The sequence below is a fragment of the Capra hircus genome, chromosome 5 (assembly GCF_001704415.2).
Source record: "Capra hircus breed San Clemente chromosome 5, ASM170441v1, whole genome shotgun sequence".
NCBI classification, from domain to species: domain Eukaryota; kingdom Metazoa; phylum Chordata; class Mammalia; order Artiodactyla; family Bovidae; genus Capra; species Capra hircus.
The window spans coordinates 23,117,687-23,189,775 of record NC_030812.1 but is presented as its reverse complement, the minus strand read 5'-3'; the positions used below and the strand labels follow the sequence as shown (position 1 = coordinate 23,189,775).

General features: G+C 42.6%; 1 protein-coding gene across 4 annotated transcripts; it reads right to left on the bottom strand.

The window, feature by feature from the left end:
• On the bottom strand, positions 54,214–60,559 carry SOCS2 (suppressor of cytokine signaling 2). Of its 4 annotated transcripts, none has more exons than XM_005679821.3 (3): positions 60,098–60,559; positions 57,295–57,654; positions 54,214–55,676 (listed from the first exon to the last, which is right to left on the bottom strand). In XM_005679821.3, exons 2-3 carry the CDS (start codon positions 57,431–57,433, stop codon positions 55,219–55,221), a joined length of 597 nt encoding a protein of 198 aa, XP_005679878.1. In that variant the 5' UTR covers positions 57,434–57,654; positions 60,098–60,559; the 3' UTR covers positions 54,214–55,218. The 4 variants fall into 4 exon arrangements, with proteins under 4 accessions (XP_005679878.1, XP_017903114.1, XP_017903115.1 ...); XM_018047625.1 differs by lacking the exon at positions 60,098–60,559 and adding an exon at positions 59,086–59,301; XM_018047626.1 differs by lacking the exon at positions 60,098–60,559 and adding an exon at positions 58,431–58,866.

Genomic DNA, 72,089 nt, shown 5'->3' with positions numbered 1-72,089 from the left:
TAGAAAGAAGCTTTCTTAATCTGAGAAAGGGCATCTATGAAAAACTCACAGGTAACATCATACTTAATGATGAAAGACTGAATGCTTTCTCCCTAAGACTAAGAACAAGATAAGGATATTCACTTTCACCACTTGTATTATTATAGTGAATTAGGCAATTAGGCAAAAAAAAAAAAAAAAAAAAGAAAAAAGAAATAAAAGGAACTAAGATGGGAAAGGAAGTAAAACTGCCTGTATTTACAGATGACATGATCTTGTATATAGGAAATCCTAAGGAAACCACTAACCAAAAAATAAATAAACAAATAAAACACTGCTAGAACTGAAAAACGAGTTAGGCAACCTTGTGAGATATAAAATCAATATATTAAAGCCAACTGTGTTTCTATACACTTGCAGTAGGCAATCTGAAGATGAAGTTAAGAAAACAATTTCACTTTTATTAATAAATCTAAGAAAAGAAGCACAAAGCGTATACATTGAAAATTACAAAATACTACTGAAAGAAATTAAAGAAGATCTAAATGAATGGAAAGACATGCCATGTTTGCTGACCAAGAGACTTAACATTGTTAGGATGGCAATACTCTATCAATAGGTCCACAGATTCAATGCAATCTTTTCAAAACCCTAGTTGGCTTCTTTGTAGAAACTAACAAGTTGATCTTAAAATTCGTATGAAAATTCAAGAGATCCAGAATAGCCAAAACAATCTTGACATAGAAGAATAACTCACACTTCCCAATTATAAAACTTAGTACAAAACTACAGTAAGCATGACAGTGTGGTATTGGTGCAAGACAGACATACAGATCAATAGAACTGAGAATTAGAAATAAATCTTCACATTTATAGTCAATTGATTTTCAACAAGTGCCCAAATGATTGAATGGAAAGAATAATTTCTTCAACAAATGGTACTGGGAACAACTAGTTGTCCACATGAATGAAGTAAGACTTCTATTTTATATCATTTACAAAAATTAACTGAAATGGATCAAAAATCTCTTACATGTAAAAGCTAAAACTACAAAACCTTTAGAATAAAATGTAGGTGGAAATCTTCATGATCACGGATTAAGAAACGATTTCTTAGATATGACACCAAAAAACACAGTGACCCCATGGACTGTAGCCTGCCAGGCTCCTCCGTCCACGATATTTTCCAGGCAAGAATACTGGAGTGAGTTGCCATTTCCTTCTCCAGGGGATCTTCTCAACCCGGGGATCAAACCCGGGTTTCCCACATTGCAGGCAGATTCTTTACCATCTTTTACCATTTGGAGCCACCGGCGAATCCACAAACACAGCAACAAAAGTAAAAATAGATAAATTGAATTTCATCAGAATTTAAAACTATTATTTTATAGGACACTATCAAGAAAGTGGGAAGACAACTCAGAGAATGGGAGAAAATACTTGCAACTCACATATTTGACAAAGGAATTCTATTTGAAATATATGAAGCACTTTTACAACTCAATAATAAAAAGACAAAAAAGCAATTACAAAATAGGCCAAGAATATGAATAGGCATTTCTCCAAAGAAGATATGTAAATGGTCAAAAAACACATAAAAAGATGTTCAGCTTCATCAGCCATCAAGGAAACATATATCAAAACTACAATGAGATAGCATTTCAAACCCACCAAGACAGCTATTATTAGAAAAGCAGATAATAATAAGTGTGGGTGGGAATGTGGAGAATTTGAAACTGATAGGATAGTTCACTGGTAAGAATGCAAAATGATGCAGCTGCTTTGGAAAAATTCTACAAGTTCCTAAAATGTTAAACACTGAACATAGTTACCATCTGACCCAGGCATTCCACTCCTAAGTAATACTCAAGAGAAATGAACATGTGTATGTCCACATGAAAAGATGAACATAAATGTTCATAGCAGCATTATTCACAATAGTCAAAAAGTAGAAACAACCCAAATGTCCATCAACTGATGGCCAGATAAAGAAAATGTAGTATATTCACACAATGGAATATTATTCAACAGTAAAGAGGAATGAGGAGAAGGCGATGGCACCCCACTCAGTACTCTTGCCTGGAAAATCCCATGGGTGGAGGAGCCTGGTGGGCTGCAGTCCATGGGGTCGCCAAGAGTCGGACACGACTGAGTGACTTCACTTTCACTTTTCCCTTTCATGCACTGGAGAAGGAAATGGCAACCCACTCCAGTGTTCTTGCCTGGAGAATCCCAGGGACGGGGGAGCCTGGTGGGCTGCTGTCTATGGGGTCACACAGAGTCGGACACAACTGAAGTGACTTAGCAGCAGCAGTAGCAGCAAAGAGGAATGAAGTATTGCTATATCCTATAACACGGGCTTCCCTGGTAGCTTAGTCAGTAAAGAATCTGCCTGCAGTGTAGGAGATCTGGGTTCGATCCCTGGGTTAGGAAAATCCCTTGGAGAAGGAAATGGCAACCCACTCCAGTATCTTTGCCTGAAAATCCTATGAACAGAGGAACCTGGTGGGCTACAGTCCATGGAGTCACAAGAATCAGACACGACTTAGCAACTAAACCGCAGAACATGGATGAATCTTGGAAATACTCTAAGAGAAAGAAGCCAGACACAAACAGCTGCAGAACTGGATATTGCATAACTCCATGTGTATGAAACACCCAGAATAGGCAAATCTAAACAGGCAACACGTAGATAAGTAGTTGTCTAGGAACAGCGGGGCTTAGCACAGCCAGTAAAGATCTGGCTGATCAGCATTCCTTCAGAAGCCTTCAGGGAGTGCATTATTCAGACAAAATGGCAGCTGTGGAATTAACAAAGAGTCTCATTTTACTTTAAATACTCCCTATGCTCTATGCTCAGTCACGTCCAACTCTGCGACCGCATGCACTGTAGCTCACCAGGCTCCTCTGCCCATGGAGAGGGCAAGAATGCTGGAGTGGGTTGCCGTTTCCTTCTCCAGGGGATCTTCCCAACTCAGGGATCGAACTTGCATCTTCAGCACTGAGGCAGATTCTTTACCACGGAGCCACTTGGGACCATCTAGGAAGACCTAAGCAAGGATCTCAAACTGGAAAGAGCCATGTCTTGGAACAGTTTAAGAGTTGGACTAACTATTCACTATGGCATCCATTCTGCATCCTCTCATTTCTACTGTTCCTTTCATCAGGCCTTCTTCTCATGCTCAGCACCCTGTATTTTTGGGGCTTTTTAAAAATAATAAAATAAGATTGCACCACTGGCAATCTTAGATTTCAGATACAGGGTTTGATGCCAGTGCAGTTGAAGACAGCAAAGCAACTGATCACCCATGGGCCAAATCGTAATGATATGGCATTCTTTCCCATCAAGAAATTCTTACGCTTCACAGTGCTGCATTCTGAATTTGACGCTCTTAGCTAAACTGGGGACTTGGTCAAAGATTAAACAATCAAACTTTTATTTCAACCACATAAACAAAAAACTAAAATACAAGTGAAGACACATTGACAAAGCAGAGATTGGTTTTCTGTGACTGAGTAATGGAAACTCTTTTTTTTTAGCATCCTACTGTGCATATGTGTGTGAGAGAGAGACATCAACGAAAAATAAATAAATAAGAGAGCTGGTAAGGATACATGAGTCATGGAAAAGGTTTAAAATCATTTGGCTCCCCCAGAAGACAGCCAGATTGCCAGTGAATGATTCAGCATGGGAAATAGCCAGTAAGGGCAAGCGTGATCGGTGAAGGGATCTGAAAGAGACATCACAGGTGGGGGGGGGAAAGTGGGACCTTCCTTGTTGCTGAAAGTCTTAAAAAGAATATCTCAGGGGATTAGTGAAGGGCTAGGCTCCAACCTGCCCGTTCTAAAAGCAGCTCATAAGGTATAGATGAAAAGAACAGTAAGAAGCATCAGCCACTATGATTGCTAAGCCAACGAGATCCTTTCCAGCAATACTTGCTGGAGCTTGGTTCAGGTTCTTTCTTTCATATGGAATCAAAACCAACTTTACATACTCAGTTTCTACTAAAGCTTTTCCCCCCACTTGGTTGATAGCATGGCTTGTAAGCCCTGTCAAGATTCTCCAACAATTTCTGATGCCTACAACACTCACAAGCCCTACACTGGTTTTTGTTTTTTGTTTTTTTTTTTATAAAACAAAGCCCTCCAGAATTGTTTGGGTGATGAGATACCTGACATCCCTGTCTAGCACCTTAAACGTCTTCTTATATGTGCACCTGGAGACACAATAAATACTGCTTGTTACTGTTGATTATCCAGCCAGGAATTAGTATCTCAACTGTATTTCAGACTCTAAACAGCAAAGTCATCATGCTACTTTGAACTTATGTGGGGCTCCTTTCTAAAGAACTCAAATTGAATTTTTAAATCTGCCTAAAGGTCACCCTGCTTATTTAACTTATATGCAGAGTACATCATGAGAAACGCTGGGCTAGAAGAAGCACAAGTTGGAATCAAGATTGCCAGGAGAAATATCAATAACTTTAGATATGCAGATGACACCACCCTTACGGCAGAAAGTGAAGAGGAACTAAAAAGCCTCTTGATGAAAGTGAAAGAGGAGAGTAGAAAAGTTGGCTTAAAGCTCAACATTCAGAAAACTAAGATCATGGCATCTGGTCCCATCACTTCATGGGAAATAGATGGCGAAACAGTGGAAACAGTATCAGACTTTATTTTGGGGGGCTCCAAAATCACTGCAGATGGTGAGTGCAGCCATGAAATTAAAAGATGCTTACTCCTTGGAAGAAAAGTTATGACCAACCTAGATAGCATATTAAAAAGCAGAGACATTACTTTGCCAACAAAAGTCCGTCTAGTCAAGGCTATGGTTTTTCCTGTGGTCATGTATGGATGTGAGAGTTGGACTGTGAAGAAAGCTGAGTGCCAAAGAATTGATGGTTTTGAATTGCGGTGTTGGAGAAGACTCTTGAGAGTCCCTTGGACTGCAAGGAGATCCAACCAGTCCATTCTGAAGGAGATCAGCCCTGGGATTTCTTTGGAAGGAATGATGCTAAAGCTGAAAATTCAATATTTTGGCCACCTCATGCAAAGAGTTGACTCATTGGAAAAGACTCTGATGCTGGGAGGGATTGGAGGCAGGAGGAGAAGGGGACGACAGAGAATGAGATGGCTGGATGGCATCACCGACTTGATGGACATGAGTTTGGGTGAACTCCAGGAGTTGGTGATGGACAGGGAGGCCTGGCGTGCTGTGATTCATGGGGTCACAAAGAGTCGGACACGACTGAGCGACTGAAATGAACTGAACTGAACTGAAATTAATTACTTCTCAAACTTCCCATGAAACAATTAGTAAATATCACTTGTTGAATACTTCTGTGGAAGGCATTCTGCTAAGCATTTATTAGTTGTACCACTTTGGGTAAATCATGTATTCTCTATGAGCTTCAGTTCATCTGTAAAATGGGGAAAATACTGTCTTCCTCAAGAATCACAAAGTCAGTTGCTCACAGGCAACTAACTAAGTAGAGGGAGCTAGGTGTCAGTACTGAGTGATTACTAAATGAGATGTACCTGGTAATCATGGGGGCCTGTTCACTAGGATAGGATGTTGCTTCCTACATGGAGCTCTGCCCAGTGTTATGTGCCAGCCTGGATGGGAGAGGGGTTTGGGAAAGAATGGATACATGTATATGTTTGGTTGAGTCCCTTTGCTGTTCACCTGAAACTACTACAACATAATCAGCTATACCCCAATACAAAATAAAAGGTTTAATTTTGAAAATAAAATAAAAAATAAACTTGTCTCTTCCTTCCTGTAGACAAATCCTGCCTTCCTATTTAGAGCAGCAAGAAGTGTGAGATATGCTTTCCTAGGCTCCCTTGCAACTAGGACACTGGTATATGAGCCAGTCTTGCTCACTGGTGAGTTCAGTTCAGTTCAGTTCAGTTCTGTCGCTCAATCGTGTCCGACTCTTTGCAGCCCCATGAATCGCAGCACACCAGGCCTCCCTGTCCATCACCAACTCCCGGAGTTCACTCAGACACATCCATCGAGTCAGTGATGCCATTGAGCCATCTCATCCTCTGTCGTCCCCTTCTCCTCCTGCCCCTAATCCCTCCCAGCATCAGAGTCTTTTCCAATGAGTCAGCTCTTCGCATGAGGTGGCCAGAGTACTGGAGCTTCAGCTTTAGCATCATTCCTTCAGGGGAAGCCAGTTAGGGGCTTTTCTTTTTCTACGTTTTACTTTTACAAGAATGAGGAGAGACCAGGGGGAAGACAAGCTATCCTCTTCTGGACATGTGTGTGTCTGCACCTGACATGAGCGCCATTTGGAGGCATTGACAGAAACGAGAGGAACATCATAGCAGACTCGCTGAAGATGCCAGGGGAGAAAGGTGGAAAACATCAGTGGCAGGGGGCAGCAGTCCTTGACAACATTTTTGTGCCACTGTATGAAACCTGGAGCTTCCCTACCTTAACTCAGGTAATAAATACTTGAAGCTATTAGTTGGCTTTCCATCACTCACACTGAAAGCATCTCCTCTGCATCATGGCACGTTACCAAGGGGCACTCGTCATCTGAAGAAGCCAACCATTGGGACTTCCCTCATGGCTAAGTGGCTAAGACTCCATGCTCCCAAGGCAGGAGGTCCAAGCTCAACCCCTGGTCAGGGAACTAGATCCCACATGCTGCAGCTAAGAGCTTGCAGGCTGCAACAAAAGATCCCGCAAGTCTCATTGAAGACTGAGGAACCCATGTGTCACAACTAAGACCCAGTACAGCCAAATAAATAAATAAAAATAAATAAAGAAGTCGGGCACACTCGACTTCCACTGGGGGCTGCCAGATGAGGATTTTTCAAGAAGAGCCAGGAGTCCAGATTTTTTAAATGTTGGCTTAAAGAAATATTTGCATGCCAAACAAAAGACATCTGGAGGCCAAATTCAGCCCACAGACACTGTTTTCAACCCTTGAAGTACCTCTGACAGTTGCTGTGAGTACTGAATTAAATGTGTTTAAAATAAGATCAGTAATAATAATAGCAAACACTCACACAGCATTTAATATGGGCCAGGCACCATTCATTTTGCTTGCTTTACCAATCGAATACTCATATGTAACCAAGCCTTACAACAGCTTTATGGAGAGATGTAACTACCACTTTCACTTTACAGAATAGGAAAGGAAGGAAAAGAGTTGAGCAATTTGCTCTGGTCACGTAGTCACGATGAAGTGCAGCAGGAATGTGAGACTGGGCCTAGGTAATCTGGCTCCAGATTTCACTACATTTAATCAGAGGAGCCTGGAAAGAGTCAGACATGACTTAGCAACTAAATAACAACAACAGTCAATATGTTATGCTTGTAAAACATTCCATACAAATTTCTGACCTGTAATTGATAGTCTACGTAAGTTCCCCAACCCCATCCCCTCCTATACTTGAGGCAATTTCAGAAATAGAATTAGGGATTTTTCTGATGCTAAAGAGGACAGCTTGGCATGTTAGATATTAATGACAGTTGTCATTTCAGTTTGGCACCTCAAAAGCTGCCATAATATCCAGGCAGGTAAACACATAATAAATGAAATCTATATGGTCTTGGCTGGAAGGTGAAACTGCTGTTATGACATTTGTGCTCAGCTTCTTGGCCATCAAACAATAGGGATGCTCTGAACCTGGTGAAATGTTGTACCTTCAGAAAAGACCACCAAATTCTCACGGTGACAGCCAACTTCTCCACCAAAGCTCCTAGATGGTGTGGACTGGATGAGTGGATGTATGGATGGATGGATGGATGGATGATGAATTGGTTCCAAAGGTACACACATCTGCATACAGTAGGAGACACTGTTATTTTGACTCTTCCTTTAGAGTCAGTCCCAAGATGGACAGAGCTTGAAAACTAAATTCAGTTGGTATAAATGAACAACTGTAGTGTTTAATCAGTCTTAATCAAACGTTCCCTAAATATGGGCTCTTACAGAAGTGATTCCAATAGGAGAAATGTAACTCCAAAAATGTTTATAGCACCATTGATAGGGGTAGAGGTGAGAGGAGTGTGGGAAAGCCATACACCTAAATGTCAAGCAATAAAAAAGTATATTTTGGTATATCCATAGGATTGACTATTAGATCACCATTAAAAACATTGCTTACAAAGAATACAATAGAAAAATACTTAAGATCCAATAATAAATGAGAAAAGGACACAAGTTGTTTGTACAGCATATATCAAAATACATCATTTAAATGAATTTTTCTTAAAGAATAAAAAACACTGAAAATGACTCATATAACACAATACATATAATACAAGACTCATATAATAGACAAACCAACAAATATTTATTGATTAACTACCAAGTACTTTAGATGCAAAGTAATGACATGAAACAAAACAAAACTCTTCCTGCTTTTAATAGCTTTCAAAATAATCAAGGAGATGAGATGCTCTCTAATAATTGCATCATAAAGAAATTTGGTGATCGGAAATGAACAATTTATAACAGTTGCTATAATACTCAGAGGAGAGGAAGCTGATGTGGTGATCCAGGCAGGCTGTGAAGAGGAGCAGAGTGGGAGCCGAACCAGAGGCTTACCAGGATTCCAGGAGACCAAAGGGCATTCCAAGCAGGGGGTGGGATGCAAAGTTTGGTGGGATGCATCAGTCCATACTGGTGAAGGTATGGAAACATGCAAGTTATGTTTAATGTGATGCAGTGGAAAGAACCTAGGGCCTGAATTGGGACCCTGGCCCTATAATTTCTGTAAATGACTTAAGTTAACCTCTGAGGTCACAGGTTCTTTACTTGCATGCAGGAACAATAATACATCTCAGAGGATTTCCATGTAGGTTAAACAAGGTCATTTATAGGATGCCTGGCCCATAGTGGAAAATTGTTAAAGCAAATTCTTCTGCTATCTCTTTCTCTTCTCTTTTCTTTGTTCATCCACTCACTCACTCATTCAACAAGGGCTGAGCACCTGCCATGTACCAGCACTGGGCTGGTTATTGTTGGTCCGTTCTCATCCAATTCCACTCCACACTCCTTGCTGCTCTGGGCTGTGCCCCAGGAGCCTGACAACCATGGACTGCATCACCCAGGCTCCCGTGCCCTCTGGCTTCCAGCTGGAAACACTGGCAGGAAATCTGAGGGTGGGAGGAGGAAGAAGTTGGACAATTTACCCTGCTTTCCACTTGCTCCCTGTCTCAACGTGGGGGTGGTAGGCAGCTCCTCTTCCTTAGCACAGCTCTCAGCTTTTGGGGGACACAGCTCACTCCTCCTGCCCCTTCGTGCCAAGGATGACACTTTCTGGGGCCACAACCATGCCTCGTGGGTTTCCTTCACCCTGAACATGGTCTGCTTGTTCAGTTCCCTTCAACTGATCACTTTTGAGTCTGCTGCTTACTGGGACTCTGACTGACTAACATGATGAAGAAGGCAGACAAATCCTTGCCCCTACATTCTGATAAACAATCGCATAGGCAAAATAGCCATGGGTACAAAGAAGAAAATAAGGCAATGTGATAAAGAGAGAGGCTACGAGGGGAGTGGGGGTGACAGTTGAACAGAGACTTAAAGGCTGAGGGGGAGCCAGCAATCGAAAGTTCTGGGAGACCCCTGTTTCAGGCAGAAGTGCTGTATAAGAGTTTAAAGTGAAGACAAGCATGAGGTGTTGGAATAATGAAAAGACGCCACGGGGGCTGGAAATTGGCAACCTGCAGGAAGAGTGGTGGACGGACGGTCAGAGAGGCAGTAAGGGCCAGCCAGCGCTGGGTGTGGTGGGCCGCGGAAAGGGACCTGGACTCAGAGAGGAGGTGTATTAGGACATTTTTGGAGGGCTGCAGGTTGGGGAGTAATTTGAACGCTGTCTTGAATCCATAATCTTCCACTGTGTGGGCAATGGATTATGCATCAGGCAAGAGTAGGAAGTTATTGCCATGGAAGAGCTGCTGGTGGCTTGAACCAGAAGGCTGGCAATGGCAGTGGAGACATGTGAATGAACTTGAGATTCATTTACACTATGACCCTCAGGTATCATCGTATTTCAGTTCTTCCTAACCAGTGTCGTAGACCCTTAGAGGATGGTGAGCACACTACTATATTTTTTTGTTTATATTTTTATTTTAGTGGATATATATTTCAAAATTAGTATGGACATATCCTGGATCATCTGTATGCCCATCTTATAACAGAATATTATTATCACATAACTTCAGTGGTCCCAGTTCATTTTGATTCTAAGACCTCCCAGCACCAAATGATTGCCTACAACGACAGCATTTAATATAATGTGATGGTTTTATTAAAATGTAACACACATACAGAAAAGAATACCACTTGTAAGAATATATAGCTCTATACATTTTCACAAACTGAACATTTCCATAACCAACACAGAGTTTGAGAACCTAACACTCTAGGAACCCCTCTCCTGCCTTCTCCAAGTCACTCCCCACCCCACCCCTCCCAGTGTAACTATCACCTTGATTTCTAGCACCATAATTTACTTTAGCTTCTTTTGAAACTGTAGATGAATGCGGAGATGAGAGTTATATAAGTGGGATGAAGCTGGCCTCTAAAAACCCCATCACGGTGTGTGGGCAGCATGGGATTCCCACTAGGGACCAGCCCTCAGTTTCAGTTCATGCTTCCTGGGCATTGTGATGAAGATCTGACCTCAGGGACTAGGAACCAAACTATTCCCAAGGCAAGAAGCAGTTTCATTAGCATATCGCAGTGGATCCCCATCAACGGACATGGCCCAGCACAGTCACATCAGCAGTCCTGGGTATGTATTAGAATGTCTATTTATCATGGCTGTGCCTGTCATGCAGACTAACATTTTCCCATACCTTAGATGACTCGTGAGATGTTAAGAATAAAACAGTGATGTCTTGACTTCCGTCATTGCTTTCCTAGTCCGCACTCCAGCAGCTTTCCCAGGCCCAGACTAAAAGGTGTCTTCTTTAATCAGAAGGAAAGTCCAGCTGAATCTGCCCCAAGTCGCAGGAAGGCTCTCATCCCTGTCCCACCAGTCCTCATTCATTACACCACCAGGGTCAAAACAGGGAAGCAGGCAAGATTTGGTTTGAATGGACTCTCTTGCTCACCACAATTCTGGCCCCTCCTGTTACTCCAGTGACCTCATGCCTCCCACTGGCCCCAGAGTCCCTCACTGGAAGCAGACATAGCCCTACCCATCAAAATGTAGCCCTCCTGCCTCCATTCTCTCCCAGTTCTGCTTTGTGTTATGTGATAATGAGTGATATCAGATTTAGCCAAGGAATAGCCATGATGGTTTAGTGGAAAAAGCACTGCATTTGAGAGTTAAGGGGTCTGGTTCTAGTTCTAACATGACATCAGTTAGGATAACTAGTTAGTTGAAAGTGACAGCATTCAACTTAAGCAGAAAAAAAAAAAATCCAGAGATGAATGAGTTCCTACCAGGGTCAGGGATCAGATACAGCTATATCAGGGTCTCCAAGATGTCATTAAAGACAGACTCACGCATGCCACATCTTGGCACTGCTGTCTTTGGCTCTCTGGCTACAGTCCAACCCTCCCAGCAACCCCAACAGAGACCATGAACTTCTCTATTCCAATGTCCTGAAATCAAGTCCCTTTAGTTTTGATAGGCCTCCTGGGAACACAGGTCCTGATGCTCTGGTTAGTGAGGCTCGGCTCATTTGCTCGCTGTGGATTTGGGAGTAAAGTTAACACCACCCAAGATGGTAGGACAGAGTGGGAGGGGCTGATTCCCCAGAAGGACTGAGGAAGGCAACAACCACAGGTGTCCTCCTCAGTTATTAATTAATCATAGACCCTGACAGATCTTTACACCGCTGGGCCTGGTTTCTCACCTGCAAAAAGAGACAGATGGACCCTACAACCTCTAATATCCCTTCTACTTTGACACTTCATAACTCTACCTAATTTCTCACGGGCATGCTACGTAGTATTTTTACATCCCAAAGAATAATTTCTCAAGCCAATTAAAATGGGAAGCAGTAGGGACATAACCACCTATATGATAAGCCATTTGGGAGGGGTAAGACCCACCATAGTGCAGGCCTTCCCCATTTGCTCTGTGGGATCTCTGTCCCCGGTAAGCCGGTAGAGACACAAGCCAGAGAGGCTGGTGCCAACGGAGAGGAAGGGATGCAATCGGAACTGTCATTCATTGACTAATTCCACCACCAATGATCACGCACTTCCTACAACCCCAGCATTGTACTAGGCTCTGGAAATGAGCATGAGGAAGGCACAGCCCCTGTTTTCTAAGACCACAGTCTTGAGGTGGGCACACAAAAGCAAACCACTGATTGCAATTCAGAAGGTCACGGACTGTGGCAGGATGGTAATGTAGATCAAGTGAGTGACACAACACCCAGTGGGAGATAGGGTTTGGGGTAAAGGAGACGAGAGAATAGTCAGGGAAGTTATTTCTGAGAAAGAGAGCCTGAACAGGGTCTGGAAGGAGAAAGGAGAATCTAGCCAGTTGAGAAAAGCAGGGAAAGAGCATTCACACCCAGTGAGTTGGGGCAGGTTCAAGCACTGCAGTTTGTTGCAAGTAGTTGCCGAGTGGAACTTAAATGGGACAGTGGCAAGAGGTAAGGCCAGGCTTGATTGTAAGGGACCTGGAGGACCAAACCAAGAAGATGTACCTCCTGGAGTACCATAGAGACCCTCGGGAGCCACTGAAGGATGTTAAGCAGGAAGGTAACACAATATCGCTCATATTTACAAAGCATCTACCAGTGTGACGTGGGGTCAGGGAGACATAAGGCCAGTTGTCTTCAAGAAGTCTGTAATCACAGACTTTCTGGTGGTTCCGTGTTTAAGGATCCACCTGTCGATGCAGGAGACAGGGGTTCGATTCCCAGTCTAGGAAGATTCCGCAAGCCACAGGACAGATAAACCCATGTGCCACACCTGCTGAAGCTCACGCTCTAGAGCCCACAAGCTGCAACAAGAAAACCCACCGCAGTGGGAACCCTCGCATCACAACTAGAGAGTAGCCCTGACTTGCCATGACTGGAGAGAGCCCACGTGCAGCAACGAAGACCCAGGACAGCCAAAAAATAAACAGTCTTCTTAATTAAAAAAAGGAAGTCAGTGAGCACACCATCATAATGACAGAGGAAGGACTCCGACACCCAGAATCCGACCACTTGCTTCTGTCGTTTTGTCGTGTGTACGTCTGCTTATTCACACCTTTACCTTGTTCCACATAAAGTTCACTCTTCAGAAAAAAAAATAATGCCTGAACCTGGGACAAAATGTTTAAAGGTGATCTGTAAAGTCTCTGCTAAAAATCACACCTCACAGCTGGTTATAAAACAACTCAAGATCTCTTAGCCGCCGAATATTATTACAAGGACTCTCATGCGGCGCCTGTGGGAAAGAACCCGCCTGCCAGTGCAGAAGACATAAGAGACGCTGGTTCAATCCCTGGGTCGGGAAGGTCCCCTGGAGGCAGGCATGGCAGCCCACTCTAATATTCTTGCCTGGAGAATCCCATGCACAGATGAGCCTGGAGGGCTACAGCCTATAGGGTCACAGAGTCAGACACCACAGAAGGGACTTGGCACACATGCGTGCAGGCACAATAATCCATCAGCATCCAGTGGAGACACCTGGGACCCTCTGCTGGCTGCTCACAGGGGCCCATAGGTCTTCCTTCTACAGAAAGGGAAAGTCTTATATTCTACAGAAGACTGTTCTGCCCAATGGAAATTATGGCACTCTGCACACCCAGGCTTGATGGTCAGGGATTATTCCTAATGGCGTGAATCCTCAGAGTATCGTGTGTCTGGAGGAAAAGCAGAGATGTACCTGAACACCAGGACTGCCTTAGAATGAAGAGAAACGAGGAGAAGCACTGAGTTGTGAAAACCGCATCTACTCGATCAACCTAAGTGAAAGCAAAAGTTGCTCAGTCGTTTCTGACTCTTTGTGACCCCATGGACTATACAGTCCATGGAATTCTCCAGGCCAGAATACTGGAGTGGGTAGCCTTTCCTTTCTCCAGGGGATCTTCCCAACCCAAGGATCGAACCAGGGTCTCCTGTATTGCAGACATATTGTTTACCACCTGAGCTAAAAGGGAAGTGCTGATCAACCTGAAATGGGACCTAGAAAAGAAATGGCTAAATCTGTCATAAATTAAGAAATAAATGAAAAAATGGCTGGTTTCCACAGAAGTTTGACATTCTCAGTCCACTACAAAGATAGTCGATTCTTAATCATGCAAGATAACAGGGACTTTTGCCAAATGTCCTGCAGAATGAGGAGTAATTTTTTTAGCTTATATTTTACTTGGAAATGCATTCTATTCTTTTTTTCTGGACTGGCTTTAACTTTCAAGCTCTATTTCACTAAAGATTAAGTAGAAATGACAGTGACAATGACAACATCTCCTTAGAGTCTTGCAATTTTCAAAGCTTATTTGTATCCATTGTCTCATTTGAGCTTCTCAGTAACCCAATTCAGTGGCTTAGTTAGCAAATGCCCATCTTATAGACAAGGAAGTGAGGCTCAGAGACCCTCCACATCTAAGTAAAGTGACTGACCTGATCTCAAACCCAGGCTTCTTACTTGAATCCAAGATTTTTTCCCTAGGAAGGGCTGAAAGCAGCCAAAACCAAACAAAAAACTGAGCTGCAAAAAACAAAGTGCTGACTCCGGGAGCTGTACATGAGGACGCGAAATTAATAACAAAGAGACCATTTTTCATGTGGACTCCAAATGTGAGTTCTCAGTTTTGTTTCTATTTGTACGAGAGCTCTGTCATTTTAAAAGGCCCTTTCTTCTCACTCAAAATGAGAAAATACCTTCTGACAGCCATGCAATTAGTAGAGCCTTCAGATACTGATTTCCTCTGTTCCTTGGTATCACCCTTTTTCACAGGGCTCCACACAGGCTCCCGATAGAAGGGAAGCTGGAGTTTCTGAATTGGCCTCTGAAGTAATTTAGCTGTTTCCCATCACCATGTCTTAGCTGCATCCCCAAGGCTTCCTCCTCCCTCCTCAGCTGCATTAAGGGTGACTGCTAGGCAGGGATTTGACAAAGGGGAAGGAGATGGGTAGGGGAGAGGACTGAGAATAGGAAAGGAGAGGGGAATGAAGAGAAAAAAATCAATCCCTGAGTGGAACCCCGACAAATTCTTGTGTAAAATTTATATTTCCCCTTGAAAAAAGGAGAGGGGGTGGAACATAAACAGAAATTACCAGTGAGGCTACTATCAGGATACCTTCACTTATTCCACATTTGGTACCAGGGATTTTCACAGGCTCTGAAAATGCACACAACTGGCAAAAACCAATGTAATTCTTACCTTTATTTAGAGTACAGTGGTGCGAGTTATGTTCCCCAGGAAGCTAACTCTGAGACAGATTAGAATGTATACATTGTGTTAGAGAGTGCTCTTAGGAGTAACATCCATGCCCAGAAGGTAAGTTAGCAGGACTGAGCATCCTCTGATGCAGTCAAAATATGAAACAGCCTCAAGGGAAGCCGGAGCCAGCCCCACATGGGGTTCCAAAGGGGGGGTGACTTTTCAGACCTGTCCCCATATAAGTGAGAAAGCCAGACCTTCATACCCCCATGTAGATCAATCATTGAAAGGGAGTGTGACCCTGGGGCAGTGGGGCGGGCCTTGGGGGTGCTGGGCATCTCTATTCAGTTGACTCAGGGCCAAAGAGGTTACATTTCCATAGCCTTTGATCCTAAAGGTAGATCTGAGCAGCTCATCAGAGCATCCAGCACATGTAGTCTAGTAGAGGGGGCAGCAGCCATAATCATAAAAAAATGTATAATGCACTGCAATTTGGGCTGCAAAGGAGAGGTGCACGGTACCTGAGAAAGTGCAGCCAAGATGAGAAGGAGACACTGGGTTCCAGGCAGGGGAAGCCCATGTGCAAAGCCCTGGATTGGGAAAGTGTGGGAAGGGAAATGGGTTGGAGAGCATCCCTGAAGGGAAAAGGGAATTAAGCGCCACCTGTCAGTTACTGTGTTCAGCACTTTCAATTCATCGCTTAGTTCACTTCACAACCCCATGAGGAAGGTATTGCTCCCAGGTCCTTCTCGAATCTCTTGAGATCAAAGAACATTCCCTGGAGCCATGTGAAGCCAGAAGTGACAAGCCTGACAGTCATGGAGTCGAAAGCGCAATGAACTGATGGGGGCTGAGATCAAACTAGCCAGAGAGAGGAGTTTTAAGGAAAACAGAGAAGCTAGCTGACTTGGATGCCTTTGTGGAAAATGAAAAAGGAAAGTAATCAATGTAAACTGAAGACCAAAGCAAAGTTTACTGAATTTACACATAATAGCATTGATCATTATAACAAAATTCAATAAGATGTTAGATCTGATTTATTCTTACATTCATTTAGCAATGCTGCATTTTGGGAACTGCAGAAATCAAGTAAACTGTTCTGAAACAGAGTAAGATGACTCTCAAGGCAGCTAGTAATACACTGTAATGAAAGAGAATTTTTTAAAAAATATTTTTTGTTAAGCAATTATGTACTGATTTCTCTATCTGATGGTGCAAAATTTGTTGAAATAAGGCAATCTGCAAAGCAAAAATCACATAGTGACAGTTCATTTTTTCATTGGAAAAAGTACGGAAATGTAAGAAAAATGTGCATAGCAGAAGCCCCCACTTGAGCCTCTGCTGTGTCTACTGCAGACCTACAATAATACTGGCCGGAAGTGCATTTCTCCCTGAGGGTGGGGGCGACAAGCGCACCTCCCTAGAGAGGATTCATCCCAACTAAAGCGGTGCGAGCCTGGAAATCTGTGGTTTAAGAGGACAAGACTGAGAAAGCCTGTTTTGGTGTCATATCTGGGTTTGAGTCACCTCCTAGCTATGTGACTTCAACCAAATTACTAACCCCCTGCTAAGCCTCAGTCTTCTTGTCTATAAAATGGTCTGCGAGAACCCCTGTGAAGTTTTGAAAGTTGTGTGATCCTTCACATTTAGAAATGGAACACCAACCACAGACAATAATATGAGAAGGTACTCTTAGAGCTACTCAAAGTATGGTCCTCAGACTCACAGTAGCACCGTGGAACTTTGCCAGAAATGCAGATTATCAGGCTCAGTGGTAAAGAATCCATCTGCCAAGGCAGGAGACACAAGAGACATGGATTCAATCCCTTTGTCATGAAAATCCCCTGGAGTAGGAAACGGCAAGCCATTCTAGTACTCTTGCCTGGAAAATACCATGGACAGAGGAGCCTGGCGGGCTACAGTCCACGGGGTCACAAAGAGTCAAACATGACAGAGCGACTGAACATGAGCACATCCCACACCAGTCTGGCTGATTCTGAATCTCTGCAAATGGGAAGCCAGAAAACTGGGTTTGAATAATTCTCCTGGCAGAGTCACCAAGCGTCCAAGCTTGTCCAGGGTTGAGGAGCCTCCTGAGATGAGGAATTTCCAGTGTTAAAACTATAAAGTCTGGGGCAATCTGAAATGGAGTGATTACTCTAACTCCGCATGATTCTCCTGTGTGCTAAAATCTGAGAACCACTGTTCTAACAGAGGTATGTGTACTTTAAAATTAATATAATCTTGTGGGTGAGATGCTTGAAGATTCCATTGGAGATTTTCACAAATCCTTCGGGGACAGCTGTGAATTACTGCTTTAAGGTAAGCCAATATTTACTGAGCATCCATTGCAGGTCAAAACTTTCGATGGATGCTCTTTATTTTACCACTTTGATCATACAGCATCTTCAGAGAGGTCGGTATTTTAATCCTCACCTAGAAAACTGAGATTTAAACAAGTAGGTAACCTGCCTATAGAATCACTATAGGCTAGTAAGCCAACGTGGTTCAAGAATGCAACTTTCTACAGCCTATGTTGGTTCCATTAAACCCATGCTTCCTCGAGAGTGAAAGACATGCTGCAGTCCATGGGGTCGCAGAGAGTCAGGCATGACCAAGCGCCTGAACAGTAACAGAGCAGACCTGAAGAAAGCAAGGGATCTTTGGACTTCAGTGACTTGCTCTCGGCCAACAACCTCTAACAGAATGAGAATGAGGACTGCTTGACTGTAGAGGGAAACCCAGCCCAGCCCATCAAAAGCATCTCCTTCTCTTTTAGAGTCACCCTTCATACCTGGGCCTCCCGACTTCTAAGCCAGTGCTCTTCCCATTCAGCCAAAGTGTGTTTGCATTGTTACCTTTTCAGATATTGCAAAACATCTGATTCCTGGTTCCAAGGTCCTCAAATTGCTCACCAGGCAGGTTTATATTATAAGGTTTGACAATGTATGCAAAAGATTGGGCGATGCAAGGCTTTTTGGTAGGAGAAATATTGCTTAACTGACATTTGAAGGCATTCTCAATTTTTCAAAAAAAATTTTTGTGGCATCAATACTGAAAACATTGATTACACATCTGAAACTTCACTTAGACAATGTGGACAAATCACTTATAAATTCATCAGCTATTAAAAAGTCTGTATGCATGCCCTACATTAGGCAGAGTCTCTGCTAGGTCCTGGGGGCAGAGTGATGTCAGCCAGACACTCTCCCTGCCCTCATAATGCTTCAGTCTAGCAGGGAAGAAAGACAGGTGTGACGTAAACATACGCAGGTAAATTACAATAGGCATTGAAAAGGGAGAGAAAAAAGAGGGACCTAATTTGTGAGGGAAAGGGTTGGGAAGATGAGTATCAAAGGATTTCCAGCCTAATTTAGATGGTATTAATACATATCTAGACAAACTAAGCAAAGGCTTTGTCTGGTATAAATGAAAAAAAAAAAAAAAACCAACTAAGGGCATTTGTGGCATGGTGGCTGAAGGGCAAGCAGTCACATGTTTAGTTAAATGTTCTCAGAGATGGAACTAATGCTGTTTGAACTCCCAAGAGCTTGGCACTTCTTCAGCAAACTCTCATTTAGAATGAAGAGCAGGCTTCCTGGAGTTCCGGAGCAGTGCTCTCTGGAGCTATACTAGAGACTGAGACAATGGAGAAATACCCGCCCCTATACACATTCATCAAAATATCCTTCAAGATATTTTGAACCAAGTGAGAAAAATTTTAAAAAGCTCTATGATCAAAAGACGTGACAACCAGGACTCGTTGATATACGGCAGAAACCAACACAATATTGTAAAGCAATTATCCTCCAATTCAACATAAAATTCTTTAAAGACATGACAACACAAAAAGCCTTGCATCGCCCAACCTTTTGCATACATTGTCAAACCTTATAATATAAACCTGCCTGGTGAGCAATTTGAGGACCTTGGAACCAGGAAACACAGGGCTGACTGGACATGGCTGTTCCCATCCCACAACAATGCAGAGAAGTACAATCAACGATAGCCTGTCTTCACTTAAGATTTTGTTATTTTTTTCACTATGAATTGTTTCATATTTATTTCTAAATTTTTGCATTAATATATAATTTTACTTGATTAAAAAGCTTTTCAGTATCCCTGTGAATTTTGCTGCCAGAACCCTAATTTTGCCCCTTGTCATGAGTTCTCCATGCAGAGACTTCAACTTCTAGCATTTCCAAAGGCAGGAATCTATAACAGATATAACTGTGTACCTTTTCCCGGTGTGTCCTTTTGTTCCAGCACAAGCTTGAATAATGTCAGATGTATACTTTCAGGAAAATGGATTTCTCTTTTGAAATTTTGTTTTCAGCACATGCCATCTCTTGAAAATTGTGATCTGACTGGAAGAAAGTGACCATTCTTCTGCCAGATTCTGTTGCATAGAAAATGCTGGTGGTTGGATGGTAAAATGCAACATCTGGTTTCAATGCTACCTTTTTATCCTTCGAGTCATTTTTAGAAAATTTGCCATTTTTTATGTATGCTCAGGACATACTCCACAGTCTTAATATTGGGCACAGAATAAGATGTTAGAACATATACTAACTTAAACATTTCATTCTTACTAAGATTTTGGAGGCACATTTTCTCAACTAACAAGAAGCCAGATATAATCTGAATCAAACTAAAGAACGACATTTCCCTGGTCTAGGTTCCCAGTTCTGACTGGACAACATCCAAATGCACTACCCATTGTTCAAGAAATGTCGCAAAATTCCTCGAACACAATTAAATGTGTGTTTGCTTTCAGCTCTAAAGGACAGGGCACACAGCACCTTCCCAGATGCTTGTTTTAAGAGGTGCGATGAAATCAAGGATGCACTGATGAGGTATAGTGGTCCTAAGGAGGCTGAGCACTCCCAACCCAGATCCCAGTGTTAGAGCTTCTCAGCCAACTGGATGCAAATGCACAAAGGGATAAAAACAAAGCCTCACCCAGCTCCACGAAGTACTAGCTGTGTGATCTTCAGCAAGTACCGTAATCTCTCTTTTTCTCGTGTGTTCAATGGGCCAATTCAGGTTTGACTCTTGGTGTTGTTGTAAGGTTGAAAAGAATATCTCTGCTCAACAAAATATTAGCAAACTAAATCCAATAACATAAAAAAGATCACATACCATGACCAAGTGAGATTCATCCCAAGTTCACAACGACAGTTCAATATACACAAATTAATCAAAAGAAAAGACAAAACCCACATGGTCATCTCAATAGATGCAGAAAAAGCATTTGACAAAATTCAACATCCATTCATGATAAAAGCTCTTAGCAAAGTGGGTATAGTGGGGACATCCCCACTATAGTAAAAGCTATTTATGACAAACCCAAAGCCAATATATTAAATACTCAATGGTGAAAAGTTGAAAGTCTTCCCACTAAAATCTGGAACAAGAGGTAAAATTGTTATTACATGCAGATATGACACTATATGTAGAAAACCCTAGAGACTCCACACAAAAGCTACTAGAGCTGATAAACAAATTTAGCAAGGCAGCAGGATACAAGATGAACATACATAAATTGGTTGCATTTCTCTATACCAACAATGAAACATCAGAAAAGAAATGTAAGAAAAAGAATACCTTTAAAATCACAACTACAAAAATAAAATACTTAGGAATAAACCTCAACAAGGAGGTGAAGGTCGTATGTGCTGAGAACTATAAAATATTTAAAAAGGACACTGAGGAAGATTCAAAGAAATGGAAAGATATTCTCTGTTCCTGGATTGGAAGAATTAATATTGTTAAAATGGCCATACTACCCAAAGCGATCTATAGATTTAGTACAATTCCTATCAAGCTACCCAAGAACTTTTTTAACAGAACTAAAACAAATAATCCTAAAATTCATGTGGAATCATAAAAGACCCAGAATTGCCAAAGCAATCCTGAAGAAAAAGAACAAAGTAGGAGGCATAACCATCCCAGATTTCAGACAATACTACAAAGCTATAATAATCAAAACAGTGTGGTATCAAGACAAAAACTGACATAGCGAGCTCAGAAATAAACCCAACACCTACAATCAATTAACCTTCAACAAAGGAGGCAAGAATAAACAATGGGGAAAAGACAGTTTCTTTAGCAAGTAGTGTTGGGAAAGATAACATAAGCAAAACATTCTCTGACATAAATTATACCAATGTTTTCTAAGATCAGACTCCCAAGGCAATAGACATAAAAACGAAAATAAACAAATGGAACCTAATCAAACTCACAAACCTTTGTGCACCAAAGGAAATCATAAACAAAACGAAAAGACAACCTACAGAATGAGAGAAAATATTTGCAAATGATGTGACCCTCAAAGGTCACATAATATACAAACAACTCATATAACCTGACAACAAAAAACAAACAAACCAATCAAAAAATGGGCAGAAGACTTAAAGAGACATTTCTCCAAAGAAGACATAAAGTCAAAGTCAAGGTTAAAGTGAAGTTGCTCAGTCGTGTCTGACTCTTTGCGACCCCATGGACCGCAGCCTCCCAGGCTCCTCTGTCCATGGGATTTTCCAGGCAAGAGTACTGGAGTGGGTTGCCACTTCCTTCTCCAGGGGATCTTCCCTATTTAGGGATTGAACCCAGGTCTTCTGCATTGCAGGTGGATGCTTTACCCTCTAAGCCATGAGGGAAGCCCCCAAAGAAGACATAGAGATGACCATTAGGTATATGAAAAGATGCTCAACATCACTAATTATTAGAGAAATGCAAATCAAAACTACAATGAAGTACTATCTCACATCAGTCAGAATGGCCATCATCAGTCAAAATGCCATCATCAAAAATCTACGAAAAATAAATGCTGGAGAGCGTGTGGAGAAAAGGGAACCCTCCTACACTGTTGGTGGGAATGGAAGTTGGTGCAGCCGCTGTGGAAAATAGTATTGAGGTACCATTAAAAAAAAAGTCTAGGCATAAATCTAACATATGACCCAGCAATTTCACTGCTGGGCATATACCCTGAGAAAACCACAATTCTAAAAGATACATGTACCCCAATATTACAAGTAACCAGGACATGGAAGCCACCTAGATGTCTATCGACAAATGAATGGGTAAAGAAGTTGTGGTACACTTATGCAATGGAATATTACTCAATTGTAAAGAGGAACTTTTTTTTTGAGTCAGTGGTATAGTGAGGTGGATGAACCTAGAGCTTCTCATCCAGAGTGAAGTTAGAAAAACAAGTATCACATATTAACACATATATATGGAATCTAGAAAAATGGTATTGATGAACCTAGCAGAGAATGGACTTTTGCACACAGCAGGGGAAGAGGGAAGGGGAGGGTGGGAGAAACTGAGAAAGTAACCTTGATGGATATACACTATCATGTGTAAAATAGCGGGAAGCTGCTAAATAACACAGGGAGCCCAGTCTGTGATGGCCTAGAGGGGTAAGATGAGGGGAGGGGAGGGACAGGAGCGGGGGGAGATACATATACATATCTATATACAAAATCTATGAATGATTCACATTGTTGTATGACAGAAACCAACACAAAACTCTAAAGGAATTTCTACCAATTAAAAAATAAATTAAAAAAAATTTAAACTACAATGAAATACCACCTCACATTAGTCAGAGTGTGCAAATAACAAATGCCGGAGAGGGTGTGGAGAAGAGGGAACAATTAAAAAGTGTGCAAATAACAAATGCTGGAGAGGGTGTGGAGAAAAGAGAACCCTCCTACACTGTTGGTAGGAATGTAAGTTGGTGCAGCCACTATGGAAGACAAAAAGGAGGTTCCTCACAAAACTAAAAATAAAATATTATATGATCCAGCAATCCCACTCCTGGGCATATATCCAGACAAAACTCTAATTCAAAAAGATGCATGCACCCATATATTCATAGCAGCATTATTCACAATAGCCAAGACATGGAAGCAACCTAAATGTCCATCAACAGATGAACAAATAAAGACACACTGCACATACACAATGCAATACTACGCAGCCGCATGAAAGAGTGAAATGACGCCATCCGCAACAACATGGGAGCAACCAGAGTTTATCACACGAAGTGAAGTAAGTCAGAGAGAGAAAGACGAATGCCATATGGTGTTACTTACATGTGGAACCTAAAATATGAGACAAATGAACCTGCCTATAAAACAGAAACACAGAATAAACTGGGGGTTGCTAAGGGGGAGAAGGGAGGGACGCGTCCGGATCTAGAGTCTTGGATTAGCAGATGCAAGCTGGCATATACAGAATGGATAAATAACAAGGTCCCACTGTACAGCATGAGGAAATATATTTAATATCCTGTGATAAATGATAATGGGAAAGAATATGAAAAATAATATAGAACTGAATCACTTTGCCATATAGCACTGATGAACACAACACTGTAATTCAACTATACTTCAGGAAAAAAAAAGGAAAAAAAAAGAACCAGTGAACATGAAGATAGGTAAATAGAAATGAAACAAACTATCACACAAAGACAAAAAGGAGAGGAAAACACAACAAATTAAACAAAAACAGGACAGAGCATCACAAGAGCTATGGCACAATACAAGCCAATGGCTGAATATGTGGCCAGGAGGGATAAATCAGGAGCTTGGGGTAAACATACACACACTACTATGTATGAGACAGATTACCAGCAAGGCCTTATTTATAGCTCAAGGAACACCACTCAGTATTCTGTGATAATTTATATGAGAAAAGAATCTAAAAGAAGAATTAATAGACATGTATGTATAACTGATTCACTTTGCTGAACAAATGAAATGAACACAACATTGTAAATCAACTATACTCCAACAAAATCAAATTTTTAAGAAAAGAAACTCTGCTTGTGGCACAGACTTCTTGTGGCCACCATACCCGTCTCCTCTTACTCTATAGGAATAGGAATCCTAATTTTTGTAGCTGCAATACATGGCTGTGTAGAATAAAGACAACATTTCTCAGTTTCCTTTACAGCCAGATGTACTCATGTGACTAAATTCTGGTCAAAGAAATAAGAGCAACAACCAGTGATGGAGAGCCAGGCACCATCCTGGACCACACGTACGAAGGCAATACCTAGGAATGGCAGAACCACAAGACAGGAACTCAGATCTTTGGTTTTCCCAGAGCCATCAGATCAGCTGTGGCCTCCATATGTCCTGACTCTTCTGTGGGTGACAAGTAAAATTCTCTGTTATATAAGCCATAACAGAGACCCGAAGAAAGAGTGGCTTATATAAGACAGAAAGATTGAGGGCAGGAGGAGAAAGGGGCGGCAGAGGATGAGATGGTCGGTTGATATCACCGACTCAATGATATGAGGCTGTGGACACTCCAGGTGATAGTGAAGGACAGGGAAGCCTGGCATGCTGCAGTCCATGGAGTCGCAAAGAGCTGGACATGACCTGGCGACTGAACAAGTCAGTTAGGAAGATGATGGTGATGGTTAGGAAATCTACCCCTACTACCCCTCAGGAAAGCATCAGACAATTAGAATAAAATGAAGAGTTACACAATTTGAAAGACATTTGCCTTTTCCTCTATTACTCCATTCTCCGATTAAAGTGACAGTCTTACAATATACATCCACCTATGATCATTTCATGTGATTCTTTTGTATTCATTACAAACATGCCTGAGGGGAAGGAAAACATGTCTAAACTACTTGACAAGTCAAATTGTCCCACCATATGCTTTATACTGAAAACCTCCAAGAATCAACAATTGTTAACATTTTCCATATTTGCTTCAGATGAATTTTTAGATAAAGCATCACAGATGTAGTTGAAGCCTCTGACCTCACCCATCCAGTTTCCAACAGGTAACAACCCTTTTGAAGTGGCTGAGTACCTCCCCATTGTGTCAAATCAGCTCAGTTGTTCAGTTGTGTTCAACTCTTTGCAACCCCATGGACTGCAGCATGCCAGGCTTCCCTGTCCATCACCAATTCCCGGAGCTTGCTCAAACTCATGTCCATCAAGCTGGTGATGCCATCCAACCATCTCATCCTCTGTCATCACCTTCTCCTCCTGCCTTCAATCTTTCCCAGCAACAGGGTCCTTTCCAATGAGTCAGTTCTTTGCATCAGGTGGCCAAAGTATTGGAATTTCAGCTTCAGCATCTGTCCTTCCAATGAATATTCAGGACTGATTTCCTTTAGGATTGATTGGTTTGATCTCCTTGCAGTCCAAGGAACTTTCAAGAGTCTTCTCCAACACCACAGTTCAAAAGCATAAATTCTTCAGTACTCAGCTTTCTTTATAGTCCAACTCTCACATCCATGACTACTGGAAAAACCATAGCTTTGCCTAGATGGACCTTTGTCTGCAAAGTAATGTCTCTGCTTTTTAATATGCCATCTAGGTTGGTCATAAATTTTCTTCCAAAGAGCAAGCATCTTTTAATTTCATGGCTGCAGTCGCCATCTGCAGTGATTTTGGAACCCAAAAAATAAAGTCTCTGTTTCCATTGTTTCCCCATAATATTTGCCATGAAGTGATGGGACCAGATGCCATGATCTTAGTTTTCTGAATGTTGAGTTTTAAGCCAATGTTTTCACTCTCTTCTTTCACTTTCATTAGGAGGCTCTTTAGTTCTTCTTTGCTTTCTGCCATAAAGGTGGTGTCATCTGTGTATCTGAAGCTATTGATATTTCTCCCAGCAATCTTGATTCCAGCTTGTGCTTCATCCAGCCCGGCATTTCCCATGATGTACTCTGCATAGAAGTTAAATAAGCAGGGTGAAAATACACAGCCTTGACGTACTCCTTTCCCAATTGGAACCAGTCTGTGATTCCATGTCCAGTTCTAACTGTTGCTTCTTGACCTGCATACAGATTTCTCAGGAGGCAGGTACGGTGGTCTGGTATTCCCCTCTCTTGAGGAATTTTCCACCGTTTGTTGTGATCCACACAGTCAAAAGCTTTGGTGTAGTCAATAAAGCACAAGTAGATGTTTTTCTGGAACTCTTTTGCTTTTTCGATGATCCAATGGATGTTGGTAATTTGATCTCTGGTTCCTTTGCCTTTTCTAAATCTAGCTTGAACATCTGGAGGTTCACATACTGTTGAAGCCTGGCTTAGAGAATTTTGACCATTACTTTGCTAGCATGTGAAATGAGTGCAATTGTGTGGTAGTTTGAATATTCTTTGGCATTGCCTTTCTTTGGGATAGGAATGAAAACTGACCTTTTCCAGTCCTGTGGCCACTGCTGAGTTTTCCAAATTTGCTGGCATATAATGTGCAGCACTTTCACAGCATCACCTTTTAGGATTTGAAAAAGCTCAATTGGAATTTCATCACCCCCACTAGCTTTGTTTATAGTGATGCTTCCTAAGGCCCACTTCACTTAGCATTCTAGGATGTCTGGCTCTAGGTGAGTGATCACAGCATCGTGGTTATCTGAGTCATGAAAATCTTTTTTGTATAGTTCTTCTGTGTATTCTTGCCACCTCTTCCTAATACCTTCTGCTTCCATTAGGTCCATACCATTTCTGTCCTTTATTGAGCCCATCTTTGCATGAAATGTTCCCTTGGTATCTCTAATTTTCTTGAAGAGATCTCTAGTCTTTCCCATTCTAGTGTTTTTCTCTATTTCTTTGCATTGATCACTGAAGAAGGCTTTCTTATTTCTCCTTGATATTCTTTGGAACTCTGCATTCAAATGCATACCCCATTGTGTATTTATGTCTTAATGAGTATATATATCCATAAGAAATATATAAGGCAGCTTTGGGAAAGTTTTAATCCTACAATATTACTTTTACATATATTTAATCTTACTTATATACACTGGGTGTAACACTTGGCAACTTGTTCATTTAGGAGACTATAAAAAAACAATGTCCTAAAAATCAGCCTTGTTAAATGTGGGTAGGGGAGTATAATATTTTTCTCTATGCTTTTTGTGGATTTAAAATATATTTATAAGCACAATTTTTAAATAAAAATTAAGGGAATTTTAAAAACTACTGAGAAGCTGTGTTGACTTACAAAATCACTAAGACCACTCAGGTTGGGAATGGAAGTAGGTGGGAGAGCATGGCTCGTTATTTCCTAAATATTTTACCCTATATATGTAAGCAAGTATATTTTCCATATCCGACATGTAAAAATTCTGAACTTTCCCAGCAGATATGTGAATAGATGACTTTACAAATGTAGTCTAACTTTCTAAAACACCCATCACAGCTTTTTTTTTTTCTTAAAATACTCAATTCAGGTATATTTAGATAGATATGTTGTTGTTCTTGTTCAGTTACCAGGTCATGTCTGACTCCAATGCACCAGGCTCTCTGTCCTCCACTCTGTCCTCCACTATCTCCTAGAGCTTTCTCAGATTCATGTCTGTTGAGTCAGTGATGCTATCTAACCATCTCACCCTCTGCCACCCCCTTCTCCTTTTGCCTTCAACCTTTCCCAGCATCAGGGTCTTTTCCAATGCATAGACATAATCCTATCTATAAAACAGTAAGTCTGAGAAAACTACTTTTTTATTATATGTTTTGTGACTAATTTTGGTAGGAGATCAATGAAACTCTTCCAAACATAAAAATATTAGATTTAGATTCAAAAGAATCATTTATTCTTGACCCTAGGAATAAAAATGCAGATATTGGGGTATCAATTTTATGAAACCGGTATCTCCCCCATACTTTGTTTGTATGGCCTAGTCACACAAAGATAACACCTATTTCTCACATTTTCCCCACCTTGAGAGGAGTAACAGTGACAGGATTTTTTAGAACCTATGTGTTCTAAAGAACAGAAAGCAAAGAATGTGTTTGGAAACTGAACCCATAAGCTGACAACTGGGCTTGCTGACCTGAGCTAGGCGTGGTCAGTTCCAATGTCTGACCCAGAATTTGGGCTTAAGGTACAGAGTCAGGGTCCTTTGGTCACATAAGCTCAGCAAGGAAGGGCAACATTGTGAGTTGTGCAGTGGCCATGCAGAGAAAAGCAGATAGAGCTGGTCCACAGACAGTGAGAAGAGACAAGAGGGAGGATGGAGAAGCAGAGATAAGGGGCCACAGATCCCAGAGAGGACAGTCACCTCGCAGCACAGGCATTCTGGTCTCCCCTGAAGCCCCAACACTAGACATCCTTGGATTTCATGAGCTAACCTTGTATCCTTCAAGTAAAGCCCTTGTCCTATTTATGTTATATCATGCATGTGTGTGTCTGTAAATATTATCCTTCATTTATTCTTGCTTAAGCTACTGTGCAGGTTTCTGTTACTTGCAAGCAAAAGAGCCTTGACTCGGATGACTCCCGGTGCAGGCACTCTGGGAGGCTGCCGCCCGCCACCTCACCTCGCCTTATAAATAGTGGCGCTTTTATAAACTCACACGCACAACGAGGACTCATCAGGAAATGACTGGTACCATGGTGTTTTCCCTCGGAGAGCTGTCAAATTAAAAACAAGTAGATAGTCTCCATGTGGGTGTTCCTTGGACTTTTATTTGGCAACTAAGCCATCACTTATTGATTCTCAGATGCCGTTTACATGAGATCAATAGTCAGAAATTTTCCAGGTGCAGTTACTCTGATAGTGTGTGCCAGTCATCTCAGTAAACATAAGATCCTGAACTTGATTTTTCTGCTAAAGCAATCAACGGGGAACACACAGCCACATTCCTGGTTCCACCCCTGGAGCTTGCTCATACTCTGATGGTATTATTGGCCATTTAAGACTACACAACTGCTGGACGCCCTTCAAATTGTCAAGCAATTACCCCAAATAACACTGTGTTGGAAAAATACCTTGGATTTCTCCATAAAAAGAGAACATGATGAGAACAAGGTAACTTGTAAATCCAATGGCTTTTACAAAATAAGAAAACTGACATTTAATACTGCCCACACAGATGGACCTAACCACTTGATTTTTTTAATTTGAATCCAATTATCACCTAAAGTTCATTGAGGAACCTAGACCAGATCCCATGTAATAGACATCCCACCACTGAGGCAGGAATAAGAAGTGGTCAAAAATGATAACAATGGCGTCTAGCTGGGCTGACTTGGGCTCGGGACTAGGCTCTGCTTCTGAAGGGCTGTGTGACTTAGCCCAACCTTTCTGAATCTTGGTTTCTGAAAAATAGGGATAATAACAATGACCCTGTGTGAGGATGAAACACAGCCCAGCACCTTCACACAGTAACTCTGGGTAATTGTAGGTGGCAACTATTATTGTCATTGTTGAAGTGGCTGTTATCACGGGGTAGCCTGTTAAGCTGAAGGCTGCTGAGACTCATAGGTCTGGATTTCAAGCTATTTTTGCAAGCAATGGACTACTAAAAATAGGAGGCAGTGTTTACTCTCATAGCTTCGGGGAACAGCTATGACTTGGTCTCTGACCAAGTAGATTCAGTGGTGCAGCAAACGGCCTTCCAACTGCCTCTCAGTTCAGACCACATCCTGACTGGACCTCAATCCAGAGAGGTTTGGACAACCCAGAAAAGCAGGCTGAGCAAAGCTCTCTAGGCCAGGCCCTTGAGAAGGCTTCCCAAGACAAATGGACCTATGTATGATCCTTCCTGTTTCAGCCAGGAGACTGCCCAGACGGCACTTCCTGGTTCTTCTTCTCACCACCACCACCCCATGTACTGCTGGGGCCAGGATCTTAGGGAATCACAGGACACATGTCTCTGACGCAGAAAGGAGCTTCCTTATGTCCCAAGAGTTGAGCAGTGAAGGGGACTTTGCTACAACCCATCCTATGGACTATCCAGACCATAATCCTACAATTGAGAGCCACCCAAACTTGATCCACTCCTGGTCCAAGGGACCCACCTCCAGAAATAATATCTCCCAAAGTCTCTTAGAGACCTGCCATGCACCTTTGAACCTTAACTGGAAACTGTATACATTTCCTGCATTTGATGTTTCCAGCTATAGAAAACATGATCTCAATGCCAGTACGTTGGATAGCTCACTTGACTATACACACACACAAACACACACCCACACACACCCACAGGTATAGAATGTATGTGTGAATGTGTGTGTGTTCTACAAATACAGAGGACTGACAGGTTTTCTTTTCCTTGTTTCTTCTTGACCTCATCTTGTAATCTATAATATGTGCCCTATGTGTCTATAGTGCTATCACAGTCACCAGCAACTGATGAGTGATGTCTAATATCTTAATGACTTCTTTATTATAACTATTTTTGTTATCAAACTTTTGGTGAAAATTTCCCAGTAAAGTCTATAAAGAAAGGAACAGGAGGTAAGAATAAAAGAAGATTGCCGTACAGTGTATCAAGATGCATTAAGAGCGAGTATCCATGCATAAACTTTACTCACACACAGATACAAAAGCACCGAATAAAATCATGGATCCTAGTTATGAAAGGGATTTAGGATTATTCACATGCTGGTTAACTGAAAAAAACTACACATTAATTTGCAGACAATGTGACTGTCTACAATAAAAACAATCCAAAAGACTCTTTTGACAAACCACAAGAATTAAAGATTGTTGGATACAAATGAATATTTTTTTAAAAAAAAGTAATGATCCCTTATCGCAACAGAAAACAAGATTCCATTAACAGTAGCAATGAAAACCTGGAGAACTTACACAAAAAGTCTAACAAAGGAAATATAAGATCTTTATGGATAAAGTTTGATTGAGGCAAATAAAAGATCTAAGTAAGTAAAAGGATACGTCGTGTTCACACATGGAATGGGAAGACCCAAGTCCATCTATAAGTTCATTGTAATTACGACTAAAATCCATAATTTTTCCCATGGCACTTGACAAGTTGATCTATAAGTTAATATCAGAACCAAAAATAACAAGATAACTTAGAAGAGCAAAGACAATTGACCACACTAGATAGGAAAGCGTATTAAGAAGCTGGAGTAATTTCAGAAGAACAGCACTAGGGGAGAAACAGACAAATAGAATAGCAGAACAGAACAGAGAGCCTGTAAACAGATCCAGGCTTATGGGAAAACTTGATAAATGACAGAGAGAACGTACAAATCAGTAGGGAAAGGATAAAGACTATTTCACAAATAGTGTTGGATAAGTCAGTTTTCCATATGGAAAAACAAATTTTTAATATATACTTCCCCCATCACAAATTAATTTTAATGTCAATTCAATAACTAAAGTGGAAAACAAAAGTTTAATATGTTTATGATCTTGGGGTTTGGAAAGATAAAACATAAAGAATAAGACTGGAAAATCTGACAATGGTAAAATTCTTAATGTTGACCATCATTTTAAAAAGTGAAAAGACAAGCTGAAAATTAGAAAATATTTTAATGCGTGAAGTGAAAGTTGCTAATTCCCCAGGCCAGAATACTGGAGTGGGTAGCATTTCCCTTCTCCAGGAGATCTTCCCAACCCAGGGATCAAACCCACGTCTCCTCACTGCAGGCAGATTCTTTACCAGCTGAGCCACAAGGGAAGCCTAAGAATACTGGAGTGGGTAGTTTCTCCCTTCTCCAGAGTATCTTCCTGATCTAGGAATCAAACCAGGGTCTCCTGCATTGCAGGCAGATTGTTTACCAACTGAGCTATCAGGGAAGCCCTATTTTAATGCATAAAACCCAATAAAGGTGTTTTCAATGCATATTTCAATTCACAAAATTCAAGAAAGGATTAATACCCAGGAATATACAGAAAACTTACAAATCAAACAGCCCAACTGGAAAGTGGGCATAGGATAAAGTGAAGTCGCTTAGTCGTGTCCCACTCTTTGCGACCCCATGGACTGTAACCTATCAGGCTCCTCTGTCCATGGGATTTTCCAGGCAAGAGTACTGCAGTGGGTTGCCATTTCCTTCTCCAGCGGATCTTCCCAACCCAGGGATCAAACCCAGGTCTCCCGCATTGTAGACAGACGCTTTACCGTCTGAGCCACCAGGGAAATCCTGGGCATAGGATAAGGACAAGGACAAGGAATTCTCAGAACAGAAACCCGAAGAGGCAAAAAGCATACTAGCTAGTAGTCAGGAAATGAAAATTGTAACAACAATGACCTTCCATGTCCTATCCATTAGATCGGCAGTGGCTAAAAACACAATACCAAATGTTGAGGATGTGGGGAAAAGGAAATTCTCACACAGTTAGTGACTATAAACTGATACAATCTCTTTGGACAGCAATTTCAAACTATCTGACAAAGCTGACAGTGGGCACACCTGAAGATCCCAGCAAAGATATTGCTAAATGTATACCCCCAGAGAAATACTTGTATCCTACCCACAAGAATTCACACGTTAGGATGTTCTGGGCAGAACTACGAATAGAAGAAACAGACACATTTTTAAAGTTTATTAGTAAGAAAATGAATAAAGAAATATAATTTGGTCCACTCATGAAATGGGATATACACAGCAAAATGAATTAACTAAATGAATTAACTTGAAAAGTATCAGCATAAGTAAATCTCCCACCACAATGTTGAATCTTAAAAGCAAATTGCAGAAAGCTAAGATGATACCAAGCTTTTTCTTCTGAGTGGAAGGCATCACTATGACCCTAGCTGATCTCATCCCTGGAAAGCTATAAGAAGAATATTCCTAGACCAGGAATCGAACCTATGTCCCCTGCATTAGCAGGCAGATTCCTATCTACTGCACCACCAGGCAAGCATGGACTTGTTCCTTTTTAAATGCAATATCCTCAGCAAGGCCTCTCCTCAGTACCCTGCCAACTGCCTCACTCCCCCACCTCTAATCAGCTGAAGCACAGTATCCTATTTCATCATCTTCACACAGTTACAGATATGTACAATTATTTCGTTTATTCATTTCATTTATTCATAGATTTATATGTTTATAAATTTATATATATATTTATTTATACATTCATAGATTTATAGATTTATCACTATATTCCCAAGGTCTGGAACAGTGCCTACCACATAGTAGGCACTCAATAAATATTTGTTGACTTATTATGTAAAATTTTAAGACATACAAAACTATGCTATATGTTATTTATAGGCTGCTAGTTACATTGTCAAAGATTAAAAACATGGATAGGAAGGATACACAATACCTTTAGGGTAGAGTTTATCTTGGGGGAGGGAAGCTGGTCAGTAGAATCAGAGAGTAAAACAAAGAGGCCTTAAACTCAATCTGTGATTTTGTTTTTTTAAGTTTTGAAAGAAAAACAGCAACACTTATGAAATCTGTTTATCTGAAATGGTGGTTATGAAGTACTGTTACAGTAGTCTGTACTTTTCTGATCAAGATATTTCATAATAAAAAGTTTTTTTTTTAAGGGAGATTTGAAATAACAAAATACATAGAGGTGGAAAGCAAACCAATAGTTGCCAAGGGTTAGGGACAGGAGGATGGTCACTACAAACAGGCAGCATGAGGGTGATCTTAGCTGTGATTAAAAAGTTCTGCTTCCTGTATAGTACAGAGAACTCTGCTCAATGTTATGCGACAGACTGGATGTGAGGGGAGTTTTGGGGAGAAAGGATTCATGTATAAGTACAGCAGAGTCCCTTTGCTATCCACCTGAAATTATCACAGCATTATTAATTGACTGTACTCCAATACAAAATAAAAAGTTTAAAAAAAAAAAGTGCTGCATCCTGGAACTTCCCCAGTGGTCCAGTGGTTAAGACTGTGCTCCCCGTGCAGGGGCACAGGTTCCATCCCTGCTCAGGGAACTAGATCCCACGTGCCACGACTAAAGAGCCCTCACGCTGCAGCTAAAGATGCCTCACGCCACAATGAAGATCCTACACACAGCAGCAAAGACCCCACATACCGCAAGTAAGAGCCGGCACGGCCAAATAAATACAATTGTCTTAAAAGCCCTGCATCCTGATTTCGAGGGTGACGACACTAACCTGCTGGTGATAAAATGGCACAGAACCATGCGTACAGTATATACCAACGTCAGTTCTGCGGCTCTGCTTATGCTACAGTTCAGTATGATGTAACCACTGGGATAAACTAGGTGAAGGGCACACAGCTCCTCTCTGTCCTTCTCTGCACTATCTGTGCAACTACCTTTATAATTACAGTTTTTATATAAGTTTAGAACTATTTCAAAAATTTTTTAAATTACAAACAGAACAATAAATAATTTACCTTAAGTAATATTGTTTCTAGTTGACAGATGAGACCAGTGAGGCCCTCAAGAACAAAAGTGATTTGTAGTAGATAGTATATGGGGCAGGGCAGGGAGGCCTGCAGAAACTCTAGTTTTCTTTGAACAGCCTAGTCAGTAAGTGCACAAGTCTGGATCTCTTGGGAGCCCTTCCTCTGATATAACAGTGGCTCCCAGTGACTAACTCAGGCCGCACAGCAAGGCTGGAGATCCCAGATATTAGATCATATTAATACATCAGGGGGGCTTCCGAAGTGGTGCTAGTGGTAAAGGATTCATCTGCCAATGCAGGAGACCTGGGTTTGATTTCTGGGTCAGGAAGATCCCCTGGAGAAGGAAATGACTACCAACTCTAATATTCCTGCCCGGAAGATTCCATGGATAGAGGAGCCTGGTGGGCTACAGTCCACGGGCTCGCAAAGACTCGGACACGACACAACCCACAGCACAATGGATCAGATGTTAAAATCGGATAATCTGACTTCAAACCCCAGCTCTGCCACCTGGCAAAGGGATGGCCTTCTGTTTCAACCTTCCTCATCTGCAAAATGGGGGCACTGTGATTATATGCCACTCACAGTGTTTAAGTCAAATAATACATGTAAAGTGCTCAGCATATAACTTGCCACGTAGTAAGAGAGCAATTAAAAGTCAAGGAACACTGCCTATTACCTGTGAAATAAACCCAAATACATCTACTATTTGTCCCAAGGACTGGACTATGCATGATACTGTTCAACCACACAATCAGGTTTTTGTGCTAGGTGAAGTGTGAAGGGTCTTACTGAGAAGTATTAAATTGTTGGTAAGGAGAAGTGGGGACAAGGACAAGGGTGAGGAAAACTCAATAAAATGACCACAATTGCCTATTAGCAAATAGCTGGGAGAACCATATCCCAACCAGAAAAAGAAAAGAATATAAAACAAAACGGCTCACTGTGTCTCTGTAACCCTACAGATGACAAGAAGGTATAATCACAAATTCAAACCCCAAAGAATACAGACACTATTAGATTAACCAGACGTAAAGCCAAAAGTAGCTACATCACTTAAAGTTCCCAAAGACTACAGCAAGACTATAGATTCTGGTCACTGAAAATTAAAAAGAAAAATGTGGGCACTTATTTTGGTCACAAACCAACTAAATTTAAAACTACTGAAGCTAGATTTAATCTGGGAGAGGAGACGGACCAGGCTTCACTTTCAGTTGGCTGAAAAGAAGCATTCCAGCTCCAGGAGCATACACACACACAAGAAATGGAGACTGCATTTATTCTCAAAAGGTACATTAAAGTTGACAACAAACCCACTTGAAATTCTGAAATCCGAACAACAAAGGATGGTAAAAAGGACCAGCGTTTCAGCTCAATTTGCAGTGACAGGTTCTGCAACATGTCTTTAGGAATACATAAATCAGGTATCCAAAAGAGGGTACAGTCTAAAAATGCAACCCATTTTCAAAACCAAATCACAAAAATTAGTTAAAATATGTGAAGTATTCCTGAAGTATCAGCTTGGAATCAGTAAAATACATGTCTACTCTACAAAGGGGGAAAAAACTCAAGAATATTTTATTTTCAGTAATGAGTGAGACTCCAAAAGCATAACCATCTCCCCTCACAAATGCTTTTAAATCAGTAATACTTACAACAAAAAGTATTTGTTTCACTTTGACAGGATTTTAAGTACCCTAGTAAATCTCAGTTTAATACCCATCACATATTTTGCAAAAGAAATAAAGTCAAAGTAATAAAAGAACTCTCAATAAATCCTTACTTTTAAAATTGCTTACCAGAAAAATCGGTGCCCTGTGTTTCCAGTTGGATGATTCAATTTGCTAATTCTGTGAACTGTCAATTGTTAATTCAATATTAACAGAATGTAGCAACATTTTCTTAAGGTTCTGGTTATATAATAGTGAAATTCTTTTCAAACTTTTATTTAAAACACAAAGATCAATGGTCTACAACTACAAATTTCTCTCTTAACTTTCAGTGTCTGAAAGCAAACTCTCTTATATAACATTTTTTTCTAGCAATGTGAGTAATTATGCATTCATATTATCAGTCAGAACAACAGAATCCTCTGCAATGAATTGATTTCATGTTAACTACAAAAGAAAAAAAAAAAGAATTACATCTAAAGAAATCAGATAAGAATAACAAAAGGAACCAGAATATACCTTCTTCTGAAAAGAAAAAGTAGAAAAATAAAAATCACATCAATTCCATTAGTAAATTGTTAACTAAAAGATGGATTTGGGAAAGAGTATTTTCTAAAGTCATAATGGATTTAAAAAATAAGAAAAGTTGGTCAGTAGATATTATAATAGTCAAGAAACATCTTTGTTTCACTTTTAAGTTTTTTTTACAGAATATATGAAGAGCTGTAAAAATGAAAGTACTGTAATATTGAAGGTCAATTTTAATCAAGTCAGAAAAGGAGACACAAAGTTAGCTAAAATTTTCTATCTCAATTCCCTATCTTGATGCTATTCTTCCCTAAATTTAAAACCATTTTTAACTTGAATTCATTATCATGAGAATTTGGATTATAAAAATGCATGTATGTGAACATGTTAAAAACACTTGAACCTAAAAATCAATTTATTTTTCCCTTCTTATTTTAAAAACATCTCCAAATTTCTAAAGCAAGTAATCCCCCAGGTGCTTCCTGCCAGTTGGGAAGAACATTCTATTTAGGGACAACACGAAACAACACATTTCACCTCCTCTCTCTTCCTGCTAGCTTCTAATGTGTTACTGGGAAATTGAGAGTTGGAAATTATGAATTTTGATTAGACAGCTTTTCTATGCTTGTTGGTTTACTTCCTTCAAGGTGTTAAGTCCCTGTATGATAATGAAGTAGCTTATAAAGTCACTGAGATTCAGACCTTAAATGGGAAATTTAATTTAGTTTGGTTGTTTCCCTCTTTTGGCTGACAGCTAAATCCTCTTCTAACGTGATTGAAGATGTTTCGAGGGTGAAAGAGCTGGGTTTTGAAAGAGCCATTTTCCAAAAAACAGGTAATTTGTGAAATAAAATACTTGTCAAAATTCTGTAATTCCCAAAGAATTGGCTATGATCTCAAAGGTATTTGGTGTTATGACTATGAAACAACTTAATGACTTGAATCACAATTTTTTAAAAACTTGACTTGTGTCTTTGTTTCATCTGTAATAAGTGTTAACTATTAAAAAACTAAAATGGAAGATAAGCAATGAAGTGTTTTTGTACACGTGGAGTGCTTTAGCATTTCATATCATAAGCAGACCAAATATCCCATGGAAGAGTTGAATCAAGATCCAGTGGGGGATCACTGTGGTAATAACCACAGGCAAAGTTAACCCCCTCTCTGGGACCACCTTTCATTTGCAGGAAATCAATTTTGCTGTCCCTTGAACAGGCCACGCCTCTGGCACCATGAGCAGGTACAGAGGATACATGGGTATCTGCAAAGAAACATATACAGAAAAAAGAATACATGCAAAGAAACAAACATAAAAAGAGACAGAGAGGGACTAGGGTAAGGAGAGAGTGGGGATGACAGTGAATTGTTAAAGGAGCAACTTTATACCATAGTTGTGCTTAATCAACATCTTTTGAACAGAACTAATTGAAGGTGATATTATTATATATTCAGAAGAAAATGTTTCTGATTCTGCCATAGGATTTCTCAAGACGGTTGTTTTAACAAAAGTCCCAGTCAAAGCATGAAGCTCTGGACGCCTCTGGTCATGCCAGGTCTGAGGTTTTCAGACTACTGGGCCTGGCCTCTTGCTGGTTCTAAAGACTTGGGGCAGGTACTTCACAGTCCAGAGACATCCTTTGTGGGACAGAGATTCAACTTCAAGGTCATTTAATCAGTGAAAGAACAGGCTTATTTGGTCTGAATATTAAATATGCTGTTTATAAATTATAAAATAGCATATATTATAAAAACTGTTTTATAAATTATAAAACAGCTTTTTAAGGAAAACCCTCAATTATACTTAACAGTTTAAGACAGTTACTTATTTAAACCTGAAGTATTAATTGTGGCAACCTTTCCCTGATGGCTCAGGCGGTAAAGTGTCTGTCTGCAATGTGGGAGACCTGGGTTTGATCCCTGGGTTGGGAAGATCCCCTGGAGAAGGAAATAGCAACCCACTCCAGTACTCTTGCCTGGAAAATCCCATGGACGGAGGAACCTGGTAGGCTAGAGACCATGGGGTCACAAAGAGTCAGACATGACTGAGTGACTTGACTTTACGGAATATGATTTGGAAACATCCATTAAAAGTTAACACACATATCCCTGGACCCTAAAATTCCATTGCTAGAAATTTACTCAATATATATATTCCCACAGATACATAGCAACATTAGTATAGAGATCTATTCTGTGATGTTTACTGTCTCATTTTTCACAATAGCAGAAAGCTGGGAACAACCTAAACACCCACAAGGGGTTGATTAAATCAGTGATGGTGTGTGCATATCATGAAATACTGTACAGACGTTAAAAAGAATGAGCTTTTTTGTTACCATAAAAGATATAGAAGGCTATATAGCTACAGAGAGGTCTGAAATACTAATTTCAAAAAGCAAATTGCAGAACAGAATGCATAATATGATGCTATTTTTGTGTGCTTTTAAAAAACGATTTAAATATATGCTCATCTTGCATTTTAAAAAAATCATGGAAGAACAAAAAAGAAACTTTTAATGATAGTGACCTCTAGAGAGTGGGATTAGCAGGGTTTGCAATTTTACTTTTCACTTCATACCCTTCTGAACAGATTCTATTTCTAACCATGACAATAACTACATTATTTCTTTTAGAATAACTGAAAGACTAGCTAATAATAAAGCTTATACGAAACCTACATGAACAGAAACAGAACTATGCTTTTTTATGGGACAGTCATCGAAAGCCACTTTGCCTAATCACGTTCTTCTCGTCTGTACCAGGATAACTAAGCCTACGTGAATGGATGTTAACCCATTAGCTTACACAGCGGAATGTTCAACACCGTCGTTTACTCTCCATACCACAGTCATCTGGGGTGTTTCCATTACGAAACACGTTGACTTCGGTCAGTTTCTAAACATCTTTCTTCTGACGCTGCGTTACAGGAGGTCCAGGAGCCCCAAGCGAGCGGCGCCCGGACGCGTCTGGGAGGAGCTCCCCGGCCGCAGCCGATTGGGCTCCGCATTGCAGCCGGCTACACACAAAGAACTTTTTCTACATCACCCAGTGGCGCCAGGATCACTTCCCTGTCGACAGACCGTGTGCACGTCGCAGACTTTAGAGCCAGCCCCTGTAGCAATTCCGTTTGAAAAGTCTCAAGTAGAAAGAGCAGAAACTCTCGTAAGTGAAATTCCTCCTCAGACAAAGAGACATACTTTCCTGCCCTCATTCCTGTCTTTTTCTCCCTTAACTAGTTCCTAGAAATATCCAGCCGGGCTATTTCGTTTCTAGTCTTATGCCTCTAAATCAAAGTCAACTGTGCCCAGTCTCCCCAAATGAGTGTTGGTTATTTACCGCCTTGATTAACCATGAAAGTCCTCTCTTCTGGTGTTCCATTAACCTGCTCATTAAATGTCTTTTGGAAATGTTGGGTTCGATGTTCTGTGGCTTATATATTTCTTCTAAATCTAAAATGTTACTCCACTAAAATTATATTTCAGTAAAGCATGTTTTTGAAAAATGGTCATTTTTCTTTAAGTATTCTGAGGCTTAACTGCAGTGCCAATAAGTAAAAACTTGTTATCTGGCCAGTTAGTGTCTAAGGGGGAAGCCAGTAAATTTAAAGAGTTAACTCATTATATTACTTAGTAATCTCATTTGTTCACAATCTCTAACTTGTTCTTCAAATATTTAGAATATAAATGACCATGATTCTCACCTGTAACTTGGGAAGCTAACTTTTCTGCAGTCCATTTCTCCCAAGCCTTTTTTCTCTCCCCTCAATAAAACAGCAAGAACAGTAAACAGGAATCAAATCTCAAGGTTTAACCCAAGAGTGGCCTTTCTGGTTACTGAATTGAGAAATGTTATTAGAAAATAAGGGGGAAACGTGCCTTTTTAAAAAAGCTTGGGAGCTAATCTAGTGTCAGTAGCTAAAAATGTATTTTATGATATTGGTAACTCCTAAAAGTCTAGATACTTGCTGATTTTTGTCATAAATCCATATTAACAATTCATTACTTTGTCAGCCTTCTCAGCCTTGGCACTAAATGGAAGGTGCTGTTAACAGCCCTCAAAACTGAAGTTCTTTTATTTCTTCTGCCACTTGAGAAAAAGTTCTGCCACAAAATTCTAATAACACTAAGTTCCTACAAATCAACTTGGAAATGTCTAAATGTGTTTTTCCTAGAAAAAGTGCCAGACATCAATTTTATCTGGCAACCATCAAAATATATCAGACCACAAAACTATACATTCCTGGACCTCACAAGAAGCATGGCAAGGAATTTCAGCCAGGCAATCAAAGGGCTCAGTGGCAACTCCATCTGTAGGCTAAACTTGGGCAACAACACTGAAATTAACCACTGCCATCAAGAGAGTAATGGGCTTCCTGAGGGGCGGTGGTCAGTAAAGATCTACCTGCCAATGCAGGAGACCCAGGAGACATGGGTTCGATCCCTGGGGCAAGAATATCCCCTGAAGGAGGAAATGGCAACCCACTCCAGTATTCCTGCCTGGAAAATCCCATGGACTGGTGGACTACAGTCCATAGGGTCGAAAAGAGTCAGATGACTGATCGCACGTGTGCACATGCACACACACACACACACACACACACACCCCAAGAAAGTAACACCCCCCCACCCCCGCCAAAAAAAGTAATGGGTGGAAATTTCAAATCCACCTTCTCAATTTCTGGCTTATGATTACATAGGATTATTTAACCCATCAGCATGTTAAACTCACTTTCACAAAAAAAAAAAAAAAAAAACAAAGCCTAGGTAAATGGAATTTTTATTTGCAAATTTTTATTTGCACATACATGTGTGTGAAGACAAATGACAGAAAACATGGGAATTGAGAGGAAAGAACCATTTCCTAGAGTGTCACTGTTGGTATAACTTCTATAACTATGGTATCCCTGATGTACGCAGTGACCTTGAAACAGAAAGTGCCTTTGGAATCTATCAGTCATTTATTCAACACCTAAAATGAAAAACATAGTGGGAATTAAAAGGCACTACCAACACAGAATTTGCCATCTAGCTAGAGAAGATACCACTTTAAGAGTTCAAAAAACCATGAGGCTGGCAGGCGGAGAGGAGGGGAGCAAGGAATGGTTGTTTTTCCTTCTGTCTTTCCATACTCCTTGGCTTTTTGAACCATGCTGCATGTGGACTTTGGTAAAAGTATAAGAGCTGCAAAACCATAGTAGTGGGAAGGAAGTGGCAGGTAATAAGCCATAAGAAGCATCCTGCTATAGCCAGAAACCTCAAGGGGAATGTAGGTACGTGCAGATCTGTCCCTCTGCTTTATGTCTCAAATAAAGTTCACTCTGTCTCCAGAATCTCCCACAAATTCTCCCCCTTCACCACCTCCTCACCACTGCCTGAGGCTGCAATGACCTCCTCACAGTCACCTTCCCCTGGTGTGTGAGTTCTGACCTTTTCTGATCCCTTCAGCAGTTCAGCAAAGCCTGTGGACTCCACCTCTGAATACTGTGTTTACATTATGAAATTAAACACAAATCACAAAAGCTGAATTCTATTAAAAATGTGTATGTTAAATTATGCTTAAGTTCTGCCCAACTCTTTGCAACCCCATGGACTGTACCCCATTAGGCTCCCCTGTCCATGGAATTCTCCAGGCAAGAATAGTGGAGTGGGTAGCCATTCCTTTCTCCAGGGGATCTTCCCTACCCAGGTATCAAACCTGGGTCTCCTACATTGCAGGCAGATTCTTTACCATATGAACCACCAGGGAACCCCCAATAATATACATAATTCTTTATTAATTCATTAAATGACATGATGTACTTGTGGGTCTAACAGTTACAGTAGTATTTGTTTAGTGAAAAGTACAAAGGATATTTTGAGATATTTGCAACAGCTGTATTATTGTGTCAAAATACCTTATTTCTGTTGGTGATAAACTCACATCTTCTACTAATTCTACTGTGATCTGTTGCCCAGATTTGTATTTGAAAAAAAAAAATCCAGTTTCAGTTAGAGGTTAGTGACAGTGTTATCCCAAGCTTTCTATCCATGGATTTCTTGCAAGTCCAAGGTTGGAATAAGCCGCCCTAATCTAGGGTCATGCCCATTGAGATCAGCCTCCTCATTGCCCCAAACCTGATGCTGTCCTTCTCCTGTTCAAAAGTTTTCAATGGTTCCCATGTTTCCCAAGTAAAATATACACTTTTCTGAAAGGCAGGAAAAGCCCTAGGGTAGTTCTCTGTTCACCAACTCAGGCTTACCCCCACCTGGATTGTCTCTTTTGCATTTGAAGCTCCACCCACAATGGTCCGTTCTCCCCTAGGAACTCCTTCGACCTCTTTGTCAGGCAGGCCAACTTCTTAAGTGCCAGGTCAAAAGCCAGCTCCTCTCTGATGCCTTCCTGACATCTTCAAGCAGACCCAGGTGTTTCATCTCAGCTTCCACTAATCTTTGTATCAATACATACTCTTTATATTGATTACTGTATTGTATTCTAATTGCTGGCATGTGTGTGTCCCCAATACCCACAATTTCCCTGAGGGTGGAGACTGAACTTTCTCCAGGACCTTGCCTCCTGCCTGGCACATGTAGATACTCAGTAAGTATTTGTTGAATGATGCAGTGAATGAATGACCAAATAAATGACAGAGACAAATATGAGGAGGGAGCCGGCAAAGATTACTGTTTCTAATATGGGTTAATGGAGAAGATATGAAACAGAATATAAAAGAAAATATTGTGCTAATAAAGTGTGTTAAGGACGTGTCACATATTCTGATTCTTTCAAAGACCATCCATGAATGCAGTAGAAGATAACTGTCCATTAAAACAGCAGTTCTGGTATTCTGATTATACACAAATATGCTACATAAAAAGACCTCAACCTAGAAATAGGTTGCATTCTAAAGCAAGGTTTGCAAACCAGTTGTCTGGAATTTAGAATACAATTTCCCTCAGAAGCCAGTTAACATTTGATTTGTAACATGCCACAATGACTCCATGTTTAACTGAAAATTGGTAGAAAATAATACTATTCAGTACTCACCCAATATTACCAATTAAGCAAAAGGGTAATCAGAAGTGAATGTGAATATTATTTACCTTGAATATTAACATTAGAAGAAAGACGAGTTTAGTTTTAGCAGAGTGAGAAAGCCCGGAGAGGTACTGGGGGAAGATCAGAAAATAACTGCTGGTTATTTCAGCAGCAAAACATAGTAGCCCTAGCTTTTTTTTTTTAATTGAAGTAAATTTGAGCTTTCCAAATGGTGCAGTGCTAAAGAATATGCTTGCCAATGCAGGAGACGCAAGAGATGTGGTTTCCATCCCCGGGACAGGAAGATCCCCTGGAGGAGGAAATGGCAACCACTCCAGTATTCTTGCCTGGAAAATCCCATGGACAGAGGAGCCTGGTGAGCTACAGACCATGTGGTTGCAAAGAGTCAGACATGACTGAGCACAGCACAGCACACAGACTAATTTTCATTAGGTTCAAGTGTACAGCATAGTGATTCAGGGTTGGGTTTTTATTTTGGGGGGCTTTTTTTTGCATATTATATTGCATTGTAAGTTGTTACAAGATATTGAGTGTAATTCCCTATTCAGTAAATCTTTGTTGTCTGTTTATTGTATGTATAGTAGTTTGCACCTAGCTTTTAATGTGTATAATTTCACTTCAATTATATGGATTTAAGACCTTTCCTTTTGGTCCACAAATGCTTGCTCACACAAAGGAAAGAGAAAACTTATTTTTGCAGCACTTGTTTTGGAAGACAAAGAGGAAGGAGGAATCAAGTTAAGGAGGTTATGTGTGTCCTATAAAGTTTACCTGAGGTCAAATGAGTCAAGCCAGGGAGAAGAAAAGAGAAGCAAGGTATACACAGCATGAGGTGGTTATTACTGCTGCTCACCAAATTTGTCTGTTTTCCTCCCTGTACCACAGAGGAGGACTGGACTGCCTGGCCCCCTTGTGGTTGGGTGGCTCCATTCTGCAGAGTTCTGGCCAATGAACGGAAAGTAGAAGTGACAGCATTTAAATGCCAACAAGACATTCTCAGAGTCTCCTTTCCCACTGGCCTCCGCCTCGTTTGAGGAGGCGGCAGCTTTGCCAGCCTTGGTTCCGGAATGACTAAGAGAAGAGTTGCTCTGGTGACACATGTATGAGCAGAGAAATCTGTGTTAAGAAGCAAATCTTTGTTGTTTTAAGCCTAGGAAAATTTGGGGTTGTTTGTTTTGCAGCATAACCTAGTTTATGATGACTGACACATTATTTCTATAATTTACCTCCAGAGAAAGGAAAAGGGTAATAGGGAAGAGGTGGTGTGTTATGGTTGCACTGGAAAGAGCCCTAAAGGAGATTAGAGGAAGAGAGGAAAGGTATAAATCTGGATGTAAAGGATCCTCCTAATATGGATGCTCAGGGCCCGGAAGATCTTTTGTTACTTCTAAAATCAAAGTCCTGAAAGTGAAAGTGAAAGTTGCTCAGTCATGTCCAATTCTTTGAGACCCCATGGACTATACAGTATATGGAATTCTCCAGGCCAGAATACTGAAGTGGGTAGCCTTTCCCTTCTCCAGGGGATCTTCCCAACCCAGGGATCAACCCAGGTCTCCCGCACTGCAGGCAGATTCTTTACCAGCTGAGCCACCAGTAAAGCCCAAGGATACTGGACTGGGTAGCCTATCCCTCCTCCAGGGGATCTTCCCAATCCAGGAATTGAACTGGAGTCTCCTGCATTGCAACTGAGCTATCAGGGAAGCCTGAAATCAAAGTCCTAATAATGCTATCATTACAAATCAGGCAAAGTCATAGCACTCTTAATATTAACTACATATGACTAAAAGGTATATGGCTTAGCATACATCATTGACATACATTCTGGCTGCAGGCCTCAGAACTTAAAAGCATTGTAAGCTTACTGAGAAAAAAGAGAGAAGAGTGAATAAAAGCATGGATTTGGGAATTAGATGGGCCTGAGTTCAAATATCAGTTCTGCCTCTTAAATCAACCTGTCAATCCTCTTATCTCTAAAGAGGAGATAAAAACAGAATCTACTTCAAAGGTTTGCTGGGAGCACTAACTGAGGTCACACCTGTAAAGTGTCAGATGCAATACCTGGTATTACTAAATGTTCTAGCTTTTCCCAGTCCCCTGGAAGCCCAAGGGCTGGCTGGTTATAAAAAGCCTGCCTTACTGTCCTGCCCTGAACATAACAAATCTCACGGCTACCCAATGCAGCTTCAAACTGGATCTCATGGGAGCTTTCAGCCATGAATAGGCTCAGCGCTGAACTCCTGCCAGTGACTTCTGCACACTCTTGCCCTCCTAGACTCTCAAGACCAGAGGTGTTCCCCACTTTAAAACAGATCTGGGAAAGTCCAAATAGGCACAATGATATTAATAGATTGGAGCAGGATTATTCATGCTCCAAGATTCTTGTCGTTAAACCAGTGAGTCCAAAAATTTCCTTCATACTTTGCCAATTTCTTTCTTTCCTTTTAATACATTGTTTGACGGAGAAAAGGAATCATAAAAGTCAATGACTTCCTCCTCCATTAAGGATCAACTGGAACGCCAAAATCTATGTAAGTGGGGAAAATGACTTGTGACAGCACATCCTCAGACCACGACTTTCTGGGAGCGCATGCATTATGTTGGCCGGAAAGCAGAGCACAGGCAGACCTCCAGGTCCCTTAGCAATGAAAATTCACCCAGAAGGTTACTGTGATAGTGGCTGACACACATCAAACTCCTGTCTCTCCATCAAGATCTAAAAACCCAAGTCCAAACGCTATGATTATAGAGTAGTGTGCAAAGATCCAGAGGAGGGCAGGCCAACCCACTCCAGTATTCTTGCCTGGACAATCCCATGGACCTAGCAGACTATGGTCCGTAGTGTCACAGAGAGTCGGAACACGAATGAAGCGTCTTAGCACGCACGCACATACAAAGATCCACAGCCAAGAGAAAACACAAAATGCTTCTAACTAGGATAAAAATGGAGTCAACTGACTCCAGTTGTGACAAGTGCAGAGTTAAGAGGGTGTTACTATTTTTTTTTTAATAAATGAAAGTATATTATGGCACAGAGGCAAAATCTACACTACAATTTAAGTCGAAACAGACTCCATAGGAAGGCAGGGCTTGCCCCACCTCAGGCCACTCCCACCCCAATGGGAGAGAGATTGCTGCCCTCTGGGCATTTGGGTACTTCAGCCAAAGCAATCAAACAGCATGAAGCCACCAAGAGGCTCTAAAGAGATTCAGTATCCAACCCAAGGTCAAACAACCAGAAAGTGAAGTGAAGTCGCTCAGTCGTGTCCGACTCTTTGCGACCCCGTGGACTGTAGTCTACCATGCTCCTCTGTCCATGGGATTCCCTAGGTAAGAGTACTGGAGTGGGTTGCCATTTCCTTCTCCGGAGGATCTTCCCAACCCAGGAATCAAACCCAGGTCTCCCGCATTGGAGGCAGACGCTTTAACCTCTGAGCCACCAGGGAAGCCCAAACAACCAGAAGTGGACCCTAAGTTTTACAAGTGCTAGTTCAAGGTTCTTACACTGTAGCATCACACCATCCTTTCCTGACAATGCAAATCTGTCACTTACCTCAGCCTGCCTGGCATGGAAGCTGGCCTTCAAATGGAAGCATGCATTTGGGGGACCCCAAGGCCCCAAATCAAGGGCAAATGTGAGTCTGCAGACAAGGAAAGGGAGTCAATGTCTGCACCCTCCCCCTAATCCTCTCCCAAGCCCTGCCTCCTTCCCATCCCGCCACATCTCAGATGTCTCCTTAAGTCCACTCTAGCTTTGTTCCAAGTCATTTCCAAAGGGCCCCTCCAGAGGGATCATACAAAACACAAACCTAGTTTGGTTACTCCATTTAAAAAAAGCTTTTGTCCACTGCCCTCCAGATAAAATCTGAGCCTCTCAGCAAAGCCTACAAGATCTGACCAACTCACCTCTACCCCTTCTTGAACCTTTTGGGAGAAAGACCTTCCTCACCAAGGGGTCTAAAGACTCCTTTCCACTTTCATAGTTTTCGGGGTTTGGTTTTTTTTCCCCCTAATATTTATTTACTTGGCTGTGCCAGGTCTTAGTTGCAGGTCTTTAGTTGCAGCATATGGAATCTAGTTTCCAGACCGGGATCAAACCCTGGCCCCCTGCATTGGAAGCATGGAGTCTTAGCCACTGGACCAGCAGGGAAGTCCTTCCTTTCCACCCTTTAATACTCACACAAGGTACCTTCCTCCAAGGTCGTCTCTAACCCTTCAAAGCAGGTTGATGGCACCTGGTCCACAATTAACTATTACCGCCTTTATCATGGTGTTTCACAGTAAATTGTTCATGTAGTTAAAGAGTTTATACAACATGGTCTCCTGAGAGGCAGAACCGGCTTCAGAGTCCAGCAAAATCCTGGGTTTGAACCATGACTTCCCCATTTACTGGCCAGGATATTCTCTCTCTCTCCAAGCCTCAGTTTCATTTTCAATAAATGGGGAAATACATACCTTACCAGTCTGTTGGGAGGGTTAAATGGGACAACAATACATACAGTATAAGGCAGAAAACATATTTGATGGTTTAATACATGTTAGTTCCTCTTCCCTCAACCCTTCCCTTAAGCTATAAGAAATCCTGTGATGCAAGAATTTTTTTTTTTTACTCTGTTGTATTTCTGGCAAATAATACAGCGGGCACTTAACACATGTTGGCAGGAAAATACAGAAGAGTTACGCAGGAATGCAGAGGAGGAGGCAGGGAGAGAGGAAAGGAAGAAGGGAATTAAATAATGAAGTGACCGAAAGAATGAATGACGCTAGAAACAAAGAGAGACCCTGATCTGTTAAAGCTAACAGAAGTTACTGTACAGCCTGGTCATGCGACTTTGAGAATGCCATATCCTTCCCTACTCATAAACTCTGAAAGGATGTCCGCAAATATTATCGCGTCACTAGATAAAGACCCTGGATCAAGGGACTGGCAGATCTACCAGCAGTAGGCAGTGTATTCTAACATAAGGTTGGTACACATACCTATGAAAAAATTTTATTCCCCAAACTGTTCATTTCCTATTCTGCTCTAAATGCTCAGCTTACTACAAAGACTACAAATAAACTGACCTTACTCTATGAGGTCGCAATTAACACACCTAAGCAGTGGTGTGTTGTTAAATCAGGAGAGGTAAAAAGCTTTAATTTCCAGCGTCTGCCAATTTCTGTGGTGTAAATACTCCACCAGGGATGATTTCGGTCTACGAATGACATACCCATAGTTGAACCCACAGAATCCCTAAGCAGAGAAATAAGACGAGAGAACAGTTGCCTTTTCTGTCAGGGCTTCTAGCAAAGGAGACAGTGGAGAGGAAGGTGAAACTGCTACAGATGTGTTGATGGGTTTCGGTTATCCCCATTCTCTCTGCCCCGTTTTCTACCAGAAAACTGAGCAGATGCCCTAAACAAATATGGAAAAATAGAAACATACTTTCTGATCAAATATAGAATTAATGGCCACACCTGGAAATAGAGATGAGGCAAAAGAAGCTCTGTTGGAAATCTAAGAAGGATCAAGTTCATCAGATGGCAGAAGGGGAAATGGGCAGAGGACCTGAACAGATATTTTTCTAAAGAAGACAGAGAGATGGGCAACAGGCACATGAAAAGATGCTCAACATCATTAGTCACGAGGGAACTGCAAATCAAGATCTCACCTCATACCTGTCGGACTGGCCATCACCAAAAAATACAACAAATAACATGTTAGCAAGGATGTGGATGGAGCAAAGAGCCTTTATGGACTGTTGGTGGGACTGTAAAATGCTGCACTGTGCATTGTACAACTGGCTAGTTTGGAAAATAGTATGGACATTGCTGAAAAAATTAGAACTAGCATACAATTCAGCAGTTCCACTCCTGGTCATTTATCTAAAGAAAACAAAAAACTAAACTGAAAAGATATGAGCGTCTGCATGTCCATTGCAGTATATTTACAACAGCCAAGATATGGAAGCAACCTAAGTGTCCACCCCACAGATAAATGGGTAAAGATATGGTATATAAACATACAAGGGAATACTCCTCAGCCATTAAAAAAAGAAGAATTAAATCCTGCCATTTGTGACACGGATAGACCTTGAGGGTATAATGCTAAGTGAAATAAGTCAGAGAAAAATGCCATATGACCTCACTTATATTTGGAATCCAAAAATAAAAGACAAAAAATGAAAATAGACATCGATATAGAGAACAAACAGGTGAAGGGAGACAGGCAGGACTGCTGAAGGGAATTAAATGCTACAAACTTCAAGTTTTAAAATAAGTCAAGGGGATGTAAGATGGGGCACAAGGAATCCAGGCAATAGCACTCTAATGACTTTGTATGGGGACATGGCCGCTAGACTTGGGGTGATCATTTCAGAATGTATTCAAACGTCAAATTGCTATGCTGTACACCTAAAACTAACATAACATTGGACATGAACTACATTTCAACTTTTAAAAAGATGGCAGACAGCAGGTTAAAATGGGAAATCAGACAACTCCTCTGGGTAGAAATAAACATGGAAAATATTTTTCTGAATGTTTAAGATCACAGCAGCTCTCTGGACCAAAACCTAAACAGGAAAAAGCATACCAAACTAACAGAAGGAAAAACCGTTTAGCAAAATATAAGTTTTTTATCTTAACATGGTTGGAAACTGGGGAGCTATAAATGTTATGGTGTTCTGTGATGAAGCCTCACTCTCTCTGCCATAGGAAAGGGGCTCCTTGGGTGGTATGTATGCTTAGACAGAAGAGAAAGGCAGCTGGCAATATTTCCTTCCCTCTCACTAGGACTCTGGCTGGCTTTCCCCTTCCCTCTGTTTCTAACAGAGGCAGCACATGTGTAATAACACTCCACAAAATACGCTCCTGATCTCTAGGGCACGTCAGAGTTCCTATGTTAAGGATGGAACTCTGAGGGCTGCCTATGAAAGCAGTTTTATCTTTATGGCGCTGCAGATATTTATTGACGTGACCCCTTCTCTGTGACAACACTCGTGTGATCCAGCCTCTCTCGTTGACAAAGTTCCCAAAGGGGTAAGAAGAATATATAGTTTTGCTCCATGATTTCAGCAGAAATACTATCTAGCCGTTTGGGACTCTCGGGCTTTTAAGAAGCTACTGTGGCAACAGCTGTTACTTTACTTTAGTAATAAAGTTAAAGAAACCTGAACTCAAGCCACATAGGGGAAAAAATTAGAAATATCAAAAATATGCGAAGATGAGAATACAAGAAAACCATGTCTACCTAGGAGAGTGAAACGAAACTATCACAAAATCATTTTTATGGAGAGAAACCCAGAAGGTGTGGCATGGCAGGCATTGCCCTTCCATTCAAATGAAGGGCAACTTAGTGAAGAAACAGCTCCTGATACTTCACATAAAAAGATAAGACACGTGCACATGCCAAAATGTGGCATTCGGGGCTGGCTACTTGTTTCAAAACCCGAAAGGAAGCAAAGAATGAGATGAAGAGACAGCTTTCACGTTCCGGATTCTAAATCACTCAATTACTCAAGAGAAGGTACTTAGCTGTTTTCATTGGAATTTACATAATCTGGCCAGCAGGGCTGGATCTGATGAGCAAACAGGGCAACTTCACGATACAAAAGAGGGGAAGTGAGGCAAGAATGAACCGAGCCATTAGGGCCACGAGCAGGCAAAAGAAAGGATGGCTGCCCTGGTGAGGCTTGGAGGGTAGGCAGCCACCGGGCATCGCCAGCTACTGGGCGTGAGTCACCTCTGGCAGAGGCAAAAATGAGGTCACAAAACAGCATGGATGGCAGGGTTTCGACTTTAAACCAGCAAGTAGATTAGAAACGTGGAGATAAAAATCAGTGCAAAACTCTGATGAGAATCAAGACATCGTGGAAACCAGCAGAAACCAGTTCTTCCGGTGGAAGAAGTCAAGACCTGGAAATTACTCCCCCAGAGTCTTCCCAAGGCTGGCTGCCTAAATCCCAAAGAAAAACCCAAGGTTTAAAGAACTGTAGGGGTGACAGTCGCCAAAGAAAAGTACTGACTACTGAAACCCAGGGTAGCAGGGTGCTGCTCTTACAAATACCAAACCTGAGATGAAAACATCTGTGTGCCAGTGTGGACTCCACCCTTGACTTGCTGGGTGGATGGTATGTGTCTCTGTGCATGTGTACACACAAATCTCCTGACGGCCCCAGGGCTGGGTGGCCGCCTCAGCAAAATGACACAACTCAACTATTTCATCTGAAAAGTGGTTTCAAGCTTTATTCTAGGAAGTGAAAACACTGGGAGAGGAGAATCCAGGGCCACTTAGTTAATGAAAGGCCTAGAATGAACGACAACACTTTTTTGTTCCAAAGGCGAGAAACAACCTCTCAGATGCAGGAGAAGCCTCAGCCCAGCTGTGAGATGTCACCACAGCCATTCAACCCCGACTCCCCTGGGCCTAAACCCTCAGCGGAGAAGGGCACGGCCTGGTCCCAGGACATTCCAGCCCATGGATTATTTGATGACGTGTCTGCCTCCTACCCTCCTCCCGGGGTACAATTTTCTAAAAGCAGAGAAAATCCTTCCCAAGAAAATAAACACTCCCAAACAACCGTCCCATTCTGTTACCTATTTGGATTACATAATTGCTATGAAGTCAAGAGTTTCTTACTGACACGCCAGAAAAGACCTCTCAGCTCTTAAGCTGAACTGCCTTTTCTCCGCTGCCCAAAGCCCTTTAAAAAAAGCTCCAAGTCCCTAAAAAGCAGTCCCCAGTGCCCACTGACATGGAAGGAAAAACTCCACCACCTCAACTCTGCTCAGAATGGAAACTTGCATTAAAATATTTTAAGTCCATGAAACTCTATCAGTCCTGTATATCGTTTTCTTCAACAATGACAATAATATAAACCCTTACTGATGCTTCAAATCACCCTTCATAGGAAGAAAACACTGCATATTTTTTCTGATTCTGTGAGGATAAGCATACAACCTTAACTTTTTTGTTGACCAATATGTAAAAATGGGGTGAGTAATAATTGGTAACTGGCATCATTTACCAGTCACCAAGTAAAAAGTTAACCCCCTCCTGACCCATCCTCACACTAGGAAAAAAACCCACTAGGTCAAGCTGACCTACATATATATATATATAGGTCAAGCTGACTCGAACCCCACAGAGAACAATGCTAATTAAGATACCTATACTTTTTCAGTTAAGGCAGCAGCAAAAAGGCTGAGGGCTTCTTTTATAGCCTGCTCTAACTTGTTCATCTGGATCAATGTAGAAATAGTAGCAATTTGCTCTTCGTAATTCCTCTCCAGGAATAAAAATGACTAGGATATTCCTGGAAGGCCTCCTCACTCACAAATTAGAAGGTGTACCTCCTATAAACACTGTACTTTGCTCAGTGTAAAGATTCAGTGAGATAATACATAGAAAGCGCTGAGCAAGCATCTGGCACACAGGAATAACCTCAATACATCAATGGCGCCAGTGATGAATACATACAGCAAAACAAAACAAACAGAAAAGGTGGGGGCTGTTTCCTGATGCTTATCAACTTACTGGGAATAGGGAAAATTGAAACTTAAGGTGATAATGATGCCACAGCCTAGCCCAGAGATGTCTCCTGTCCTCTGGTTTGCTCATCATCTAGCTAGCCATCAAGAACTTGCCACAATGCCACAGGTACTCACACCCGACTATGTATCCAACTCTCAGTGACCGAGAAGTAGCAGAGTGTTTGAAACAATGAGAACAGAGATGAAAAAGACCTTGAAGAAATTTCACAAATTCCCTTGGCACTGATCACGTAAAAGGTTTGCCAGCAAAGTCAAACATACCACACGACACAATTGTTGTCAGTGGAAAAAGAGGATACAGAAAGCACAGATGCTGAACATCCTAATGAGAAGGGGATCTTCCCATCAGAGACCAGATACTCAAATCCTAGCTCTTCTGTAAAATTTAGACCACAAATAAATCCTTCCTAAGGCGCACCTAGCAATCTTTTGTGCTTGGCTCTGCTGTTTGGACACGCATAGTTGCTTTCCTTCCAGTCACAAAACCGGTTTTTAAGAGCTTATGAAAATATTCATATTTTTATGATATGTGATAAGCAGGTTTTACTCTAATCTATATCTGATGTGCTAATTCACTTGGGGCACACACATGACATACTCGGCTCACCTTCCCAGTGACACGCTATAGTATGCAATTACGCAGGACATTTTTTTTTTCAAAGGTGGCAACATGAATCATGTCTGGAGTCCAGAAAAATGATGCATTTGCAACAGTCGTGAGACTGGGTGGCAAAAAAATGTCTGTAAAACTTTTATTTTGTATTTTGTATTGTGCCTCTTCAACCTACAAGAGTCTGTGTCACGATTTCGTAGTCTCTAAACCAGGTATTTTGGAAACACAAAGGGCATTAGTGTTACGCCTTTTCAACTTGTAAAAGACCAGGCCACTTGGCAACTCTTTGGAATTTCTAAACCATGCTTTCCAAAACGCAAAGGGCAAGTGTGACCCATAACTTTAGAGAAGGGCAAGTAACGTTCTACCTCTGGCTCAATATTTGTTTATTTCACTTGATGTAAGTTTTTATGGCAACCCTCTATTACCATGAAAGTGTATTCAAAGTAACAAGTGAAACTTGTGAAAGTCCATTTTTTTTTATTTAATACATTCTAATCAAATAGTAACAGCAGTAAATAAACACTTTGAAAAGCAGGCATGTATCCCCCTATATCTGGAAGAAAATTAAGTCAAAGTATTCTACATGGTAGAAGGGAGACAACTGCTAATGTCTATGGTTAAACCACTTGGAAATTCCTAAAGCCATTTCCAAAAAATCAATGGCAACAGGTTGGGGACGCAGCTGTTTCAAAGGGTAAAATGTCTCTATCTACACGGTTTTATTAACAAGGATTGAGTTGCACCTGTATAGCATGACATTCTTGTCTTTAGCCTTAAAGGAAAAGAAGTCTTTTCCATTTGCACCAGTTTGAAATATTTCTGAAATAAGGCTCCCTTGAAGAGGATTACTACAGTACTCATTCACGAGAGTTCATACATGTAGTAAAAAGACAAATACAGGATTTCATGGTCACCTTTTTTGGTTGATTTGGTTAATTGCATAAAATGAAGGATAAATACTCACAAGCATATCTGTTTAACAAATCTCCTAAGTACATCAGAATGCAAAATATCAAATGTCCTAAAATAGACTCTGATCACCAGGCACAAAGAACTGAAGTTAAGCCTGTGTCAGTTTCGTTCCTTCCACTTCTTCGGCACTCCTAAGTGCGGCTCTTTCTCTCCTACCAGTGCTGGGACCTTTCACCTAACACCAACAAACCTCAGAAAGTCAGAGTTCTGAGAAAATGTTCCTTCAGCCTTTACTTGGGATGTTTTATTCTTAACTTAAAAGGATCAACTGGTCTTGGTCAGCCTTAGGAAGGGAAGCATCCCTCAGTTGAAAACATGTGGGGAAAACTTTAAATACCTAGCTACCTTGCCACACAACTAAATCAGATTGACTTCAGCTGGTCTTAGAATTCCACGTAGTTATCCAGAGCCGTCACTCAAGATTTGGTTCTCTTTTACATAGCTGCATTCGGAGATATTCTATAGGAGGCATGTTTAGAAAAAAAAGAAACACTTATACCTGGAATTTATATTCTTCCAAATAATCTTTTAGTCTTGTTGGTAAAGGCAGTCCCCAGATGGTGCTGGTACACTTGTTAATGGTGAGTCTGCAGAGATGCTGCAGAGGTGGTGCTGATGTGTAGAGTGGCTTGGTCAGATAAAGGTGAACAGTGCCGTTCCTGGGGGCTTCTGGGCCTGTCCGCTTATCCTTGCACATCTGAACATAGTAGTCGATCAGATGAACCACACTGTCAAATTGTTTAAGCTTGGACTTGACACATATGATAGAGTCCAGTCTAAATTTCCCATCTTGGTATTCGATGCGAAGATTAGTTGGTCCAGCTGATGTCTTAACAGATATTGTTAGTAGGTAATCTGAATGCGAACTATCTCTAATCAAGAAAGTTCCTTCTGGTGCCTCTTTTAATTTCTCTTTGGCTTCATTAACAGTCATATTTCCCCAGTACCAACCTGGGGTTTTTGTTCAAAAAGAAAAAGAAAAGAGGGTTAATTAGTTATTATAGAGAATTTTTAAAATAGGGCAAGTACTTGGCAACCATGTTCTAGCTACAAAAAGAAGTGTGTGAAAGTTTACCATAGGCTACCATAAATACATTCTGTAGAAATTTACTGAAAATGTGGGTCCGTTTAATTTTCTGAACAAACTGCAAGCCAGCTTTCTTTTTTAAAAAGTAACTTTCTGTAGCTGATCTTTGAACTCTCTTAAGATTTTCTAACACACAAAAGAATGGTTGTAATATGACACACTGGCTGAGCAGGCATGATGCTTTTCAAGTGAAATAAAAGATTTAATGTAAATTAAATAAGTCAGAAGTTAGAAAATCCATGCCCTAAAAAAAAAAAAAAAAAGGAAAACCCAACTTCAGTTAATTCCAACAAAATAAAAAGCAACAACTTTCTGGCTGGTTGGTGTCCACCTCCACCCTTTCCAAATCTATATCTCTTTTCAAAGCCCTGGAAAGCACCGCTATTTTAGAAGAGCAGTTCTAGTACAGTAGCTTCTGTCTGCTGTTTTGACTGCAACTACCTTATCAGCCATTGAGAAATGGAGAGAAAGCCCAATGGATAATTAGTACTTCAAGTTTACAGTCTTCCATAAACTCTCTCAGACTTCGCCCTAATTCAAATCCAATCACAACCGTTGGTCTCCCTGGCATTCTCGATTCGACCTGCCGGTCCCATCTTCCATTCCGTTTTCAAAAGCGACTTAGCGACATCTTGCATGTTAAACGTTTGAACAATGCTCCCCACCCCCTACCTCAAAGAAACTGCTCGGGGATCTGCAATCTGCCGGTTCCTCGCGCGCAGGGAAAGCCCTTGGCCCGAAAGGAAAGACCGGAACCACAAGTGAAGAACTATTCCCTCCCCCCTACCTCTACCAAAACTTCAACTCTGCCCCAAACGTAATCTTTGAGGGTCCCGATTTTGAAAGCTTGCAGGTTTGCCAGAACCTCCCTCCCCCACACCCCCCCGCCCCCGCTCCCATCTTATCTTCTTTCAGATGCCGAAAGACAACAGAGAGCCGCGCAAAGCGCAAGACTGCCCCTAGAAACCAGCCCTAGGCTCGCCTGGGGCTTCGCAGTCCGCCCTCCTCCCGGCTTTGCGGCAGTCGCCTGCCCGGCAATCTGTCGGTCCCTGAACTTGGCTGCCAAGATTCCAGGCTGCAGCGGCTGCCGGGCCCGGGAGCCGGATGCAGCTGAAGCTGCTGGCAGCCCAGCGCCCACTCGCTGCCCTCGCAACCCGCGGACAGGAAAGGCGCTGTCACTATCTCCGGCTAGGTTCCGAGCCCGAGTGCCGACCCCCAAGCAGCCGCGGGAAATAGCTAAAGCGCCAGCGCCCTAAGAGTCGATTTCCAAGGAACCCTCCTCGAGCTCTGCCCTCCTCTAGGCCTTGGAGTCCCTCAGGAACCACTTTCCTTTCGCATTCCCAAGGATCCAGAGCCGTGCGGCATCCTCTCCGCGAGCCGCCTGCCCCGCGGCGGGGATCCCAGCCTCGCCAGCCCAGCCCCATCCCCGTCTCGGGGGAGGCGCCCCCTTCTCGCACGCGTCGCGACGGGTCCGCTCCCTACCTGTGTGACTGAGTTCCCGCAGGGCCTTCGCCAGACGCGCCGCCTCTGGGGACGGCTCCTCCGCCGACCCCGCGGTCCCCCACTGGCTCTGCGCCCCTTCCGCGCCATTCCCGGAGGACTCGAGGCACCGCAGGGTCATGGGAGAAAGGTCACCGCGGCAAAGACAGGTGGCCGCCCGAGCTGGGGTCGGAGAAGGGCAAGCGTCCTTCTTAGAAGTCAGTGGGAACCCCAAAACCACTCCCTGAGGGGTCCCCGAAATGGTGGTGGAGGGGTGGGGATGGGGCGCTGCGGGCTCTTCCTCCCCGGGTTCCGGTGCACAGATGGCCAAATCCCCCGCAGGCGCGTTCACGCACAGTTCGCCTGCAAAGAGAAAGTGGAGGGTTGGGTCAGTCGGAACTGGACCCCTGCGGCCGGGGTGAGGGTGGAGAGGCAGGGATGTGGAAAATCCCTGGGACTCCTCCGCGTCTGTGCTCCTGCACCATTTAACCCCGAGCATCCAGTTACTGCCCTGGCCCGTTCCAGAGAAAGGACAGAGAGAGACAGCAGGGATCCAAAACACAAGGGGCGTTGGGGGGGGCGGCGGGAGCCGACAGGATGAGGGTGGGGAACCGGGCAATTTCCCGCCGAGGGCTGCTCTCTGAAATCGCAGACTAGCAGACAAGAAGAGCGAAGAGTCACCTGCGGCTACGGTGGTAAATGGGCAAGCAGAAATTTGAAAAGGAAACAGGCGAGGTCCCCAAATTGGCACTCCTTTCTCACACTGCACAACCCAAGGAGCCCCGGAGGAAGCCCCCGGCACAAACCTAGTTACCGGCCCTAGAGCGCCGCGGGTCTCCCCCGGCAGAGCAGGCAGTCCGGACTCGGAGGTGCGGGAGCTGCGGCCACCCCGCAGAAGAGGCTCCCTCGCTCCCCTGCCCACGCTGGGGGCACGGGTTGGGGGGCCGCCGAGGCTGCTGCTCCCGAGGTCGGGCGGCTCCTGCTGCTGCTGCTGCTGCTGTTGCCGCCGCGGGCGCTGTCGAGGAATCTGCCCGAGCGCGCAGACCTCGCAGGGGCTCCGACCCGTGACCCGAGCCCAGGCCGAGCACGCGGCTGAGAGCTCTGTGGGGCATGCTAGACAACCAACGCCGAGCCCTTACCTCGGCCTCGACCGCCGTGGCCGCCTCCACACCAGGCAGACTCCAGCCCGCCCTGGGCGGGGGAGCCGGGAGGGGCCCGGGAGGAGGGGTGTCTGCCCGTTTTCCTGGTTGACTTTTTAATTTGGGAACGAGATGCCCAAGGCGGTGACTAGCCCTGCGCTCAGCGGCGGAGGCGTCCGGAGTTCTCTGCGCAGAGTAAAGGTGAGTCCTGGGGACCACTGCCTCGACTCGCTGGGCTCAGACACCTCCTCCGGGCTCCGACAGCCCCCGCCCCCCGACCCGGGGCAGCTGCTGGGTTCCCTCCGGCTGCAGCCAAGGAGATGAGAAGGGGATAGGGAGGGAGGAAAGAGTCAGGGAGGGAGGCAGGCGGTTGGGGAGGAGCGGGAGATCAGGTTATTAGAAGGATTATTAATCTGGATGGCAGTTTACAGGGGGGAAGAAAAAAAAAAAACAACTCTGGAGACTTCCAGACGCCGGGAGAGAACCGGAGAAAGCAGGCAGTAGCTCCCAGCCTCCGGGCAGAGCCACAGTTCCGACTCTCAAGCCCGGCGGCTCCAAACTGCGGAAGCCCAGGCTGCCTGGCGCTGGCGGCCGCGCCCCAGTGCCCTCCCCAGCCCTCGTGGGGGCGGAGCCTTCGGGCTCCCCGGACTGATACCTGCTGCCGGCCCGAGCTCCTTCGGCGCCCCAGTGGCAGGCAAAGGCGATCCTGAGGCCGTGCACCCGGGGCCCCGGCGCGCGCCGTCCGTGGCCCGCGCAGCGCCAGTGGCGGCGGGCGAGGAGGCTCATGCTTCATGGGAAGCCCAGGGCCCGCGAGCCGCGGCGGCGGCGGCGAGACTAGAGTTAAACGTCAGTCCCGGGAGCGGTGTGTGCGCGCGATTTCCCAGACGTACGCGCCTCCCTCACTCCCCGCCTCTCTCCCCGTCCGCGCTCCCCGCGCGCCCCGCCCAGCGGCTGCGGAGGCCGCTTTCCAGGAACTTTCCAGGAATCCACCTCACGTGACCGCGGCCCCCGCTACTGCTTTAAAGAGACTCCGGCGCAGTTGCGCAGGCTTCGGGGGAGACGGGCTCCGAGCGCTCCGGTTCCGACCCGGTCGGGGTGGATGCCTGGGAATTCGCCCTCCTCTGACCCCCAATGCCTGGGTGTCCTCCGAGACGCGCAAGAAAAGCCCCGGGCCACCACTGAGCCGGTTCCCGCGGCGGCAGCCTGTCTCCAAGCCGTGCAGGCAGTGCGCCGGGGTCGAGCGATGAACAGACATGCTCGCCCCTAGGCCTGCCGCCGAGGGTTGTGTTGCCCACCCCTTCCGCGCCTTCTCTAGGCGACCTTCCAGGCCGCACATCAGGAAGAGGGGGTGTTAGAGAGACTAGAGGTCCTCGGAAATGGCCCCTCCCGCTCTAAGACACATTCGTGGTGTGAGGGAGCCCCCTCTTCGACCACCCCCCACTTCCAGGTCCACGCCCAGGAGCCGAAGGGAGTGGACCCGGGGCCTGGGTCCTAGAAGGTTGCCAGCGGGCGGAGAGCGGCGCCTGGTTAAGCTGCGCTGGTCGCGCTCAGTCCCCTCCCTCTGGCGGGCTTGCTCGCGGTCTCCCGCACCCGCCCGGCCCTGCTCCTCCCTCCTTCCCTCCGCTCCGCCGTCTCCTTCCGGCCACCCGGCGGCCCTCCCGGCTCACCAGCGCCGATCGTGGAGGGGACACTCAGATCCTCGCGCTCTGTGGTCCGCGTGGCCCGCCCGCCTCCGTGTCCGCAGCCTGAGAGAGCTCAATTCTGGGATTTCCCGAAGAACCGGAGCCTGGGGGACCGGGAATGCGGAAAGATCCCCAGCTCTTCTTCCCTGCCCAGGGACCCTCACCTCCTCCCACCTGGTTGGAGGCCACCTGGCCTCAGTTAAAACTCATCTCCTTCCCTGCATGTCTCCTCCCGAGATGTGACCTACTTTAAATGTGACCTACTTTTTAAAAAATCATCAACACTCATGGGAAAACCGGATCCAACATTTCGATAACCATTTTTCTTTGAAATACTCTTCTATTGCATCACTATTCAAAAGCTTGAAAGGTCAATGGCCACTTTTAGTTGAAGCGCCGGCTGATGGGGAAGTTGGGCGAGGAAGCGGCGGGGCGGGGTGGGAGCGGGGGACGGGGAGGGGGCGCGGGAAAGGCTCGACTCACAAACCTTGCCTGGTGCCCCCCCCTGCTGGCTCTGCGAGGAAACAGAAGCCAGTTCCCTGCCTTGGGGAGTCGTGGACAAAAGGTTTTTCTCAATAATTTTCCTGCTTTTGAGTAAATAATTATGCAAATAATTGATAAATTAGCCGGAGAGGAAGGTGAGGAGTGCATTTCCCAGCTAAAAAAGGGTTTTGTCAACGATGGAGTCGCGTGGACGAATCATGTTTTGTTTCTTAGAGTCTACTGTGGAGGACTGAGCTAACTGAACCCTAGTTAGAACCCTCTATAATAGAGATGGATAAGTTTGTATGTCTCTTGCCCTCCTTGGACCCTAGACCTTTTCTTTAAAATTAAGGGACTGGATTCCAGTTCTGCGCGAGGGATTGGGATGAATGAACAAATAAGATTCCAAGTGGAGTTTGTGTCTGGTCTGAGGCCCAGAAACTCTTAATGAACCACTACATCTACTAGGGTTCATTGTGCTCTAAATAATTCCATTTAACTTCTCCTTCCTTTGTAGAGAATCACAGAGGAAAAGTGTACCCACTTTTCTGTAGTGTAAAAAGGTTTTTTTTTTTAATTTTGCAAAGATAAAATAATTTCCGTTTTATTGTCAGATGAAATGAATCTGCCAACAGCTCTTTTTAACTGTGTTTTCCTGTAGCCTCCTAAGGACCTTTGCACATGCCCTCCCTGCTTCCTGAAATGCCCCTCCCCAGACTGGGTGCGTGGCAGACTGTAATTGTTCAGGGCCCAGCTCAAGAATCACCTCTACAGAGTCATTGTCCACAAAGATTACAGTAAACACAGTGCCAACTATAGCAGCACCAAGCTTTGTACTAAAGTAGAATTTTTAACTTCTATCTCTGAAAGGTCTCAGCAATGTCCAGCATTTTGTTGGCCCTAGGAACCGCACATTAGGAAAATATTTATGAGATTGTGTTAAGTGAAAAAGTGTGTAATTGTATCTATGCTATGCTTTTGACATTATAAAGTTAAGTGTGCCTGTGGGCAAAAAAAGAATGTGACCAAATAAAAGCAGCTGTTTGGAGGGTGACAGGATGTGGGTGAATCTTTAGATTTGACTTTTCTTAATACTCCAGTACTCTTGCCTGCCAAATCCCGTGAACAGAGGAGCCTGGTAGGCTGCAGTCCACGGGGTCGCTAGGAGTCGGACACGACTGAGTGACTTCACTTTCACTTTTCACTTTCATGCATTGGAGAAGGAAATGGCAACCCACTCCAGTGTTCTTGCCTGGAGAATCCCAGGGATGGCAGAGCCTGGTGGGCTGCCGTCTCTGGGGTCGCACAGAGTCAGACACGACTGAAGCAACTTAGCAGCAGCAACAGCAATACTGTTCCAGGGTTTCTGATACAGCCATCATTTTCCCAAAACTGCTTGAGAGTGTCATCGCTTACTTTCAGGGGGTAGAGTATAGTTTGCAGAGCTGAGGGACTGCCCTCCTGAACCCCAGGTCTCACCCATCACTACCCTTTAGATGTCTAAGCGGAATCTCTGGTTTAATAGGTCCCAAACTGCAGCCTGAATAACCCTTTCCCTCCTCACCCCCTCAAAAATAAAACAAAAACAAAGCCATCCCTCCTTCACTCTTCCCCATCTCTGAAAACATCAATTTCAGTCTTCAGCTGCTCAGGCCAGCAGCCCCAGAGCCATCCTCCTCACACACCCCTCATCTCATGTGTCAGCTAGCCCTTTGATTTCACAATAAACCCAGAAGGGAAACACTGGCCACATCTCCCCCATGCATTAGTCTGTGTTTGTTCAGTCGCTCAGTCGTGTCCAATCCTTTGCAACCCCATGGACTGCAGCAGGCCAGGCTTCCTTGTCCTTCGCCATTTCCCGGAGTTTCCTCAAACTCAGGTCCTTTGAGTTGCTGATGCCATCCAACCATCTCATCCTCTATTTTCCCCTTCTCCTGCCTTCAGTCTTTCCCAGCATCAGGGCTTTTTCTAATAAGTCAACTCATTAGTCTACGCCACCTTCATTTCTGGGCTTCCCAGGTGGCACTAGTGGCAAAGAACCCACTTGCCAATGCAGGAGACAAGAGATGCGGGTTCCACCCGGGGTGGGGCAGATCCCCTGGAGAAGGAAATGGCAACCCATGCCACTATTCTTGCCTGGAGAATCCCATGGACAGAGGAGCCAGGTGGGCTACAGTCCATGGGGTCGCAAAGAGTCGGACATGACTGAAAGCGGCTAGGATGAGCACCTTCATTTCTACCTGGCTTACTGCTGCAGCCTCCCACAAAAGGCTCTCCAATCAGTGAGAGAGGCCCTGATTAAACTAAGTCATCTCACTTCCCCGCTCTGCTCTACCCCAAATGACTGCATTGCACCGGAGTAAAAGGCAAAGCCCTAACAGCTACTCACGAGACCCTGGAAGATCTGGCCCCTCTCTGCTCTCATCCCCTCCTGCTCTGTTCCTCGATCACAACGCTTAAGTCACAGCGAACGCCTTGCTATGGGTAGAACGTGCTACCTGTGTTCCTTCCTCAGGCTCTTTGTCTTTGCTGTTTCCTGCTCCCACCACTCTCTTCCTCCAGATAACCTGCATGCTTTGCTCCCTCACTTCCTCAGATCTTTGTTAAATGCCACCTTCATAGTGAGACTTAACTGATCACCCTATTCAGAATCCGCCTCTCCTCCCACCTCTCTTTCCTCCTGCTCTACTTTTGTCCCTTGCATTGATCACTATCTAACCTAGTTTATGTCTTTTTCATTGGCCTGATTTCCTGTCTTTCTCACCCACAAGAACGTAAGCTTCATGAGGACATGTATCTGTTTTGCACTGTTTACAGCTTTTTATCTCATCTCCTTGAATAGTTTCCAGCACATAGTAGGCATTCCACGTAATTGTAGAATGAATGAAGTTCCAGCAAAGTGTCTGACTAAACTGCCCAGGCATGAATCCTTGCTCTGCCACTGCTGACTGCCTGTGTTATTTTTGGCTAATTATTTAGCCTTTTATGGAGATAATAATGAAACGTATAGGGCTATTGTGAAAATTAAATGACATAATCTATGAAAAGTGCTTTGGCATTTAGCAAATAATAAAGATCAGCTATTATTGTAACTCTCATCCTTTTACTCTCAATGAGTTTGAATTTTTCTCCCTATAGGTAAGGTTATCTTATTTTGTGTGTATGAAACCCAGCAGTCACTCTCTGATCACTGCCTGAGAACTTCCTGAGAGTTGATTCCCTGGAGTTCACCTTTAGCTTTAAATGTACATGGTAAAATAGTGATTCAGTTTGTTCCCAGGTTTTCAGGAGAACATGCTCTGTTTAGGGGGCAGGTGCATGGCTAAAGTTGTGAACTGTCATTCTACTAAGAAGGGAAGGAAGAGTGATTTTCACAAAGCTGAAGAGTGTCTCCTGTTGCTTGCATGGAGGAACTGCCAAAGCTTGAAAATCTCCTCCATGAACCAAACTCAAACTGGGTCTTCTTGGTTTTTTAATGCAGATGCTCTGATACTAAAACTGACTCGAGCAATCGGCACTGAGCTTGCTGAGTTGCAGAGAAAGCTTTTTGGGTTTTGCTTGGGGACTGAGGGCATGGCTGTTAGCTGTTGTGTCTGAAGTGCCTGTGGTTAGAAGGTACCCTTTTAAGTGGCCACCATTCCTTCCTTTTAGAGTTTGCCATCTCACCGCCACCACCACCACCACCACACACACACACACACACACACACAAACACACACACACACACCCTCAACACTCCTTGTGATTCTGGAACCCACTCTTTTGGAAAGCATGTGACCCAGGCTAGCCAATAGGAGTGCCCCATGCCTTTGGACATGGGTTTGTCCGCTATCACAGCAGATTAATTTTTAGGATTTGAGGTAAGTACCTCCACTTCTGAGATGATCGGCAGTTAGGACCATGTAAGTCACCTTCCCCTCACTTGGAGAGCTTGTCAAAGAACAAAAACAATAGAGAAGAAAGCAGAGCTCAGTTTTGAGTGAAGAGAAGAGATTCCTGAGCACCTGAATCCGACAAGCCTGAAGCAGCACTGCCGTTGGGCTTCTCAGATACAGGAGTGAACAGGTTTATTTATCCCTGCCCTTGGGCTTCTCAGATACAGGAGTGAACAGGTTTGGTTTGATGTGGGTTTCTGTAGCTTGTAATCAAAGAAACTCTCATGGGGTATAACGGGTCGAATGTGGAGGGATGTGTTGGAGGGAGTAGAGTGGAGAATTGAGAAGATGAAGAAGAAAGCTACCTTTCATGGTAATGAGCCTCTGCTGCTCATCTGGTGCTTCGCAGTACCCATTCCCTGTGACAGGGTCCCACTTGCTCCATCCCTACAGTGGAAAACACTACCTGGGGAACAGAGGAAGAGGGGGAGATCCTGCTGGCTTCTGTGCTCTGGGTCAGGGATGTGGGGGAGGTAAAAGCCAGGCAGATGGCCCTCCCCTAGACTTCTGGGACCCAGGGACATGGTGCATGGCTGTGACCTCGGTCCTTCTGTCCACAGAAGTGGAAGGGAATCATGTTCTAGGAGAGTAGTTGTCAATGTTAAGTCACAGATCTCTCAGAAATCCTGATCAGAGTTCAACAAACCACCTGCCTATGGGCCATATTTGACCTCCCCAACCCTGAGTGTTACGGGCTTCCCAGGTGGCGCCAGTGGGGAAGAACCCTGCAGGAGACATAGAGTGCAGCTTTGATCCCTGGGTTGGGAAGATCCCCTAGAGGGGGGCACAACTACCCCCTGCAGTATTCTGTCCTAGAGAATCCCATGGACAGAGGAGCCTGGTGGGCTGCAATCCACGGGGTTGCGAAGAGTCAGACACGACAGAGGTGACTTAGCACAAGCACACACCATGAGTGTTATGGTTGGTCTACTAGGGTTCTAAAAAAAAAAAAAAGAAAGAAAAGAACAATGTGAACTAAATTAAAAATTTGGAGATTTCATCCCCAAAGAGATCCAGAGTTTTGCATTCTCTAAGATTTGTCCCACACTGAGTCCCATCCCCTCAAGGCAGTGATGGGCTGAAGCAGAGCAGTGGTTGCTGCCTTTGGAAGGCATGTGTCCTCCCGTTCTCCACAGTCATCATCCTCCTCTGTGGATTCCCAACACTGAGCAGAACTTGCTATTTGTCATCACTCTTGCATTGTTGGTTTTCTTATGGTGGAGAAGTTTTTTTTTGGACCTAAATGGAGAAATAAAAAAAATACAACCCAAAGACTGAAAATTTCAAGACAGATAGAAGAGAGCTTATTTCTCTGTGGGGGTGGAGCCTATTCCTCTGGAAGTAGGCAAAATGTGGCTGGGGTCTCCCACTGACCTGTTTCATTCTCCTGTATTCCTATCTGGTCCTGCAGGAATTTGCATACAGGTTCCATTTTTATCTGCAGAAAAATGTTCTGGGACTTCCCTGGTGGTGCAGGGGATAAGAATCTGCCTGCCAATGCAGGGGCCATGGGTTCAATCCCTGGTCTGGGAAGATTCCATAGGCAACTAAGCGCTTGAGCCGCAACCACTGAGCCCGCCTGCTGCAACTATCGAAGGCGGCTCACCTCGTGCCTCTGCTTCGCAACAAGAGAAGCCACTGCCTTGAGAAGCCCGTGCACCACAACCAGAGGAAGCCCACACAAAACAGTGAAGACCCAGAACAGCCGAAAAGAAAAAAAAAATGTTCTGGAGGGAGACACAGCTGGGTGGGTGGGAGTGGTTATTGACAACCTAAAACCTGACTGTGAATCTCCAGGGGTGAAATGAGCCTGGGTGAGACCCCTTGTCCTAGGGTGTGGCTAGCATCCATTAAAGTACTTCTGAGAGATAAATCCTGCTTTCAGCATGGTTCAGGGTGCTCCTTACTGAAACTGGTCTATACAGGCACAGGGTATTCAATCATGAAGACGCTGGCTTCACTAGTGCAGAGTAATTTTCTTCAAACCCTTTCTCCTTCCTCACATTGCTCTTTCTGGCCATTTCGTTTCCCAAACTCACCAAACCTGCCTCAGGATATTTGTACTTATTCTCCCTGAAATGCTCCATCGCTAATATTCTCATGGCATAATTCCCTCACTTTGTCCAGGTCTTTGCTCACCGAGACCTGCCTTTTCTTATCAGTGATTATTTCTTTCTCCTGCTTTATTTTCCATCCCAGCATCTACCACTACCTGATGTTATCAGTGTTCTTCATTTGACCTTTGTTTAATGTCTCTCTCCCACTGGAAATATAAAAGGGACTGTGTTTTATTCACTGCTGTATCTTCAATGCCTAAAATAGCTCCCAGTCCATAGTAGAAAGGCTTCCCCAGTGACTCAGTGGTAAAAGAGTCTGCCTGCAATGCAGAAGATGCTCAGGAGACCTGGGTTCCATCCCTGGGTCTGAAAGATCCCCTGGAGAAGGAAATGGCAACTCAATCCAGTATTCTTGCCTGGGAAATCCCATGGACAGAGGAGCCTGGCGGGCTAGTCCACGGAGTCACAAAAAGTCAGACCCAACTGAGAGACCAAGCAACAGCGAACCATAGCAGACGCCCAGGATAAAGTTACTGAATGAATCAATCAAACTCGCATCCCAGGTAGGGAAACTGAAGCGTTTTCACTATCTTCTTTCTGGCTTGAATCCCTTTTTAGCTTTTGCATCTTCTCTTGCATACATGTGCTTCTCAGCTTTGTCTTTGACTTAGCCTGCAGACTCAAATCCACTACCAAGAAGAGCTTGGGCTCTCCTGGATTTTCTCCTTGATTTCCATGAGCTTGACTTTACGTCTGTCGTACCAAGTAGCTAGCATGTAAGAGGCTCAGCCACTTAATGAGCTGTTATGTTTCCTTCTCATTCAAATCACCTTCCAAGCTCTGCTCCAAGACCTTCCGAAGAGTAACTGGTGGTGTTATTAGACCTAAGCCTGGGCAGCTTCTAGGTATGTTTGATTTTCCAGAGGAGTTCCCAAAGGTCAAGGCCTGGTATGATGATGTGGTAAGCAGAACAGGCAGAAGAAATACCTATTGGTAAATAACAAACACCACTCCTGGCTTAGTCATAGAATTCTGAGAAGTAGCAGTACCCAGTGAACCAACCTGGAGATTGGCAATCCTGGGTGATACTAACTTTAACCAAAGGCATGTGGCAGAGCTACAAAAAGCAAGCTCTGAACTGTGCAAACAGTAACCGCCCACCTCCTCAAGCCACAGGGACAACCTCCATATGCAAGCCATGTGGAGAGGCCAGCTAATTACACATAGCAGGACTTTTCTGTTCCCTAGCTCATTAAACTATAATGATCATGTCCAGCCATAAAAGAAAGCAATAAAATATCATCCATTTGCCTTTATGTGATAACTTTAATCTCTGTTCACCATATATTTGAAGCATATGCCTGACTTTACTTATAATAATCCATTGATGGTGGTAGGAAAAGAAATATCTACTTTGCCTGTAAGTAAATTAAATCAAAGTAGATTAAGTAGGTTATTCTGTACTTGTAATAACCTTGTCCTTAGGAAAACAGTATAGTGTTTAGCATGAACAAACAAAACATTTTCAGTGGAAAAGTAACTTGTAGGATAAGTTGCTTTTAAAATAGGCCATTCAAATCACCAAAAGTGCTATTCCAACAAATGTGGCTGTTACATTTTCAAAGGTTATTTACAATATTTAAACATAGGCTAGGAAAAATTGAGGGGTAAAGTTGGGTTCTTTCTGTTTTGTTTTAGAATATTCCCAATCAAGAAATTATTATATTTCAGTATGTGTCAACAACTCCAAAATAAATAGTAAGGTCTTGTTTCTTAAAAAATAACAAAAACAATTTTTTTAAGAAATAATTCTGTGAACATCATGCTGGTAAGTCCTGCTGCTTTTCCCTTTGGTTTTTCCAATGCATGCTCAAAGGAGATTTTTATTGCAACTTCGCTTTTCTTTTCTGATTGTTTAAAGCCGATACTCAAAATAGACAAATTTGTCTGACAAAGTCATCAGGCAAATCCTTGTCTTCGTGGCATAAATATTTTTAGCCAAAGTCTACAATGCCTTCTACTCTGCCATAACCACCAATTTTCCCCTGCCACGTATTCATTGTCAATCAGATTAACTTTATTGTAATTTATTGATTGCAGTCATTAAATGGGAAAAATAATGATGACATAATAAAAAGGGCTCAATAAATAAAGATGGTATGCATAAACAAATATCACTGATAGCAACTGGGAAATCAGAAGGCAATTATAATATGCCAACATCTCACACAAAGACCACCATAAAAGAATAAGACACCAGCTACCAAAGTCCACTCAAAAAGATATGGATAACCTTTATAGCCCTTTCAAAGAAGTAGACTCCAGATTCATGAGACTTTACTGGTGAGTTTTACCACTTCATGAAGAAATGACACCTGTTCTACATAAGCTTTTCCCAAAAAATAGAAGTGGTAACATTTCACAGCTCATTTTATTAATAAGAGGCCAGCATTATCATGATGCCAAACATAGATAAGACAGGAAGCTATAGACCAATACCTCTCGTGAACATAGTAACAAAATACTAGCAAATTGAATCCAGAAATCTATAACAAGGATAATATACCACGACTCATTGTGTACATTCCAGAAAAGCAAAGTAGGTTCAATATTCAAAATCAACCAGTAAAAGTCACTTTTTCAACAGACTAAAATACTAAAATTATGTAATATCTCAATACATGTTTTAAAAGCATTTATAAAATTCAACATTCATTACAAAAAGTTTTGGCAAACTTGAAATAGAAGGAAATCGTTCTCAATCTGACAAACCTTATGTCCAAAAAAAAGGTAACATTGTTATTTTTCTTTAGCTTTTTATTTTGTATTGGGATATAGCCAATTAACAATGTTGTGATAGTTTCAGGTGAACAGTGGAGGGACTCAGCCAAGTCTCCCCTCCCATCCACGCTGCCACATAACGCTGAGCAAGGGTCCATGCACTATACAGTGGGTCCTGTTGCTTATCCGTTTTAAACATAGCAGTGTGTACAAGTCCATCCCAGACTCCCTAACTATCCCTTCCCCCACACTTTCCCCCACCTCCCCACTCCCCCACGCCTAGCAACCATAAACTCATTCTCAAAGTCTGAGTCGGCTTCTGTTTTGCGCATAACTCAGCCATTAAAAAGAACGAAATAATGCCATTTGCAGCCACATAGATGGACCTAGAGAGTGTCATACTGAGTGAAGGAAGTCAGGCAGAGATGCAGAAATATTGTTTGACATCCCTTGTGTGTGGAATCTAAAAAGGAATGATACAAATGAGCTTAGGCAACATCATTCTTAACAGTAGAAGAGTGAATGCTTTGCGATTCAGTCTGGGATTGAAGCAAGAATGCCCGCTTTTTATAACTTCTTTCCACAGCTAAACTGGAGGTCCTAGCTAATGCAATAAAATAAGAAAGTAGATAAAAGCATACAGATTGCTTTTTAAAAAGTAACAATGTCTTTAATTGCAAATAGCATAATCATATGCATAGAAAATTTAAGATATCAAAAATTCAAATAGTTATTACAAAAAATATGTGAGTTTAGCTATGTATCAGGATACAGTGAAATCAAAGTCTCTCAGCCGTGTCTGACTCTTTGCAACCCAATGAACTATACAGTCTATAGAATTCTCCAGGCCAGAATACTGGAGTGGGTTGCCTTTCCCTTCTCCAGGGGATCTTCCCAACTGAGGGATCGAACCCAGGTCTCCTGCATTGTAGGCAGATTCTTTACCAGCTGAGCCAGGAGGGAAAGCCCATCAGAATACAAGATCAATATAAAAAATAAATCATTTTTCTACTTATAAGCAATGAACTACTGGATGTTGAAAATGCTAAAAATACCACTCACTGCAATAATCTATATGGGAAAAGAATCCTAAAAAGAGTGGATACATGTTTATGTATAATTCATACACTTTGCTATACAGTAAAAACTATTGCAACATTGTAAATCAACTACACCCTAACAAAAATTTTTAAAAAATACCATTCACAACAGATTAAAAACATGAAAAATCTAGAGATAAATATAACCAACTATGTGCAAGACCTGTATACTGAAAAAAATTTCTAATGCTGAGAGAAATCAAGGAAGAACTAAACAAATCAAGAGACAAATCATGCTCATGAAAGGGAACAGTGAATGTTGTTAAGGTGTCGATTCTTTCCAAATTCATCTGCAGATCACCAGCCTTGGTTGTTATAGTAGAAATCTACAAACTGAATCTAAAATGTTTTTGAAAGTATAAAGGACCAGAAATGACTTTTGAAAAAAGATAATAGAGTTAGAGGAGTTGAGTTGGAGTTGAAACCTCTCTGTTTTCAAGATTTATTCTAAAGCTACAGTAATCAAGGCAGTGCATATACCTAAAGGTAGAAATACAGATCAAAGGGGCAGACTATAGGGTCCAGAAATAGATCCACCAAAATATAGAAAACTGATTTCCAACAAAAGTGCTCTGGTGGTTCAATGGGGAAAAGAGGTTTTCAACAAATAGTGCTGGAACAATTGGACGTCCAAAAAAAAAAAAAAAAAGAACCTTGACTCTTACTTCACACCATACTCCACAATTAGCTCAAAGTGAATCATAGACCTAAATGTTAACAGATGAAACTATAAAACTTCTGAGGAAACATAGGAGAAGATCTTTTTACCTTGGTTTAAACAGGGGTTTCCTAGATAAGAAACAAATGTCACAAACCATAAAAGAAAAAATTAATATGTTGGACTTCATCAAAATTTTAACATTTCTACTTTTCTAAAGATAATGTTATATGAATATATCTCAATAAATCTGTTATAAAAATATTAAGAAAATGAAAAAGCCACAGACATGGAAAATTATATATCTGATAAAGGACTTATAAAAAAAACTATTACAGCACAATAAGAGTAATATTTTAAAAACCAACTAAAAAGAGGTCAAAATATTTAAACACACACTTTCACTAGAGAAATAAATGAATGGCAAATTAGTTCATTAAAAGATGCTAATTTGAGTTTAGGGAAATATAAATTAAAATATGAGAAGATACCATTGCACCCTCACTAGAATCTCTAAAATTTTAAAAATTGACATGACCAAACATTGCCAAGCATACAAAGCAACAGAAATTCTCTTATTTATAACAATTTTATTCATAATAGCTGAAGACTGGAAACAGCTCAAATGTTCACCAATTGGTGAAGAAACAACTTGTCTATATCCAGACCATAGAGTAATAGTCAGCAATACAAATGGAACTATAGACACATGCAACAATACGAATTCATCGCAAAAGCTATTAGCTAAGTATAACAAGCAAACAGGTCAGATATTGCAAGGAAATGAGGGTGGGTGAGGAGGCTGGCTGCAAAGCGCATGGAGGAACATTTGAAGTTGGTAGAAATGTTCTATATCTTGATTAAGGCAGTAGTTCTATGACTCTGTGTGATCAACAAAGGGCTTCCCTGGTGGCTCAGTGGCAAAGAATCTGCCTGCAGTGCAGGGGACAAGGAGATACAAGT

What these genes read in the sequence shown, in the direction of transcription:
- SOCS2 (XM_005679821.3), bottom strand. Translation starts at nt 57,433, where the DNA reads ATGACCCTGCGGTGCCTCGAGTCCTCCGGGAATGGCGCGGAAGGGGCG. An exon ending in GCGGGAACTCAGTCACACAG is followed by an intron (nt 55,677 to 57,294) that starts GTAGGGAGCGGA and finishes CAAAAACCCCAG; the next exon opens with GTTGGTACTGGGGAAATATG.